Here is a 72,089-nt window from a genome sequence, read left to right as displayed (position 1 = left end):
TAAGCGGCGGGCTGGTCTCATCACTGGCATCAAATATGAAGATGGAGTCAAAAACATCAACCATTCCCAATTTGTTGATGACACCCTGTTAATAGGAGGATCATTTGCAATTATAGCTCGAAGATTCAAAGCTATTTTGGACAAGAACATGAGATATTCTGGAGGCATGATAAATCATCTCAAAAGTTGCATATATGGCTGGCATGCCTCAGCACAAACACTTCAAAACATAGCCAACATCTTTGGGGTGCCTTGCAAATTAAATTGGGATCATTTCACCTATTTGGGAATGCTAGTGAGTATAGGATCCACAAAAGCTGAAGTCTGGAATATAACTCTTGATAAATTAAAAAGAAAAGTTTAGCAATGGGGATCCACTTGACTTAGTCCGGCAGGCCGATTGGTTCTCCTCAAATCTGGTCTCTCTTCACTCCCTCTTTATCAGTTCACCCTTATTCAGGCCCCTACCACTTTTCACCACAAAATGGAAAGTATCCTCAGGCATTTCCTCTAGCAGGGAGGGAAAAATGATAAGAAAAAATTTAACTTGGTAAGCTGGAAGCAAGTTATTCAATGCCAGGAAAGAGGAGGACTTGGAATCACATCTCCTGAGCTTACAAATTTAGCCTTTGGAGGCAAGATAGTTTGGAGATTAATTGATGAACAACAAGCTTGGTGGAAGAGAGTTCTTGAAGCCAAATACCTCAGCAGCCCAAGGTTAAATGCCCACCAAAAGCAGCACAAGAGTTTGGAAACTTTGCAAAAAAGTTATCCCCTTCATGGCACAAAATATCTCCAAGGTTCCCATAGGTGGCAGCAAAATCAATATTGGAGCAGACAAGATTATGGGGAACCAACCAATTAGTAGCCAGCCAGGTGTAGATCAAATTCTCCTCTTTCTTCACAATAAAGGAATATATTATTTGGACCAAATTTTGCAATGGGACATAAATACTCAGGCATGGAAGGGATGGAGCTTCCCTCCCATCCCTAGAAACCTCAAAGAGAGCATTGACAGTCTTCAGGTTCATCTTCACAACATTGCTCCAATCATTAAAAATGGCTTTGATGGCTTTCGATGGGACCCCTTAGGATCTAGTTACTCAATTCAAGCTGGCCATCATTATTTGTGTAGTAGGGACCATCCTGCCCCTCCCTGGATGCATTGGAAAACCGTTTGGAAGTCTGAGGCCATCCCCAAAGTAAAATTTTTCATATGGACCCTCCTAAAAGGGAAAATCCTTACCTCAAACAATTTCAAAAGAGGGGTATTGTGGGGCCCTCCTGATGCCAAAATTTCCATGGGGCAGAAGAAACTATCTAGCACCTATTCATTACATGCCCCTTTGCAACCTCTTGTTCGAAAGGTATCTCCCCTATTGGCCCGCTCACCTGGATCTCTCAGCTCTCTATTGGGGAGATCTTAAACAAATGGAAGAAGAGCTACCCCTGGCAGCACAAGAAAAACAACATTGATAAGAGGGTGTGGGATGCTCTCCCTTATACCCTTCTTTGGAAAAGCTGGCTCGCTAGGAATCGCAAGATTTTTACAGATCAGGAGACCTTTACCAGGAAATTATGCAGCAAAGCTAAAAGTCTAGCGATTGAAACCATCACTACTAAGAACACAAAGAAAATTGACACTGCCAACCTTTGTGTAGAAGAAAGAGACTTCATCAGCAGCTTGATAGACAACAGCAGGGGCCTTCCAACAACAAACATATACAACAATCATTCTAACATTCCTAGTCACAGTTGGAAAATCAGAGTTAAACATGATGAATTTACAGAATGGCTTCGGAACAACAACTCTCACTCCCTCTTCTTTGATGGAGCCTCCAAATCAAATCCGGGAGCGGCAGGGGCAGGGGGAGTAATTTATAACCCCAATGGAGATCCAATTGTATCCTTTGAGTGGGGATTGGGAAATCTATCCAATAACAGAGCTGAAGCGTTGGCACTCTATCAAGGCCTTATCCAGCTCCAAAAACTTGGTCTCAGGAATGTGATGGTTTTTGGAGACTCTGCTGTCATTATCAGCCTTATGAACAGCAAGCGTAAAGCCTCCAATATTTTCATTCAACAAACTATAAGCAGATGTCAATCCTTAATCCGCCAAAATTGGGACCTTCGCTTCTTCCATATTCTTCGTGCCATCAACAAAGAAGCAGATAAATTGGCCAGCCAAGCATGCAGAAAATCTAAAGGGAATGTCCTTTGCAACAATGTGGATCATTATCAATACCTCCCCTGATTTTCTCATGATTTGTGGAAATCCTCCCATATTTGACCCCTGTCGTAACTTCAAGGAATTCCCTGACAATTAGATTCAATACAATCTCGATGCTGTCACTTCACTGCCATCGAATTTCTTGCCTCTTAATCTCGCAGCCTTATCTACTCTCTTGATATTTGGTCACCCTCACGATCTCCGTGATCCCTCCCCCCTTCTCCACATGATCTTGTCCTTCCCCTCTTGTGGCTAGCTCCCCTTAAATCCCCTTCGCCCTCTGCATATCAGTATGCTTAGACCTCGTGTCCCTATCTTCTTGTTTATCAGAGTGCTATCTATTACCTCTGCGAACTCCCTCTTTCATAGCAATCCCTCAGCTCTTTGCCCTTGGGTCTCTTGCATCACTCATCCCCCTCATTTTCATTCTTCACCTCTGAATATCCATCTCTGCCTCCCTGTCTTTCTGATCGCTGTTTGTATCGATGTTCTTATCATAGATATTATGCATTCAGACTGTCGTTGGTCTCTACTTACTGCTCTGCAAATCATCAACTTGTCCTTTATATCATCGTTCCCCCACTTGCATCACAGAAGTCAGCAGTTGAGGACCGAAACTCATATGTTTTAGTTTCATTTTTTGTCCATCAGTAAGCTTTCTGTTGCCTCTGCTATCTCCCTCCTTTCCAGCAGCTCATCTGCTCCCTCTATTTGTGCCCTCTATTCTGGAAGTCTTCTTTTCTCTCCTCTCTTTCCTCAAAAATCTTATATCTCCCCCTCCCCTGTTTTGATTAACATTAGTTCCAGCTCCACTTCTGTTTTAATAGTTGAAGCAGTTCATTGTCGTAGTAGGCCCCTACCTCCCACGCAGTAACAAAACAGTGCTAAGGATTCAAAGATGGCTCAGAGTGAAGACTGTTTACATTGTGCAGACCTCCAGGCAGAGCTGGAGCAGATCAGAGCACACCAAAGAGTTCTGGATGCGAAAATTGAATCAAACACTCGGATGACCAACGCAAAATACGAAGCTGATCTCAATCTTTTTCTCCATAGGGTCTCCTTCCTACAGGAGCAGTTCAACAATATTTCCAATCAGTGTGCCCACACTCAAGAATCAATTAAAATTCTCAAATACATGATGGAGAAATGCAATGCTCCTAACACTAGCTCTTCCAGCTACAAGAATCCAAAGTGGACAGTAAACCAGAGGATTCAACGGCTCGCCAGATCAGCCACATTAGTATAGACTAGGATGCATTGTAAATTTTGTCTCCTTTTATTCTAGTTTGTCAAAATCTACAAATGTATTTGCTTCCTCCAAGTCAGAAATGACAATAGATTAGGTGAATTTTGTAACTCATTCTAACTCCAAGCTCAGTCTATGAGCTTCGATTTTGTAACTCAGGAGCTTAGTCTCCCAAATATTTTTGGAATATAATCTGCAACCGGCTATGTTAAAAAAAAATGGATTATTTATCAATTATTTATTGATTAAATTGTAAATGTATTAATTAATTATTAATGTGAGAATAAAATCATAAGTCAATAAAATTATTCATTCAATCTCACAAAGAGTCATTTTTTGTTTTGAGAATTTTAAATGAGCAATGAAATCTAGGCACACACCTTATTCAAGTTTAGGCAATATGATCATAGTTTCTTAGTTGTTGATGCTTGCTCTTCATTGTCATTAGAAAATGTAGTCAACCTGACAACCACTTCTTGATCTCTTCTTCTAGAAAATCAGTAAATTTGTCGAAAATCTCTAGCCCATTATGCTTTGATAATATTCAACTCTTCTTGCAACATGTCTTTTGGAATTAACATTGAATCCCTAATCATTCTGGGTCCTTGCAACTCATCGACAAATTTTATAACCTTGAAGAAATTATTGCTCCTATATTCATTAATACTAACATTCAAAAGTAACATCTTCTAACATTTTAATCCTTGCATGCCATCCTACCTTAATTTTCTTGATTCTCTTCCCTGGAGGAAAACATTTTTAGCTATTTTGTATATCACTAAGAGTATTAATTTTACTAATGAAAGTCATCAGAGCACTTTCAACAAATTGTTGATCATGCTTTATTTAAATATTTAGTAAATGAATAAATTATTTAAGATAAATTTCTCTAATACAAAGAAATATTGTTTATTTATGTTCATTACAACATAGGATTTGATAATACTTAAAAACTGTACTATTTTTTTAATCTTTTGGGGTTTTCTGGGTGTGATTATTTTGTAGCTTCATGTGCTTAAATATCTATAGGGATCATGAATAGAGGCATAGGACTAATAACTTCTTCTAAGTCATTTATCTTTCTTTTCAGCCTCTATTTTCTACCTCTTGCTTGGTGACAAAATGGGGAAGGGAATCCCTTATAGTCATGCATAATTTTAGGAGTCATGTATGTCCTTCTCCTAAAACATCAACTTAAAACTCCCATTTATTAGTGTTTTTCTTATTTTTCATACAAATTTTCTCAAACTACAACTTCTTACCAACCTTATCATAGTTGGAGTTCAACATGGCCAAATATTATTCTTCAAAAATCGTTGCTCTTTAACAACTAGCTCTTCAACTCAAATCTTTGACTCTTGGCCATACATAATGCTAGCCAATCAAGAACAATAGCACAATCTACCTCCATATACATGGGTCATTTTGCTTGTTTCAACCCTTTCTTGCTATAACTCTTGTTTTTAGATCAAGTGAAAATGTGAGACCTTTCCACATTACTCTCTTGTCATACTGTAATGTGGTCATGTCTTCTTAAACCATGGAGGAACACCAACGATCTTGTGGCACTGAAAATGGTTGAGAATTAGAGGGTTTTCCTTCTTTGTTTGATCCATTCTTAAGATTTGGTACTTACTTTCATTACTATATCATACAATAATATTGTTGTATCCTTCTCCTTTAATATGTCATCTTGAGTTTCTCCAATTTCTTATGAAATCCCTATGAATGAATTTCCATACTTCATAGATGCCAAATGCTTTGAGAAATATCTTTAGGATCAAATCCTTTTACGAATTCAACTTCAACCAAATTGAAATATTTCATTAATTCATAAATTTCTACAAGATGTGCAGAATTCCTTATTGTGAGATCTCCCATAGTAATTGGTAGTGAGATAAACTGCTTTTTATTTTTCTTGTAAAAAAAATTAACCAAGAATGATATTGTCTGCAATTTTTTTCAACAAAGTAATTATCTGAAACAAACATAGGTAGAAACAATGGTTTATATTCATAACTATGTAGTCTGATATATGCATAGAGACTTTTGATTTTTTGAAGATATTCTTTGGGGCTTGTGGCCTATTAGCATATGCAAGATTTTTTTAACAAATTAATCTTTGATTAAGGAAAAAATGGAATGGAGCCTTGTGTCTCCATAGAAAAGGGTATCATAACTATATTGGTTCTATCTTAGTATTCATATTACTTTTGTGGGATAAGCCATGGAACAAATTGTAGGAAACAATAGCCATCACAAAGTATATTATCATAAGAACTATTTGGCTCTTGTGAAAATTAACCAAGTATAGTATATACATAATCAACCTAAGTATATTAGCAGTAAATTAATGCCCCAAAATGCAAAATAATAACTAGGAGAAATATTTATAGGGATTCTCCAATAAAGTGATATCAATGTAAGAGAGTTTGGATGGGACTTTTAGAGAATGCAACATGTAACCCTGAATGATATTCATCCTGCTACCTTGAGAATCAAGAAAGGAATTGGCCTCAAACAATTTAACATGCTTTTTTGGTTCTAGAAACATAAAAATATTTTTGAAAACCTTTAGGGTTAATAGAATTGAGTTACTATTTAGACCAAGCTTGATATTCTTAGTCTTTGGCTCAAAACGACTGGCACACCAAAAAATGATTTCTTTGAATTCAAATACCTCTTGAACATATGCAACATTTGTTGAGAAATCTATAGGGAAATATTTAGGATGATTTCTCTTATACTTCATAACTGCTTATGATGTCTTTTTACTTTTTTTTTTTCATAATTATTAGATTCTTATTGTATTATTATGTTATTCTTATCATCAAACAACTATCAAAACAAGAAGATCAACAATACACAAGAACACAGGATATAGGCTGCAAGCCAGGGCCAAAACCTCTCCACTTGAGAGGAAAATGCACAAATCTCTTATCTTCTTATAAATTCTTCAATTGAAGAATTCTAAGACCTCTAGACCAATATCAATACCCTTCCAGGACCAAGTCTGACCTTATTAACAATATGCTTCATTTGTATAATTCAAACCTAGTTAAATATCTTATGGCAGCACAACTTCTAAGCCTAGCTATAGAATTTCAGCCTCTACTATAGGTCTGAAATTTTCGGCCCTTCCAACAACTACTACCTTCAGACACTTTCAAGGCTTCTTAAGACCTTCGATTGGGTTTCTACTTCTTCTAGGGCTTGAGGATGAACTAATGAGCCTTCCTTTGACCTTATTTCTACACTTTCTCCAAGTTCAATCATGCAACAGAAAAATCCTAACCCAACAATAGAAACCCTAATCTCCTTCCTCCGCACATGTGAAGGGAGAGAGAGAAATAACCCAATAACTTGATCTTCGTCCTTTCTCCTTCTCCACTAGCTTCCTTCTTCTCCTTCACTTGCTTGATGATATAATGCATTGTGTACATAGGAGGTCAAGTTCCCTCCTATATATATGCTTCCAAGGTGGATGAAGTGCCCCAATTTAAATCGACTTCTTAGCTGGAAGGTCAACTGGTCTTGGAGGGTATTTTAAAACTGCTAAATAAAAAAATAATTATTTTTACAAGTTACAATGTGCCTGATGGGGTCTTCATCATACGGAAATGACTCTTTTGACTTCTTGACCTAGGACAAACCCTAGAAGCACTCAATGGGTACTTGACCTCTAAAATTAAAATACCTTGAGCATGAAACCCATGCTTCATAAAATAGCAATAATAATTTTTCTTTTATTTTACAATATACAAGACTCAAAAGTACCTTTCATATTTATGAAGGTTGAACCTAGTTACACATTTTTTAACACTCCCTCTTAACTAGGGAGGTATTCATAGATGATACATTGACATTCTCAATTTGAAGAGATCTCAGAAGAAGAGTTAGATTGGTAAGCCATCTATTTAACATCATACTAACTAGCATTGTCACATATCAAGGCCTTGACTAACAAATTTATCTCTCCACAAGATCAGAGCAGAATAGTGGCATGACTAATGATTGATAGAAACCATCATCATTGTCTATCAAGGAAAATACCCCACCCGGGTGTTCACGGGGTATGTCCATCTAGGACTATTCTTATCTTGGATTCTCAATCCTCAAAGAATATCGGTCCTCTATGACTACTCTTACCTTGGATTCCCTACCTTATCGTCAAAGAGTAGCAGATTCCATATTCTTACCCATTCCTCCATTATTTCTTCATGAATTGAAGACAAGAATGATTTTTCTATCTCTTCCTCTCAACTAGGGAGGATATATCAACCATTCCAAGCTTGTCTGTAAAATACACAAGCTTCTTGTTAGGAAGAGATTTTTTCAAGATGTCAACTACCTGTTCATCAGTGGAGATATATTATAGCTGTAACACTTTATTCTACACCGGATTTTGAATGTAGTGATACTTGTTATTTATGTGCTTTCTCTTTCCATGAAACATTGGGTCTTCAAACAATATTATACGACTGGTGTTGTCAAAATATATTAGCTTAGCATCCTTTGGTTCTTCAAACAAGTCAGATAGGAGCTTCCTCAACTAGAAAACTTCTTTTCTTATTTCACAGGCTGCAATATATTCAGCCTCAGCACTACTCAAAGCAAATGATTATTTCTTTCTTCTCATCCAAGAGACCATGGAGGATCCCAAATTAAAACATCCTCTCGTAGTGCTTCTTCCATCCTGCTTACTTCCTCCCCAATTGGAATCTATATATCTAATAAAGTGGAAATCATTCCTCTTATCATACTTCAGGGAGTAGTGGATTGTTCCTTGTAGATATCTCAGTATATTCTTGGCTGCTATCAAATGATCATGCTTGGTCTCTACCTACAATTCACTGAGAACATTCACTGCAAAATAAATATCTGTTCTATACCTTGTTAAATCCACCGAGCTTTATTTAGAACTTCTTAGCCTTTTCAAGTTTGTGATCATAGGTGTTGTCATAGATTTTCAATCCATGATGTCAACCCTGTTTAGCATCTTGATCACATACTTTCCTTGACCTAGATAAATATCACCAGGTCCTTTCCAAACTTCCAACCCTAAATAATATTGCATCATACCTTGATCCTTCATATCGAATTATGCTGCTAGTTGCTTCTTTTATTCTTGAATATGACCTTCTACACTTGTCATGAGATGAGCATCTACATATAGAAGAATTCTTACAGGCTCATCCTTCATAACCTTGATATATAGATTCATATCAGTAGAACTCTTCGAGAAGCCCAATCTTTGTAGGTATGCATCCATCCTTGCATACCATGCCCTTGGTGCTTTCTTAAGGCCATACAATGCATTCGTTAACCTGTAGACATATGTCTCTCTATATTTGAATTCAAATCCCAAGGGTTACTCTATATAGAATTATTCATCAATAATGCCATTCAAGAATGCAATCTTGACATCCATTTGATTCATGTTTCATCCCATCGATGTTTCTAAAGAGATTAGTGAATGTATAGTTGTATACCTTATTGTAGGTGCAAATGTCTCTTCATAATTGATGCCTTCCTATTGAGAGAATCCGTTATCCACAAATCTTGCCTTATATTTATCAATGCTTCCATATACTACATGTTTAATCTTATAGATCCACTCGGAAGTTACTACAGATTTGTCTTCAGGCCTAGGAATGATCTCCCAAACTCCATTCTTCATTATCGACTGATACTCTTCATTCATGGCATATTTTCATTCTTGATGTTTGACAACCTCTTCAAAGGTGGATGGTTATGATTTTATTAACATTGTCATATCTTGAATGTTAATTTGGTTTCTCTATGTCCTTCTTCATATAGAAGGGTAGACTTCAACCAATTTGGTCTCTTTATGCTTTTAGGAATGATTACTAATTGCACAGGTTCACCGGGACCTTCATCTTCATGATTTAAGTTTTCTTCCTCCCTTGAGAATTCTTCCTCAAATATGGGAAGTTCTTCATCATCAGAGTCCATCGGGAGGTCCTTTGATTTCTCGAATGAAATACTTTCATCAAAGATTACATCCTAGATTACTTCTATTTGGTGTCCTTCCTTTATGTAGATCCTATATGCCTTTGAAGTATTACTGTAGCCAACAAATATTCCCTTCATGCTTGTAAGATCCATCTTCTTTCTCTTATACTTCAAAATGTGAATATAGACAGGACAAATAAATATTCAGAGATGGTCCACACTTGGTTTCTTCCTAGTGAATGCTTCTTCGGAAGTCATGTTTTCTAATGATCTGTGAGGACTTCCGTTTTGAATGCATAAAACAATCTTTGTAGCTTCACCCCACAATTTTTTTGAAAATATTGATCACGTAACATGGATCTTACACTTTATCCAATATATCAATTCTTTCATTCAAAAACTCCATTTTGTTTGGGATTGTACAAGGCTATCTACTCCCTCTTAATCATAGCCTCCTTACAGAAAGCTATGAGCTCCTTTGAATTCTAGAAATTTGTTGAATGCTTCATCCTTGGTCTTTAGCAGATAGACCCAAGTTTTCCTTGAGTGGGCACTAATGAATGTTACATAATATATATGACCTCCAAGAGACTTTGTAGACATAGGACCACAAACATCAGAGTGAATGAGATCCAAGATTTCTTTTGACCTTGAAGCACTTCTTCCAAATAGTCTCTTGATATTTTTACCTAATGCACATCCCTTGCATACTCCTTCATGATCCTCCTTGAGTTCAGGCATGTCATTCACCATAGAATTTAGAGTTGGTAATATTTTTGTAGTGAAGGTTACCAAACCTTCTATGCCAAATTTCACATGGACGTACTAGAATGTGAACCAAAGCTTGAGAGAGAGGAGTCAAAAATATGTAGGGTCTTCCTTCATGAATCCCAATCATCTTTGCATTTTTGATGCTAAATTTTTTATCCCATACAACAACCTTTCCATCTATAAAAGCAACATTATCTCCCTTATATTCTAGACATGAAATAGAAAGTAGATTCTTTTGCAAACCTGGAAAAATAGAATGTTGTTGAGAAGAATAATTCCTCCATTCTCTAGCTCTAGCGAGGTTGATCCAATGCCTCTTACAACATATCTCTTCATGTCACCAGGCTCAACAGAGTAAGATGATTTTCCTCTTGATAAGGTATTTATTTTCTTTTTTTCACCTGTCATATTTATTGATGCTCCACTGTCGATTACCCAAATATTCTCATCTTCAAATGTCTCAGTAAGTGTTGAGAATAAACCTTCATCCTTTATAGAAGTCTTGATCATATTATTCTTGATGGATAATGAGAGATTTCACAATGCCTTGATACTGTTATTGAGATGAATTTATACCATAGAGAAATTCTTGAAAGACTTATTTAAGGATGTAGGGATCTTCATCATTCCCTTAGACAACCTTAGCTCTGATACCATGTTGCAAAATCTACAAGGAAATAGTTAGGATGATTTCTCTTATACTTGATAACTGCTTGTGATGTATTTTTACTTTTTCTTACTTATTATCTTATTCTTGTATTATTATGTTATTCTTATCATCAAACGAATATCAAAATAGGAATATCAATAGCACACAAGAACACAGGATATAGGATGCAAGCCAGGTCCAACACCTCTCCACTTGAGAGGAAAACCCACAAATCTCTTCTCTTCTTATAGATTCTTCAATTGAAAAATTCCAAGACATATAGACCAATACCAATATCCTTCCAGTACCATGTCTGATCTTCTTGATAATATGCTTCCTTTTTCCAAGTCAAACCCAGTCAAATCTCTTCCAACTACACAACTTTGAACCCCAGCTACATAATTTCGGCCTCTATTGTAGGTTTGAAATTTTTGACCCTTCTAGCAACTATTGCCTTCACACTGGTGAACAAACTTAGCAATTTCAAGGCTTCTTATGAAATTCACTTGAGTTTCTCCTTCTTCTAGGGCTTTAGGATGACCTAATGAGCCTTCCTTCGACCTTCTTTTTGCACTTTGTCCAAGTTCAATCCTGCAACATCAAAACCCTAGCCCAACATTAGAAACCCTAGTCTCCTTCCTTCGCATGTGTGAAGAGAGAGAGAGAGAGAGAGAGAGAGAGAGAGAGAGAAATAACCCTGTTATCACTCTAGGAAACTCTCCTAGGTTGCAGCTCAGAGATGCCTGGTAATCTTCAATATTGTTCTCATAACTATTGGAATGGATGATGGTTTGGATCAAGTCAGATAACCATTTCACCTCTATTCTCACTCAAGACATGCATGAACACTCTCACCAATACAAGGCTTTAGACCACTAATGCTCAATAATTTGTAGATTCTATGAACGGATGGATAATACTAACCATACCAGCAAATGCATACATAAACATAAATGAATGGCTAGCTACAGGCAGTAAAGAAGCTTGCAAATCTAATTTATCAATGCAGAGATAAGATGACAGTTATCTGGCATTAAACACAACAGAAAACCTGAATAACCTATTCAAGTGAAAGCATAGAATAACAAAGAGAGTGGACATTGAACATATAATAGAAAAAGAAGCTTGTATTTCTAGAATGAAGATGAGCAGCTTGAAGGTACAGAGGAGGAACAATCTCCAGAAGTTGAACCTCTATTACATCTTACTTTCAGCTATTTATAGCATGTTTACAATGCTCCTGAGCTCTCAAAGGCTCGAAGAGTCTTAATCTGTCATATCTGTCTTGTTAACTGATTGATTCCCTCGATAGGAAAACATGGCTTGGAGGTTTTCTCCTTTTGACAGAGGAATAACCACCTACAGATATTTTGGGTAGTTTGTTGCGCTATTTGGGAGCTCTCTCGTGATAGAGATTCTCCATGATCACTTGTTGGTTTTGGATAATTTGTGCTATTGATGCCTCATGATAGATTCTGTTTCGGGTTGTGCTGTGCTGAAGATGCCCATGATATTTCTGTTTCGGGCTGGCTGTGTTGGGCATGTTGTGTTGCGTTGTGCCCTTTCAAATGTTAGAAATGCATGCTTTCTGTAAATATAGAGCAATGCTAGCATACTGTTTCTATTTTAAACATAAAACACAAGAATATTGAGAAATCCCGCCCCTAAGGTTTCAATGATAACAAATCAATGCCTTCCTGTAAAACAAAAATCAAATCTTCCTTCTAGTCTTCCATTGGGCATGGAGTCTTTTTTGTAATAAAATAAAAACTGGAAAAACATATTTACAATGATGAGGCTTTAAAGCCTTAAACGAAATAAAGTTTCAAGAACCGCCCATTTACTGGGCTACCAAAAGTATCTCCTCCTTCCAAAGTGTGCAGAATGAATGTATTGTTCTGTTGAATTTGAGTGATGACAAACAGACCTATCCATAACGAGTCAAAATTGCCATGATTACCTTTCTTTTCCTTAAATGCATCCCATTTAAGTACCCAATCACCAACTTGGAAATTTTCCACTTTTGCCTTCCTGTCAAAGGTTTCCTTGATTTTCTTCTAATGAGCCTTTGAATTCTCAACCAGCTACTCTCTGATTTGTTGTAGTTCAACCAGGTTATTCATTCTTCTTACCATGTCATTCTCTTCATTTTTTTCTTCTTGCAAGAATTTAGCCACAGGGAGAATCAACTGGATAGTGAAAATAGCATCAACACCATAAACCAATTTAAATGGAGAATTCCCTATGGACTTTTTGATGGTAACTCTGTCAGCCCATAGTGCAAACTTCAACTTGGAATGACAACACTTTTTGTTGTCCTCTAACAATTTTTTGATTACCCATACAAGAATCTTGTTAGATGATTCTTCCAGGCCATTGCCTTGAGGATAATATGAGGTAGAATGCACCACTTGAATGCCCATGGATTCAATCATGTCCGCCAATTCTTTTGCCTTGAAAGCTGCTGCATTATCAGTGGCTAGTATGGTTGGGCAACCAAACCTAGTGAAAATATTCTCATTCAAGAACTTTATGACAACTTGATGATTGGCATTCTTAGTGGGTATAACCTCAATCCACTTGGTGGAAATAATCAGTGGCTGCTAAGATCCATTTGTTTTGGCCACTGGAATGTGGGTTAATCTCACCTATAAAGTCCAAGCCCCACTGTTGGAAGGGACCATTGACATGTACTGGCTTCAAGGGTAGAGATTTTACCTGTTGTCTTCCTAAAAACCTGTGACACTTGTCACAAGCTTTCACAAAAGAAAACACATTAGAGAAAAGAGTAGGCCAATAATACCCAGCCCTCAGGATTTTGTGGGCTGTGGTTTTCCAATAATGATGCCCTCAACAGATGCTAGAATGGAACTGGTGTATGACTTCCACATCTTGTTCTTTATCTAGACATCTTAAGAGGATTCCCGATGGCTCTTTCCAATAAAGCAGATTTTTATTTATGCAAAATTTGGCTGATCTGAGTTTAATGGCCCCGACTTGACTTGAGCTAAGCTCTGGAGGGACTTCTAGCTTTTGTAGAAATTGAACTATGCTGGAATGCCATTCACAGGTGGCTAGATTTTCAGCTAGAGACTGATTCTGTGTTTGTTCTTCTGCTGCTCCCTCTGTCTGCTCATCATCTGAATTTAGACCTATGGAATTTATGTCTAACAAGCTGCAATTTTGTTTAGCCATGAGTTTAGCCAAGCCCTGGCCCTTGACAAGCTTTTTGGGCTTCACCTCTATGTTAAACTCTATGAATTTTGCAATCCATTTAGCTCTGTTTCCATCAATATCTGGCTGAGCTAAGACATCCTTTACTGATGTTGGAGGTACATATGCAAATACTTTGGAATGCAGAATATAAATTTTGAATGCCTTTAAAGATTTTTTGAGAGCATAAGCTTATTTTTCAATGAGGTCATAACTTAGTTCAACATCCCTTAAAGTTTTGCTGAAAAAGGCCACAGGTTGCTCTATGCCTTCATCATTTTTCTGCAACAAAACTGTTGCAAGTGTATTGTAAGAGGCAAAAGAGAAGATACAAAACTCCTTAGTGTAATCTGGGCTGATTAGAGTGGGAGCTTCCATGATATACTGCTTGATGGCTTCAAAAGAGCTTTTTGAAGTATCTGTCCATTTTATTTCTGATCCTTTCTTCAGCATGGAAGTGATGTGCTTTACTAACTCTGCAAAGTTTGGAATGAACCTCCTTACAAAGTTAATATTACCCAGGAAGGATTGAATGTCCCTTTTTGACCTTGGGATGGACAATGTCTGAATGGCTTGAACCCTGGCTGGATCAATCTTCACACCTTCAGCAGAAACAATATGTCCTAGAAGTTTACTTTCTTCTAGAGCAAACTGTGACTTCTTTGGGTTCACTGAAATTCCAAATTGTCTGCACTTTAGGAAAACCTTATTCAAATGCCATAAATGGTCTTTATGGCTGCTGGAGAGTATTGTTATGTCATCAAGATAAATAAGGACAAACTTGTCTTTCTCTCCCACAAAAGCTATGTCCATGGCCCTCTGAAAAGCAGCCCCAGCATTCATCAGTCCGAAAGGCATCTTGGAGTACATGAAAGTGCCCCAGGGAGTAGTGAAGGTAGTATTTTCCTGATCTTTAGGATGTAAAACAATCTGATTGTAACCTAAAAGTCCATCTAAGAAGGACATGACTCTAGCCCCTGAAACTCTTTGCAGCAAGTGTTCCATTTTAGGCGGGGGATAGTTATCTTTTTTAGAGCACTTGTTCAGATTTCTGAAGTCAACCCAAAGCCTGATTTATCCATTTTTCTTTCTTAGTACCACAAGGTTAGCTATCCACTTTGATTGCCTTAGGGGAACTATGGTTTTGGCATCCAACAGCTTCCTAATTTCTTTCTCAATCAAAGGCAATAAGAGAGGGTTGATAGGTCTTAATTTCTGCTTAAAAGGGGTAGTGTTCCTTTTCAGTGGAATCTTGTGCTGAATGATGTTTGTATCATAAGTTTTAAGATCACTGTATTCTCAGGCAAAAATATCAGCGAATTGCTTCATGAGGGTGCAATACTAGGAATTCTGGGTAGAAGACAAATGAGTGGACAGATTGATGTATTTCGGATGGGCTGGGCTCCCTATATTATGTTTACAAACAACAGACTCATTTTCTGTTTTGGCAGGCTTATAAGGCACATCGTTATGGTCGAAAAATTTCTCTAGAGGCACCAATCCTTTTCGTATATGATTACTAGGCAACTAGATGATGCTTCCTCATCCGACCTCATTTTTTAGCTTGGAATGGTCTCATTCTTCCATGGTTTCATTTTCTTGGTCAATGTGTGTTTCAGCAAATTCCTCGATGACTTGTAAAAACCTGTTAATTTCCTCATTATCTTCAAAAACTCTCCAATATTTGACATTGTTAGGCAGAGACGGTCTATATTTTACCTGAACTTCGTATGTCAATTTAGGAGGCAAATGAGGAATAAACGTGCTAGAAGACACAACAAAAGAGTTGGCAAGTTGGTTTTTCATTCTTGGAATATAAGAAATGCTAAAATTATTAAAAGAATCCTTGAGCCTCCATACCTCATCTCTATATGCTTCCAACTTTGGATGCTTTGCTTGGAGCGTTTTATTGACCTGTTGAATAATGAGGTCTACATCTCCAAACACTTTTAGGCCTTTGATACCCATTTCTTTAGCAACGCTTAAGCCCAAAATCAAAGCTTCGTATTCTGCAATGTTATTTGTGACCTGAAAGGTTAATTTGAAAGATAAATGAATGTATTCCTGTGTGGGGGACACAAGGACTACACCTACCCTAGCAGCTTCCTTAGAGCAAGCTCCATCAAAGAACATGTCCCAAATCTGTGGGCCTTCTTCCTCAGCGATTTGGCAAACTGGTTTTTTAAGCTGTGTGGAGGCCAACTGGGATTCTTCAATATGAAGAATACATGCTCCAAAATCAGTGTCAACAGCATATATGGGATGATTAGTAGGGTTCTTCTCATCACTGATGATATAAGCCAACTGCGCCTCTCTGTAAAATATCTTGCTCTCACCTCTGAAAACTGGGACAATAGCATAAGATCGATCATTTTGTAATGATCCACCTAATCTCTTGATCCAACCTCTAGAAAGTAACATGCCAAACTTGTGGGGTACATCTGCTACCACAATATCCATCATCATGCTCTTCATAGGTAGCTGAGACAAAGTGATGGCTAGGTCATTGATTAACCCCAGGCATTTCACTTTTCTAGAGTCAAAATAAAATAGGTCATCATAAGGTTTGGTGATGTCCAGACCCAACTTATCCATGACAACTTTGGTCATTAGATAATAGCTGGCTCCAGTGTCCAAAAGGTAGTTGTGAAGTATTTTTTCATGAATAGTCAGAGAGACATAGAATGATGGGGAGTTGTCTTCATAATTTTCAATCATTGGGCTGAGAATAATAGCTGGCTTGTCATCTTGCAGATCTACATAGTCAGCGGAGGCTTGGATGGCTTTAGGCTCAAGGGCCTTGAGGATGGATCTTTTGAAGGACTCATTCTTCACTAGTTCAATCAGATGCATAGGTATTCTTAGCTTCTGAATTTTTGATTGAAAAATGAAAGGAGAAGGAGACTTGTCAAGGTCTCTTACCTCATGAGATGGAGCTTTGAGGATGATGGGATCAGCTACCGGTTGCTTTTTCTTATTATCTTGTTGTACTGTAGGGACAAAAACTCCTTGAATAGGAGTTTCCTTGGCATTATTCATCTTTGACCTCAGATTATATCTGTGCTGATCTTCAGTTCGCAGAATAGCTTCCCCATCCCATTCTTGGCTGACCTGGTCATTGAATAATGACTTTCCATAGGTAGCTAAGGTAAAAAAGGAAGCATTACCTTTGTCTTCCAGATAATGGATCTCATCATATTCTTCAAACTGCTCTTCTTCCATGACTGCATTTTGAAAAGGAGCCTTCACCCTTTGGTCTTCATTGGAATCTTTGTTTCTTTTCAAAATATGCAACTACTCATTAGTTCTTCTATATGGATTTGGATTTGGATTTCTAGGAGTAAAGGTATTAGGAAATGTTCCTTTCCCTGAGTGCTTCTCAACCTTTAATTTGGAGATATCAGAGGCTAATGACTCTATCATTTTGGACATTTTATATATCTTCGGATTAGAGGATGATGAAGACTCGCCCCTCTATCTTCTTCTATCAACATTTCCCTTGAGCTTCTCTACAACCATGATGTTTGATTCCACTTCCAAGGCTACATCTTGCATGTTAGCCAAAGTTTCACATCGCCTCTCCCTCAATAGTAGGTAGAAGTTAGAATCAAAAGCACTGGCATAAGTGATTTTAGCAGAGGTAGTAGTGGGTTTTACTTTAGCTGGTATCTGTTGTACATACAATTAAACCTCTTATTAAAATCAGACAGCAACCCACCATTTTCTTTCTTTAAGTTCCCAAACTCGGTGTGGTAGTAGAGGAGATCCTTCTTATCCCCCCAATGCTTTAAGAATGCATCATCTAAAGCTTCAATATCTGCTATAGATCTTGGGGTTAGTTCTCTGAACCATTTTCTAGCCTCTCCATCTAGGCTATGGACAAAGACTCTCATCCACACATCATCTTCACTAATGTCCAAATTATCAGCATAGCTATAGAATGACTCAAGATGTTCTTCAGTAGTCACACCTTCAATCCCAGTGAACTTAGGCCTATATTTCTGATATTCTCCAGTAGGCATGGCATTCAAAGGAGTAGGCAGTATTAGAGGTCCATACCTAGCAGCTATGATTCTTTCCATTTTGGTAGGTGTTTGTGGACTTGCCATAGCTGTGGTGGCTAAAAGAGTACTGGCAGTCTGAATGATAGACGGATGAGGAGTGATTGATAAGACTAAAGGAGTATGATGGATAGGAGGTGAGGTTTCCTTTGGGCTTAAAGCAAAAGGAGAACCTAAAGAATAAGGAGCTTTATGAATCTCTGAGAGTTTTTCTTCACTACTAGTATTAGATGCTATACTCTCAACATGTATTTGTTCTATTATAGGCCATTCTTGAAGAGATATAGGAGATTGTTTAGGTTTACCTGAACCTAATGCTCCTTTCTGCAATACCTTTCTCTCTTTGATGATTTTTTTAGGGTCAAGTACTGGGTCAGCTTGTAGCTTCTAAGTATTTCTCCAAGTATGCCTCACAAACTGAGCCATAACTATGAAGTGGAGTCACTAAGAGGTTTGGCCTCCAGTAGAGTCACCAGATAGATGATTACAACCAAAAAGGTGCCCAGACTTTGTCTATCATCAAAGCTGGATCTATATCGTTTCCCAGGGAAGTTGAGCTTTAGTTTCCTCTCCCCGACAACGATGCCAATTATGTTATCACTCCAGGAAACTCTCCTAGGTTGCAGCTCAGAGATGCCTAGTAACATATAATCTTCAATATTGTTATCAGAACTATTGCAATGGATGATGGTTTGGATCAAGTCAGATAACCATTTTAGCTCTATTCTCACTCAAGACATGCATGAACATTCTCACCAATACAAGGCTTTAGACCACTAATGCTCAATAATTTGTAGATTCTATGAATGGATGGAGAATACTGACCATACCGTAAGATGCATACATAAACATAAATGAATGGCTAGCTATAGGCAGCAAAAGAGAATACTGACTATCCCAGCAGATGCATATACCACCGCATATGAATGGCTAGCTACAGGTAGTAAAGAAGCTTGCAAATCTAATTTGTCAATGCAGAGATAAGATGACAGTTATCTGGCATTAGACACAGTAGAAAACCTAAATAACCTATTCAAGTGAAAGCATAAAATAGCAAAGACAATGGACATTGAACATATAATAGCAAAAGAAGCTTGTATTTCTAGAATGAAGATGAGAAGCTTGAAGGAATAGAGGAGTAAAAATCTCCAGAAGTTGAACCTCTATTACATCTTACTTTCAGCTATTTATAACCTATTTACAATGATCCTAAGCTCTCAAAGGCTTGGAGTCTTAATCTATCTAATCTGTCTTGTTAACTGATTGATTTCCTCAATAGGCAAACATGGCTTGGAGGTTTTCTCCTTCTGACAGAGGAATAACCACGTTTAGATATTTTGGGTAGTTTGTTGTGTTGTCTGGGAGCTCTCTCATGCTAGAGATGCTCCATGATCGCTTGTTGGTTTTGGATAAGCTACGTTGTTGATGCCTCATGACAGATGTTGTTTCGGGCTGGTTGTGTTGGGCGTGCTTTGTTGTGTTGTGCCCTTTCAAATGTTAGAAATGCTTGCTTTTTGTAAATACAGAACAATGCTGCCATATTGTTTCTGTTTTAAATAGAAAACACAAGAATATTGAGAAATACTGCCCCTCTGTGTCCTTTTCGGACTTCAAAGTCCTCAAAAATGGTTTATTCATCCATCGGGTCTGCCCTTGTCACCATCGCAAGTCGCAAAAGGCCTGTTCTTGTGTTTTTCCTTGTATTTCTGAAATACGTGAAAAATGCCGAAAAAAAATTTAAAATGGGTTTCTTCGGATTTGAAAATATATACAATTTCATTCCAAAACCCATCGGGTCCGCCTTGTTGCCATCACAAATCGCATTTGGCTCGTTCCCTGCTTCCCTTTGTATTTCGTTAAAACAACGAAAATAAGCGAAATACATTAAAAATGGGCTTTTGCGGACTTCAAATTATATATATTTTTATTTTGAAACCCTTTTGGGTTCGGGTTTTATCGCATCGACGCTGTCCCTTGTTCCTTTTGTATTTCGTTAAAATAACGAAAATCTGTGGAAAACATTGAAAAATGGCTTTCTTCGGACCTGAAAATCTATGCAATATGGTGTATATAACTATCGAGTTCAGTTATCGCATCTCCCTTATACTTGTGCATAGGCCTTGCCCCTTGGTTAGCACTGATAGCGATATAGCGATGCGACTTGTCGCAATCATTTATCGCTCATGCCTAGGGCCTTTGCTTTAATCGTCGATACCCCGCCAATGCGATCTGCCGATCCGATCATTGAAGATTGCTAATCGGCGGTGTCTTGCGCCCGTCCTTAAGTCATCCTCTCTGTAGCACCGATTGCGATTAGCCGCTTAGATCTGGGCCATTGATCGGCCAGATCTAACTGTTGTTGTTCTTTTGGACTGTTAACCCTGTGGTTTATGGTTTTCATGGTTTTTTTTGGTTTTTTACCTCTCGATAGTGTATTTCCGCCCTTCCAAGGGCTTTGCTCTTGTGTTTTTTTTTACCTTTGGATGATTTTGGGCAAATGCTGAAGATTTCAAGAGCTTTCTTCGATCCCTTGGGATGATTTTAAGCAAATTTGGAAACTTCAAGAGCATAAATGGATCCAATTTTGGGCCTTTTGTCAGTGAGGCTAACAAACCCAATCACTTGATCTTTATCCTTTCTCCTTCTTCACTAGTTTTCTTCTTCTCCTTCACTTGTTTGATGAGAGAATGAATTATGTCCATAAGAGCTCAAGTTCCCTCCTATATATAGGCTTCCAAGGTGGACGAAGTGCCCCAATTTAGGTCAAATTCTTATCTGGAAAGACAGCTTGGTATTGGTGGGTATTTTTATACTCTTAAATACAAAATAAATCTTTTTACAAGTTACAATGTGCTCGATGGGGTCTTCATCATATGAAAATGACTCTTTTGACTTCTTGACCTAGGAAAAACCTGAGAAGCACTCATTGGGTGCTTTCCCTCTAAAATAAAATACCTTGAGCATGAAACCCATGCTTCATAAAATAGCAATAATAATTTTTCTTTTATTTTACAATTTACAAGACTCAAAAGTACGTTTCATATTTATGAAGACCGAAGCTAGTTACACATTTTTCAACATTATTAACCATGTACTCCAAAACTTATTGCCTTGTTTCTCTTATGGAACCAAATTCAAGTACCACTAATACACAGTTGATCAATGGAAGTTTTTATCTTGATGTTCTAGTGAGTTAGTTGTATACCCAAAAATAGGCTTCTTCTTCCTTTTAGTTCCCATATTGCTTATTTTTTCAATGTGCATGGATATACATGACAAATCAATGAGGCCTCAATGAAGCTCTTGACTATTAAAACCTTTAATTATGATAACATTTAATAATATACCAGTTCATCATGTACCATATTCATTGGGCCATGTGAGAGAAATAATGAGAAGTTAATAACCCATGGTATGTTTCTTAAGTGGTGTGTTGGTGGATACTTCAAGTAGTACAATATCAACACCTTTTCACCTTGGAGATTGGACTTTATTAAATGAGTTTTCAATTATCCATCAAAGGATCTAATGAGTAGTTTTCATTACATATTGAGTATAAGTGGAGAAGTCACTTTGATAGAGTTTATGTAATCTTATGTGCATAAACTTTACTTGTGTGGAAAGTTAAATGTGTGGAATAATGAATGTGCAGGGATATGTGGATGTGTTGGAGTATGGTTGTGTGAAAGGATGAGTGTGAAAAAGGATGGGCATGCATAAGTATGGGTATGCGAGCTTTCCACACACATAGAAAAATGACTATGGAATATTGGGGGGTTGTAATGTGTGAAGAGGGAAAATGTGTAGAGTGCAGAGATGTATGGAGTCTGGAGACATGAAATATTTCCATGTTGATTTTTGGGTATATACATGAGGTATTCCCTAGATACACAAGTCAACTAAGAAAGGAAATTTAATTTAATTTTAAGGTGCTCAAGTCAGCTCCAATTGGTCAGGTCGACCCCACCATGTAAATGGGGTGTGACCCTTGGTTAAACCTGCCTCTTTTGACCACTATAAATACCAATTTGACCTCCTCACTTGTACACTCATGTCATCACTCACACATTTCTTTCTCACATGTGGGAAGCAATCTAAGGAAGAGGCTAAAGATCTAAAGAACATAATTTCTGAAGTTTGGCCAACATTTGACCAATGTTAATCAAGATTTTTCTGAGATCTGTTTGACTAGCTTTGTCAGAGTGTTTCTAGGAACTTTAACTATAGTTTACCATAGGTTCGAGCTTACTTCATGCCAAGTTTTGGCCCCTTTAACCTATATTGACTTCTCTTCTTTGATCAGATTTTGACAGAGCATTTTAAGGCAGTTTGGCTGAGTTGATTTATTGCTATAGAATGTCGAATTTCATTATTTTTTACCAGGTTTGAACTATGTTGTGATTTTGGTTTGGGTTGAGCAAGTTTGACTTGAAAATATCAGATTTTACTTTTGTTGAATTGAACAATTTCTCCTAAAAACTTTTTTGTGTCTAATGTGCATGGATTTTCTATTGTGATATTTACTACTTCTATTACATTTACAGTTGAATTTTCCGGGTTTATTTGCTTAATTATATTTCAAAATGTGATAATGTAATATCATATATCATTGGAAGTAATTATCAGTTGTAGAAAATTGTGCTTGTCTAATTAACACTAGAAAATCAACATGATATTAGAGGATTGGTGAAGAAAGGCCATTGAGATCACCCCTTGAAGACACGTATTATTCAATTTGATATTTGACCAAATCCTTGACCAAGATGGCTCCCTCTATGAAGCCTGAAGATAGGCTAGAAGGTGCAACAAATTTTAATGTTTGCAGGACTAGGATGGAACTCATTCTTGAAGAGAATGATGGCATGGAATATGTGGAAGGCAAGATTACTAAAAATTAGGATGATGAAGGAAAGGCCAAGAACAAGAATATGGAAACTAAGGCCATGAGGATTCTCGTTGAATCCATCAAAGACACTTCAAAGAAAATATATGATGTCTAGTATGGTTGTATGCAGTCAACGACATTGGAAAGAAGATGACCTTAAGGAATCAAATTTGTGATATTCAAATGACTAGATATATATTTTGGCTTGCTACTTCTTGAGGATCTCACAGTTGAGAGATTACCTCAATACCATTGGAGAAAATATTGATGAATCATAACTTGTGACTGTGACCCTTAATGGGTTTTTGGATTCATGGGATTCATTTGTATCAAGAATTTGTGGCAGATGAAAAATTCCAAAGTTTGATCAGTTATGGGATTCCTATACCCATGAGGAGTATAGGCTAGTATCAAAGGGTAAAATTAAGAACTTAAGATGGTGAGTCCCAATAATTCTCAGCTCATACGAAGAATGGTAAAGGAAGTTTTTTTTTGGAAATTTTCATAAAAGGAATGCAGGTAGAAGACCTTCTCCCATTCAGGATAAGAAGAAGAAGGATATGTGAAATATTCAGTTTTTCAGTTGTCACAAGTTTGGTCACTATAAAATAAAGTGTCCTGAAGCGAAGAAATATAGGAAGAGGAAGGGTAAACAACATGCTTCAACAAAATACAATAATGATTATGAGCATACACACCAGAATAAATCTAGGAAGGGAAACACAAATGTTACATATTATTTCTTCTTTTCTACTCTTACATGCATTGTTGCAAATCACAGTGACATTTGGTTAGTGGATAGTGGTGCCTCTAAACATAAGAAATATGATTATCATAGTCTCACAGAATTGGTAGAGAGGAAGTCAACACAGAAATTGGAACTTGGTGACAATACCAAGTATGCAATTAAAGGTGTTGGATCAATATCTTTCCAGTTGGAGTCAGGAGAAAATATTCATAAAAATGATGTGTTATATGTACTAGGTTTAAGAAAAAACATAATATCTACTTCATCCTTGAAAGAAAAATGGTAGAGAGTAGCATTTGTTGATGGAAAAGTCCTTGTATGGAATAAGGTCTCAAGCATAGCTTATTCAAAGGTGATTTGTGTTCTAGAGGGAGGCTTATACATACTCCTGGGATGATCAACTCAAGCATTGGTACATCATAACACCAATATATGTGAGTTATGGCATCAAAGATTTTATCACATATAACACAAGGCTTTACCATCATTGAGAAAGATGGTTACATGTCCGCTAGAACTCAAGGTAGAGAATGAAGGAGTTTGCAAGGGTTGTGCACTTGGAAATAATGTCAAGGATCTTTTCCAAGAAGTGACAATAGGTCAAAGTAATCTTGGATCTAATACATTCAGATGTATTTGGACCAATTACATTATCATATTTGGGTGGTTTCTTATACTATGTGACATTCATTGATGATTTATCCCATAAAACATGGATTTTCTTCATGAAGACCAAGGATGAGGTCTTTAGCAGGTTCTAAGAGTTCAAGGCTTGGGTAGAGAACTTGATAGGGAAGAAGATCAAGGTTTTGAGGTCAGATAATGGAAGAAAGTATACTTCAAAGGACCTCATTGCGTTCTTCAAGGAAGCATGGATTAAGAGGGAGTTGATAGTTCCTTACAATCCTCAAAAAAATTGGGTTGCTGAAATAAAGGATAGGCCCATTGAGGGTGATATTAAGGTAATGATTCTTGATTAGGATTTACCCATGTTATATGGGGAGAGGCATCTAAAATCACAATTTATGTTTATAACATAATTCCCCACTAGATCTTGGGGAATAAGACTCCTAAAGAGGCTTTCATAGTAGAGAAACTAGGGGTCAGACATTTGAGGATATTTGGTTGTCCAGTGTACATTCATGTACCCAACGAGAGGAGGACAAAGATAGAGCCTTCTTGGAAGGAGGGAACATTTGTTGGATATAGAGAGACATAAAAGGCTTACAATATTTATGTTCTAGTACAATGATAGGCTAAAATCAATCGAGATGTTACCTTTGATGAGGTTGCAACTTACTGGATATCCAAAGGATGTCACCTGGATATTGATGTTGAGGAGAAGGAGGATCCCAAGGATGTGGGTTCAAGTCCTTCTAAACCTTTGGATATCCTTTAGATCATCAAGAATATCCATAAGGGCCCATCGAGCTAGTGCACCCACCTAGGGACGTTGCTCTGAAATCCTAGAAGAGGTCGACATGGATCCAAAGTACATTGAAGGATGCAAAAGGGAATGCAACTCCCACTAAAATTTTTAGGGAAAGTAAAAATCATAAGAATTAATTAGAATATGTAGCACTAAAGAGTCATATCATTGATTCTAAGCCAACCAACTATAAGGAGGCAATAGGCTAGCAAGTGTGGAAGGAAGCCATGGTGGAGGAATATTAGTCCATCACAAAGAATGATGTGTGGGAAATTATGTTGAGACCTAAGTGGAAGTTAGTGTTGACTTCCAACTGGGTCTAAAATATTAAGCATGTGGTAGATGGTAGCATAGAGAAGTACAAAGTGATATTTTTGGAAAGATGGTTCTCCTAGAAAGAGGGAGAGGAATATGAAGAGACAATTTTCCCCAGTTGTCAGCTACACTTCTATTAGAACTATTATTTTTGTTGCTTCTTTTATGGGTTGGAAATTGCATCAAATGGATGTGAAAATCAGTTTTGTCAACGGAGTGATTGGGGAAGAAGTGTATATAGAACAACCTTAGGGATTTGAGGCACATCAAAGGGAATCTCATGTTTGTAGATAGAAGAAGGAATTGTACAAACTCAAGTAGATACCTTGAGCTTGGTATTCTCAGATTGATGGATTGTTGATGAATCTTGGTTTCACCAAGAGTGATGTTGATCCCAATATTTACTACAATGTCATTAAAGGTGAGTCTCTGATCTTTCTTTCATATGTTGAAGACTTATTTTTGACATGAGTATAAAGTATCATTGATCAGTGAAAGAGGGAGTTTACCTATGAGTTCGAGCTGAAGGATCTAGGCTTGATGCATTACTACTTAGGATTATAAGTGTTGTAGAAGAGGAATGAGATCTTCCTTGGTCAGGGGAAGTATATTTTTATGATAATTCAAAATTTTCAGATAATGGAATGCAAGTCCATAGCCACTCCCATGGTGACCAATCTAAAGAAGTTGAGAGAATTTGACTCATATTTAGTGGATCCCTCTCTATATCGAAGATTGATCAAATCCTTGATGTATATGGTTAGTACCAAACTTAATATTTTATTTGAAGTGAACAATTTAAACCAACTCATGGTGGAATCAAAGCATGCACATTGGACTATAGCAAAGAATGTGTGTGAGATATCTTCATGGTACAGTAAGTTATGGACTAAGATATGTCTCAAATGGTGAAGTACAGTTGGAAGGGTACATAGATTCTGATTGGGTAGGAAGTGTCAAAGATAGGGAGAGCACATTAGGATGTTGCTTCAGTTTAGGTTCTGTTATGATATCCTGGATGAGAAAGAAGCATAAATATGTCACACTCATCACTGCAAAGGTTGAGTATATTGCAGCTAGTCTGGCAAGTTGTGAAGCAGTGTGGCTTGAAAAGCTACTCCTAGGATTGGTTGATTAGGTGTTGGAGACAACCGCGATACATTGTGACAATAAAATTAATGTGAAGCTTTCATAAAATCCAATTTTTCATGACAAGTCGAAGCACATTGAGATCAAGTACCACTACATCTGAGACATAGTGCATAAGTGAGTAGTGAGGCTCCAATATATTTCTATAGATGAGCAAGTTGCTAACAGTCTCACAAAGATTCTATCTCAAATGAAGTTTGTATACTTCAAGGAAAATGTTGACACCTAATCCGAAACGGATGAGGTGAAGCTAGACAGTCATCTAGAAGATGAACTGATCCGTTGTGTATATGTATAAATAAATAAGTGTCTAATGAATAAATCATCCAGTTGTTTCTTGCGCTCATTAATTTCTGAGCTAACCTGGCCTGACATGGTATCAGAGCACAGGTCCCAGAAATAGCTCCTGCCTCTGCCAGGTTTCTACTGCCTCATGAAACCTACCTCTGTCCTGAGACTGCGTGCTTCTGGCGGTGATCTGAGCGCCCCTGGACTGACATGACTGTCCAGCTCTATGCGTTGATGAGTGGAATGCGCTGTTGAATACTGCGTTTTTTAATGGTAACTGCAATGGTGACTGTGGTATCACTCAGTTTTTTTACCTCAGTATTTATTCGCTCAGTCTTTTATTCGCTGCGTTTTTTACTGCAACAACTCTTCTTCCTTCCATCGTATTTTCGCTGGAAACCCTGCGTTGTTTGTATTGAGGCCTGCGTTTATGTAATAGTGGCTTGAGTTGGTATTGAGGCCTGCGTTTATGTAATAGTGGCTTGAGTTTGTATTGAGGCCTGCATTTATGTAATAGTGGCTTGAGTTGGAGTATATGACATGGAGGTTCCACCGAGAAGCTGCATTGAAGCTGCGTTGAAGCTGCATTGAAGCCTGCGTTATATTGTTTTTGTATTGAAGAATGGCTGACATTTTTGTATGCTACTTAATACTGTAAATGCTGTATCGATTTCCCAAGACGCAGCCCGTATTTCCAAGGGACTGTCAGTGCTGTACCCCTTTTCGAAAAACTTGAAGAATTGTTTTGAAAAAGAGTGTTAGTTTTTATGGAGGTATCAGAATGACTGCGTTGTATTGATGACATGAAGACTGCGTATTGATGGTGACTGCGTTTTTATTAAAGACTGAAAAGATGACTGTGTTTTTTTAAAAACTTGAAATGGTTAACTGCATTTTTATTTGAAGACTGAATGTTGTGGGTATATGCGCATTTTAAATGCTGTGGACTGCGTTTTTTTTAAGACAGACATCTCATGGTATTCGATACCTTTGTGGCTTCTGCACATCTGGAAAGCAAACGAAGTCGAGGCTGTGGTGTGGTGCCTGACGGTGTTTTGAGGGTTGTTTCTTTGAATAACCCGTTTGTAATGTGCTAGCAGCGGAGTTTATAGTATACTTGGAGCAGAGTTTTAATCTTGTTAAACAAATACAAATGCCTGGACCATCTCAGAGTTTTATTACGCTGTCCTCTTGAACAGTTTTTGCATTAATATATATATTGAAATGATATATGAGATCCCTTGAGCGCCTTCCTTTTTTCAAAACATAATATTGTGGCGGTGATATAAGAAATGATGTATGTTTGAAGAAAATAAGGCTATGGCATAAGGATTTTTTTGGCAGAGATATATATATATTTTTTTACAGAATGCATAAGGCTATGACATAAGATTTTTTTTCCAGCAGAAGTGTTGTTGTGGCATAAGATTTTTTTTCAGCAGAAGTCTTTTATCAACAGAAGTTTTTTTTTAGCAGAGATATTTTTACAGAATGCATTCAATCATTTCTATGGTCGGAATAGTTCTCACTGGCAAGGAGAACTATTCTGAATGGTCTCGGATGGTGAAACACACCCTCATCTACAATGATCTGTGGAAAGGAGTGTGTGTCGGAGAAGAAGACAAAGACCCTGTGCAGCCCACATCAGACAAAGAACTCGCCATTTGGGAAAACAAGAACAGCAAAGCCTATGCATTGATCGCAGCATCTGTAAATGAGGAAGTAAGTCGTCATATTTCATCCTATTCCATTGCCTTTGAAGCTTTACAAAAGCTGAAAGAACTCTATGATACACATTCTGCACTTGAAGTTGTTCAACTAATGATTAAACTCTTCACTCTTGAACTGAAAAATAATGATCCTCTTGCTCTTGCATCTGAAATAAAGTCTATAATGCATGATATTAAATCCACTAAAATTGAGCTGGATATCTCTCTTATTACCTTTCTCAAAGCACTCTATCCTACCTACTCCAATTATCTTGAGTCTTTACAAGCAAATGGAAACCTTAAAGATATAACCTTTGACTCTCTTGTGAAAAAGTTTGTTGAAAGAGAGAAAGCCTTTCGAAAGAAAACAGTCCCTGAATCTTCTGAAGAGACTGTTTGCCTTGCTCACAAAGAAAAGCATCCTGCTCAAGATTCTGCAAGAGGAAGAGGTGGACGAAGAGGAAGAGGAAGATACTTCAGAGGCAGGGGGGGCAGACATTCCCAAGCAGAAAAGGTAGATCTGCATTGCATTCGCTGCAAACGAAATGGATCACATGATGCTTCTACATGCAAGCTACCATGGGACAAGGTTGAGCAGAGAAGAAACCAGCAGAAAGGTAAAACTGATGACACAGACAAAGGTAAAGCACCTGAATCCGCTCACTATATTGAGGCACAATGTAACATTGGAGTAAATGAAGATTTGTTTAATGCTTCACTTGCTTCTTCGAAAAATGACTGGTTGCTTGATTCAGGAGCAACCTGTCATATGACTTATAGGAGAGATTTCTTTGAAGATTTCACTGACAATGTTGATGGAGCAGTATACTTTGCAGGTCAGTCAAAAATCAAGCCATCAGGGCTTGGCACAATCAGGCTTAAACTGCCTGGTCTTCCAGACTTTCTTCTGGATCATGTTCTATATCTCCCACAGCTGAAGAGAAACTTGTTGTCCCTGGTCCACATCCGCCAGCAAGGTCACTCCATTCACATGTTTGATGGCAAGCTTGAGGTAAGAAAGGCATCTGACCACTCACTTGTCATGAGGGGTATAGAAGAAGAAAGACTCCTTAAACTGCAAGGAACCTCTGCTCATGCACAGCATTTCTCATATATTTCTCATCATGAAGAAGGTGCACTTCCATCAAGTTTATTATGGCATGCTAGATTTGGACATTTAAACTATGATAGTCTCCGCTTGTTGAAGAAAAATGGTGTTGCTGGTTTGCCTACAATTCCTAGAAAACATAAACAATGTGATGCTTGCATTCTAGGAAAGCATAGCAAACAGTCTTTTCATGATTCACATTCAAGAGCACATAGGAAGCTTGAACTTATTCATTCAGATTTATGTGGTCCAATGCCTGTTCCTTCTGCAAATGGAAATAAATATATCATGACATTTATTGATGATTACACCAGAATGTGTTGGGTTTATTTTTTGAATAACAAATCTGATGCTTTTCAAACATTCAAGAATTTTCATAAATGGATTGAAAATGATGCACAATTTCATATTGGGTCTATTCGCACTGATAATGGAAAAGAATATACATCAAATGAATTTGAACACTATCTTCGCCAACATGGGATTAAACATCAAACAACTGTGCCTTATAATCCGCAACAGAATGGTGTAGCTGAAAGAATGAACAGAACAATTTTGAATATGGTACGATCCATGCTTTTCTTCAAAAATGTAAAGACAATGTTTTGGGCTGATGCTGTTCTATGTGCTGCATATATAAAGAATAGATGTCCATCTAGTGCTATAAGAAACAAGACTCCTTATGAATTGTGGTATGGACATGTTCCTTCGGTAAAACATCTCAGGATTTTTGGTTCCACCTGTTATGCTTTAATACCAAAGGTACATAGAAACAAACTTGGTGCTAGAAGTCGTAAGTGTATCTTCCTGGGGTATTCAAACACATCTAAAGCATACCGCCTTTATGATGAAGTAAATATAAAGTTTGTTTTATCTAGAGATGTCATTTTTCTTGAATCATCCAAATCAAACAGTGTTGTTGAGCGGCAACTTGATCGCTTGGATAGATTCACAAAACCGAAATCATTCCAAGAGTTTGATAATCAGATTCCACATTTTGAAGGGGGGATTCCTATACTAGATCAACATGTGGAATCTTCTTCTGAAGAACAATCTCCCCTGCATGACACTTCAACAACGGATGATGCTTTAAGTGATGTAATTGATAGAATTGGGAGACTCAATCTTGATTCAGACCCAACTCAATCAACAGAACAGCCTGGACCATCTCAGAAAGGTCCCCCAAAGTGGCTGACAAAGACACTTGAAAGTGTTCATCCTGATGAAATTGGAAAAACAGGAACCAGAAATACAAACCGACAAGATGGAGGTGATGTAGATAACTCTAATTCACCTGTTGATATGGATATTACTTATGATTGTGAATTGAACTTGTCTACAGATTTTGAACCAACTTCCTTCAAAGAAGCTGCTTCTCATGATGAATGGAAAGAAGCGATGCAGAAGGAATATGATGCCCTCATAAAGAATGGCACTTGGAAGCTGGTTGATCCTCCATTTGGAACCAAACCAATTGGCTGCAAGTGGGTCTACAAGAACAAGTACAAAGCTGATGGCTCACTTGACAAGCACAAAGCTAGGCTTGTGGCAAAAGGTTTTGCACAGAAGGAAGGGGTCGATTATGAGGAAACTTTTGCTCCCACAGCAAAATGGGCCACTGTTGTGGGGAAAAGTATCCGATGCGGATGACACTAACCCTTTCTAAAGGTGACAGACTTTAGCAACAACTGAATGACAAAGTTTTCATGTTCATCTTTATAAAAGCACAGAGAGAATAGAAAGAGGATCAACCAACCTGGTGTCTTGCGCTTAGTCGATCCTTGTCCTTCTCGCTTTGTATCCCGTTCCCAGCTCTTTACTCTCCAAGCCGATCCAGCTACACACAGAATCTGCACAACAAAAGGGAGCAAACTACGAGATACAAGCAATCATAATTGAAGCATGGATTAGGTTGCATCAAATATACATGTAAACACAAAAGCATCTATGTAAAACAAGTATATAGAAGAACATGCAAACTTTATTGATAGAAAGTAACAGGGTTCCAGAGGAAGTTACAACCAATGATGTTGGCCCCAATCCAGCAGCACCTCCTCGGCAGCAAGAACTCTCTTCTTCACCTCTAGTAAAACAATCACCCAATAATCCTGGCAGTATACCAACAACACCTCCTTGCTTATACAAAATTCCAGCCTCCTTAGACCTCATAGAAGAGTTCTATATATAGGAGAGAAGAGGAAAGGATGAGTCAGCTTGAGACTGACATGAAGCTGCCTTGTGTCCTCTCCATCTTCAGTTAATCTTCAGTTCCTGTGTCCACTTGGAGATCCTTGCTTACACATGGTGATCAAGTACCTCTTACTCATCACAGGGCGAATCTCATGACCCAAGTGTCAGTTTGGAAGCTTCCTGGGCAATTGACACCTTGCAGGATGACTGTGCCACTTGGCCAATCTCGCCCAGCGCAGGTAGCCTTCATTGTTTTTGACTCCTAGCGCAGGTACAGAGTGGGACAGTTGCAATACAGCGCAGAAGCTCAGTTAAGTAGCTGACATGATCCAAAATAAGCCTGTTCTGAAGTGTTTTCAGGTGGAGAACTGATTGAAAGTGCTGTTGATTGATGACCTTGCTCTTATAGGGGTAAGAACAACATGTTTAGGGACTGAGGATCCCTGTAATTATCGACATTTCCTGCTCCTTGACGCGAGGCACAAAAATGACTATAACAGTTGCCCCCTAAAGTATGAGGCCGTTAATCGGGTGAAATGCTTTAGCTAGAGGGTCCGAAGTTCGTTCCAGTGCTGAGGAGAGTGCCCTGTAATACAATACAATACAATACATTATCTTTCATTCATCATTATTCTCATGATCTAGCTGAGGCGGGTATTCCCATGGTCAGCTTTCTATAAATACATTTTGGTACATATGACAGACGATCGTCTGAAGACAGACTGATAATCTTCCGCTAAAATTATCATCCTTTGAGGAGGATGATCATCTGTTGCAATGATGTACATGGCAAATGCTTTTATATTTCCTGAATATATATCGCAGCCCGGATGGATGAAACTAGATCCGGGGTCTTCAAACTCGTTCGATCTTCACTCTAAGTACAAGTCGATCCATGTGAGAATTACGCTGAAGTCGAACATGGAAAGACATCGCTTGATTACCGGTCAATAATGAAAACCGTTAACAAGCGCGAGAGGAATCACCAATAATGACGATGACCCTCAAGGTACGGCAGTACAATTCACGTGGCGTGAATAAAGGACTTGGCGTCGAACGCCACGCAAAATCTTCTGGTCGAAGGTCATTGATGTATACCTGTCGCCGGAAGTGAGAAACTTGCCATTGAGGCATGCAAGCTTCAAAGTACTGATGGGGGTGTTCCTAGATCGACTTCTTGGATAATGAGCTGAAGTCGACAAGAAGTGATCTGTCAAAGGAGGGCCTTGATGAATCCCACATCAATGACACGGAACGGAGCTAATGATTTAGTGGAGGTGAAACAAACTGTGACATATGATTCAGGATGGCGATCATGAAATGGATGAAGGAAAATGTATGGTAGTGGATGGGACACGGTTGACACTTTCTGAATGACCCCTCTTGAACATATAACGACACTGATGTGATGGATCGGTAGCATTACCCCGAATGGATGGTGTGGCGAGGACCATGGTGATGAAACCGGTGAATGAGACAACCCAACCCGATGTGATACAGAAGAAAAGTGTCATGTTCAAGAGTGACTTGCTACCTCTAAACTTTGATGTTCTCCCAATTTTTCCCCAGTCATTTCTGACCAGTACCTCTTTATTTTTGTCAAGCTTGAGGAGGATAACATATGCTTGTTCTATAACCTGCCCTTCGGGCAAGCCCATCGCTAAGATTTAACGAGCCTAGCGATAGGGAAACTCGTTCTCGTCTAAAGACAAGTTTGTCGCTATTTAATCATTTTAACGAGTCTAACGACAAGGAAAACTCGGTCCTTTTCATTTTTAGAGAGTCTAAAAAGGTACAGAAAGTCAACTCCATAATTCCTTTTTCGTCAGCTAATCCCTTAAGTCCGAAAAAGTATAAAACAATACAGAAGGGATGGCTGTTCGGTATTTTAACGAGCTGAACCAGGCAAGCGCTCGATCCTTTTGTGCAATAATCCCTCAAGTCCAAAAAGATTAAAATTTAGAGGAGGGATAGCGTTCTGGTCATTTTAACGAGCTGGAAGGCCAAAACTCGGCAAACTTTTCATATTTTACGAGTCAGTGAAAAGAGCTGAAAGAAGACTCGTCTTTTGAGGAACGAGTGATAAACAGGGATAGCTACAGATTCCAGGTACAGGTTGGAAATTCCAATCACGGCAGTGTCACAAGGATGGCTAGATGAAATCACTCTTCGCAGCTGTTTCTCAAAAGAGGTAAACACACCAATGGAAGTGAATGATCGGCCAAATGAACGGTGGAGGTGGTGGATGAAAACACGATCAAGGTTCTTATGGCTAATGAATTTACGATCTCAAAAGGTTATTTACCGGTTCATTTTTTCCATGAGCTTGAACTCTGGGGGAAACATTTTCTCACACTTTTCTATTTTTTAACGAGCATAAATTCAGGCCTAAAACTACTCGAATTTTGCGTTTATTTTTTAACGAGCATGAACTATATGCTAAAACTGCTCGATATACCAGTCATAAGAATGCCTCCTATAAGGACCAATTTTTATAGAGCTTATGCCTTACTACAGCTATGCTCTTATTTTGGCAAATTTTACTTCTGCCCCACAGGCTTTCTTTCATGCAAGTTTGGAAACGGCTAATCTTAAAACCAGATAAATAACCGCCCCTAGCTTGCACTCCAGAAAGTTTGCATGCCCCCAGGTATAGGATAGAATTTCGAGGTTGCCCCTCCTCTCTTCTACTTCTGCTTTTCTTTGGGTGTTCACAGTTATTTGTCATCTTGCTAATCTAATGCTAACGATACTTGTCTTCTCGTTATTTTAAGGGGTCTTACGCAGTACTCAGACTTCCTGTCGGCCCACTTTTAACAAACAGCTATTGTGACAATAGAAGAACACTACTCAAAGATAAAACATTGGTATTATCGAGGGAGGCTTGCCTCTTTCTTATTATCCGAAGAGTGGTTCTATTCACTGCCGCAAATCAATCTCTTTCTTCGGCGGTGTCTATCATTGGGTTGTCCAAAGATGGTTACCCTCTGTCACAACAATACGGTCTCCTTCTTAGTTTACTGCCCCTGCTTATCCTTCAAAACATATGTTTCGATGGGCGAGGCTTGAATTTAAAGATGGTGACTACTTGTTATAATAAGGGAATTCCTACTTGGGCATTGCCCACTTTTTTAGACAAAGGTGAATGATTCCCAAACACATAACTTTAACAAAAGATCATTATTCCAGAACAACCCCACTTCCTTCGGACGGGGTACGGACTAGTCATGTTCTCCTGCGGAAATTCTTCCTTATACCCGGAGTTTTTTCTGCCCGAAGCAGACCAGGGTGCATGCCCCCTGGGTCCTAGTCTTTCTTTCCGAATTACTCGCGCTCATCGGGAAGGAGGACTGGGGGCGGAGGCGAATCTTGAGTGAACAGACCATTTAGGATTGGTATTTGACTATTTGCGATGCGAGATCCCGAAAATGAAAGCTGGTCTACGAGCTTGACCACCCTTCCTTCGTGTGGAAAACACATTACTCTAAAGAGTGAGGAGACTATCGCTCCCATGCAATAAATATAGTCGCGTCCAAGGAGCAGGTTATAATCCAAGGGTCCTTGAACTACCAACACGTTCATCCTGACGGTCTTCCCCTTCAATGTAACAGGTACATCGGGGAGGATTCCTAATGGTCGACTGGTTCCTTTATCAAAACCTGAGAGATTTCTCAACTCAGGTAAAAGCGCTGGGGAACCCAGTGCTTTCCAAGCAATAGAGGAAAGGATACTCACAGATGCCCCTTCATCAATGATAGTACCAGCCATAACCATTCTATAGATCTGGACAATGATTCTAAATGGTGTACTGGCTGGTAACCGGGGTCTGCCTAGTTGATTCCAATCAAAGGATACAACCAGGTTGCTTGGTGGTGGGACCGAATATACGGCCGGATACGACTCAGATGATGTTCCTTCCTGCGATAAAGGAATGGGCGCATTGCCCGGATGCTCGTCGGAGTCGGTGCTGATAAAGAGAACTTGGATGGTGTCATCCTTGTTCTCATCAGCGAGGGTGTCACATGAAGACGACACTTCGGTGACGGTGTCATTTGAAGACGGGTCTTCAATGACGGAGTCATTGGACGATAGAACCTTTGAAGGAAGAACCGGGTCAACTGCCGTTTCGACCTTTAGACTTTCGTCTGGTCTAGATTCGGTAGGTTCACTCTCAATGACTGACACATCAGCTGACCACTTGAGTGGTTCAACTGGATTTTCAACTATCGAGGGATTAGGCGCGAGTTTTCGGTATCCAGGCGGAAGTTGCACCGGTGACACCGGGCGATCTTCCAAAACTCTCTTTGCCTCATCTAAGAATGGACATTTGTGGATGGCATGGTGACCTTCACACAATAGACAGGGTGATCTTGGTCCCCTTCTTCGTCCTTCACTCTCGCTAGTTGAGGGAAAGCAATCAACTTGACAACCAGAGGTTGATGCTACCGGATTGTGCAACCTCGGGGACCAGTCCCTTAGTATCCGGGGAATACAAGGACAATCACGATGGAAATGGATCCCTTTGCAAATGACACATGGCGATTTAGGCCCGGTCGGTGCAGTGTGTGGGTTTTTGTCAGTTTTCTTCTGCTTGCCCCCAGTCGCCTTCGCCAGAGGCTCCTTCTGCTTCTTCCCTTTCTTCTTCTTTTCCTTCTTCTCCTTGGGAGGCTGACTTTTTCCGGCTCTACCCTACGAAGATGAAGGATCAGAGGAAGTATCACAAGAGGTAGAAGGCTGGTGGGTAGTTCTAGATTGTTCTGACAGTTGATTCGACTGCTCAGGATTAGTGGCGATTTGGACAACATTAGTTGAAAAGAGCCAAACAGGAAGGCCGATTGTCAATCCTGGAAGTGACGATGTAGCCATATGAGGCGCACCGACATCTCCCCAAGAGGAGAAGGGATTTGGACTTCCACCAAGGTTACTTCCTTGGTTGGTGGGCTCCATACTTTTCAACTGAAAGATCAACGTGGGAATAACAGGTGATTATGTTCCGCTTTAAAATAAGTTTTATTTACGACGCTTTTAGACACAAACTTGCTTTTTCATGTTTTAAGAGTCGAGAAAAAGCTAAAGATGACTCTAGTCGCCTTCGATGTATTAACGAGCCCGAAGTGACAAATGCTCGGTTGGACCTTTTCAGTTATAGAGTTTGAAAAGGGCCAAAAGAAACTGCTCTGGAGATCTAGGCAGAGGGTGTGCCAAACCTTTCGCGAAACCACAGAATACGTTTTACGGTATGGGTGGTCGATCTTCGTGAATGCTGTGTTCACTGCATCGCGATCAGTAGGGCGGCCGACACGGTTTCCTAAGGATAAAGGATAAAAGCCTACAGGGGTCTCCCAATATACGCGACGGTACGCGGGAGCTCAAATCCGTGTTAGTGCCACCGACTCTCAGGAGGAATCACCCACCTTCGTAGAGATCGACAGTCACTATGTTTAACGACGCCGGAACACGTCTCTACCTAGACCTCTAGATGTTTGCGTTAAATTCCAAAGCGTTGTTATGTAAATTGAGTTTATTTTAATGTTGATCTTCCTTAACAGTTTGCCTTTCAGGTTCGCCACGAGATGTATATATACAACTTCCTATATGCAATCTAAGAATGAGAAGCAAAATCTTTTCAATCTTCCAACTTTGAAAAAACCTTAATCTACTTGAGGAAAGAGCAAGACACAACTTTTTCCAAAGATCAAAGAACACACACTAAAATGCACATTTTCCTAAATCGTCAAGCATACAGTCAAATGCAAAATGCACAATGCATGTATTTCTTTTCGTTATCCTTAATGTTGATGCTTAACAAAAGGAAACTGTTGCATGATTTTTGAATCAACTTTCAAGTAAAAATAAACAAGCTTGTCCACAATCAAAAGAACACCTTATGAAAGACTTGTTTTAAATACAGGAAAGTATAGATTCAAACCATAAAGTGAGAAGCAAACCAATCCAAAACAGCTATGAACAGCAATAACACTAACTCATAAGATCGCAATCTAAGAGGCCACAGCTACTAGGTTCGCTTTTCACAATGGGAAATTGTAACTGAAACAAGAAATACTGAAAGAACGTTTACAATTTCATCACACAACTGAGGCGGAATAATGTCAAGGAGATAAGGTCTACAGCAAATACAATAACCAGCAAGCAATCAGCCAAAAAACAAGTGCAAACAGGGCCAAGACACAAAGGAAGAGCTGAGCTAGACTAAGGCCAACTGGACCAGCGCAGGCACTGGTCTGCCAATCTCACTCTCAGCGCAGTTCCCGAAGGGAGCACCTGCGCTGTAATGCAGACTGCCTGTGGACAGCCTGCACTGACTTGCGAGAGTTACGTCTGCTAAGAATTCCGGGTCATAAAAAGCTCAAAAATGTACTGTTTTGACTGAAATAAAATGCTATGGGTTAAGTACAGGCTAAGGGATGATCAAGAGGATAAAGATCTATCACAAAGAGTAAGAATTCGCCTGTAGATTAGCTCTTTAAATCTTGAATTTGCTCAGCAAAGGAGCAAGACTAGCAAAAACCCTCTACTTCGCTTTTGATAGAGTCAAAAGCTTTTCGATTCGGTACTCCTTTCTTCAAGAAATGAATAGCAAAATACTACAACAACAAGATACTAGGACCTCCCCAGCGGAGTCGCCAGTTTGTTGTGGGGAAAAGTATCCGATGCGGATGACACTAACCCTTTCTAAAGGTGACAGACTTTAGCAACAACTGAATGACAAAGTTTTCATGTTCATCTTTATAAAAGCACAGAGAGAATAGAAAGAGGATCAACCAACCTGGTGTCTTGCGCTTAGTCGATCCTTGTCCTTCTCGCTTTGTATCCCGTTCCCAGCTCTTTACTCTCCAAGCCGATCCAGCTACACACAGAATCTGCACAACAAAAGGGAGCAAACTACGAGATACAAGCAATCATAATTGAAGCATGGATTAGGTTGCATCAAATATACATGTAAACACAAAAGCATCTATGTAAAACAAGTATATAGAAGAACATGCAAACTTTATTGATAGAAAGTAACAGGGTTCCAGAGGAAGTTACAACCAATGATGTTGGCCCCAATCCAGCAGCACCTCCTCGGCAGCAAGAACTCTTTTCTTCACCTCTAGTAAAACAATCACCCAATAATCCTGGCAGTATACCAACAGCACCTCCTTGCTTATACAAAATTCCAGCCTCCTTAGACCTCATAGAAGAGTTCTATATATAGGAGAGAAGAGGAAAGGATGAGTCAGCTTGAGACTGACATGAAGCTGCCTTGTGTCCTCTCCATCTTCAGTTAATCTTCAGTTCCTGTGTCCACTTGGAGATCCTTGCTTACACATGGTGATCAAGTACCTCTTACTCATCACAGGGCGAATCTCATGACCCAAGTGTCAGTTTGGAAGCTTCCTGGGCAATTGACACCTTGCAGGATGACTGTGCCACTTGGCCAATCTCGCCCAGCGCAGGTAGCCTTCATTGTTTTTGACTCCCAGCGCAGGTACAGAGTGGGACAGTTGCAATACAGCGCAGAAGCTCAGTTAAGCAGCTGACATGATCCAAAATAAGCCTGTTCTGAAGTGTTTTCAGGTGGAGAACTGATTGGAAGTGCTGTTGATTGATGACCTTGCTCTTATAGGGGTAAGAACAACATGTTTAGGGACTGAGGATCCCTGTAATTGTCGACATTTCCTGCTCCTTGACGCGAGGCACAAAAATGACTATAACAGCCACCATCCGGACACTCTTTGCACTAGCTGCTCAGAACGGTTGGAAAGTCCATCAAATGGATGTAAAAACTGCATTCTTGAATGGAGATCTAAAAGAGAATGTTTTTATGTCCCAGCCTGAAGGATTTGCTATGAAAGGACATGAACACAAAGTATGCAAACTTGTGAAGTCCTTGTATGGCCTCAAACAAGCACCACGAGCCTGGTATGAAAAACTAACTGAGCATCTTCTGAAACTCAACTTCAAACATTTTGATCTTGATTATGCAACTTTATTTGTCAAGAAAGTTGGCAAAACAGTTGTATATCTTGTGGTATATGTAGATGATCTTTTAATGACAGGGAACAATGAAAGCTATATTGCATCCATAAAGAAAGAATTAGGAAAAAATTTTGAAATGACTGATTTGGGCTATGTTCATTACTATCTTGGCATTGAAGTAACCCAACATCCAAAGTCCATATTTCTTTCTCAAAAGAAATACATTGGAGATTTGTTAAACAGATTTGGCATGACAGAGTGCAATCCCCTTTCTACTCCAATGGAACAAAACTTGAAGCTCACATCTATTGAAGGAAAGGAATTTGAGGATGCAACAAAGTATAGACAGCTTGTAGGAAGTCTCATCTACCTCACTACTACCAGACCAGACATTTCATTTGCTATTGGAATCCTCTCCAGGTTTATGCAAAAGCCTTGTGAGGGACATTGGTCTGCTGCAAAAAGAGTTCTAAGGTACTTGAAGGGAACTCAAGACCTTGGAATCAAGTATACACAGGTGGACGACTTCAACTTGATTGGATACTCTAATTCAGACTTCGATGGAGACAAAGAAACTGGGGTATCTACTTCAGGATATGCTATGAGTCTTGGATCGAGAGCTGTCTCCTGGAGATCACGCAAACAATCAGTACCAGCAGATTCCACAACAGAAGCAGAATACGTGGCAGCAGCTGAAGCAACGAAAGAAATTGTGTGGCTCAGGAAAATTCTTGAAGATTTGCAAGTAAAACAAATACAATCTACTCCACTCATGATTGATAACACCTCTGCAATAAAGTTGGCCAAGAACCCAAAGTTCCATGATCGTACTAAGCACATCAATACTAAATATCATCTGATCCGACATCATGTTGAGGCCAAAACAATCCATCTCCGTCATTGTTCCACAAACGAGCAAATTGCAGACATCTTCACCAAAGCGCTTGGAAGAGAAAAGCTTGAAAGATTCAGAATGATGCTTGGACTCACCAACATCCCTTCAGATTAAGGGGGGGAATGTTGACACCTAATCCGAAACGGATTAGGTGAAGCTGGACAGTCATCTAGAAGATGAACTGATCCGTTGTGTATATGTATAAATAAATAAGTGTCTAATGAATAAATCATCCAGTTGTTTCTTGCGCTCATTAATTTCTGAGCTAACCTGGCCTGACAGAAAAGATTGGAGCGATTGATATGTAAACTGCCATGGATATTCCATTGGACAACTCGTCACAACAAATATGATAATATTATATTTAAAATCTAAGATTGTACACTATTACAATTTTATTTAATTTTTAGATCTGTAAATTTAACTATAATTAGTGCATGCATGTAAAAGTAAATCAAGCAGAAAAGAAGAGAATGAAAAAATAAGCTTACACACTCATAATACACAAGATATACTCTCTGGGAAACCCTTTCAGGAGAAATCCCAACTGGAAGGTGAGGACACTTCACTCTCTTTCTCTGTCTAGAAATATGGCTGCAGATACAAAGAAGTAATGCCTGTGGTCCATGGGCTGCTACAATGCACAAATCCACTCTATGTTCTCTACTTCCTATTTATCCTAGATATATTTTCTCAAGTATGGAACAAAATGCACTCGAAAGAATGGAATTCCTCTTCCCCCTAGTGTCCCAATTATAACACAACCCGATAGCCTACTAGTGGTTAATTTTGACTACATCAACTCTTAACTAGAGTTACAAAATAGACTCTTCTAGATTATTTTACATCAAAAACACGTGGCTAGATCTTTTTCAATTAATAATGGTGGCTGACGCCGCATCCTCCCAAACTATAGGTGTGAAAATAGCAAGGTCAACTTTATAGTGGCATAACTTTTGCATACCGACTCTGATTGACGTGATTCATGCACCGTTGGAAATCTCTTTGTGTGTAGAATAACATGAAAATGTATTGCAGCAAAGCAACAAAGTTTTACCCCAAAAAAATGTCATTTGATGCCTCAAAACACTCTCGGTGATCCAAAATGGATTTTAGATAGACTCCTAAGTCTAATTGTTCCTCAATGAGGAAAATGAAAGTCCAAGGAAGTTCTTGGAACTAGCCCCATTGCAGAGATCGTCTCATTCTGAATTTGCTGCAACTTGAATGGGCAAAAACTGACTTAGGATGCAGAAGTTATCATAAAATGAAACTGCCTCTATCCTTTGAAAGAAGGAGCAAAATCCCCTAAAAAGGGATCCTAAAAACCCTCTAAATCCTCAAATCTTCTAAAAATCCAAAAACCATTGCAAAAGGAGAAGTTTTGGAAAAGGTGGATAACACTATTGGGCCTTAAGAACATGAGAAAACAACAAAAAATCGAGCCTATCGGAGGTCAAAAGGGACAGTGAACAGTAGTCGTTGGATCTGGCCAATCAACGGTTTAGATCTAATCGACAATCGCAATCAGCGGTGGCTATCGGAGGATATCGGAGCATAATACATGGAAATTGTGATCGCGAAATCGCAATCGACAATCACAATGGAGTGCACATTAAACGGCCTGAGGGTATGTGCGATTTGCAATTGCGACAAGTCGCATCGTAATATTGCATCGAAGTTATTCAAAGGAGCAGGGCCGATACCATATGCAATGCGATATAGCCGCACCCGATGGGGTTCACTAATGGAAACACATATGTTTTGAGTTTTGGGAAATAGAGTTTTTATGTGTATTTCGTGTTTTCGCTAAATAAATCAAACACAAGGGAAATGCGACTGATGCAATATGCCCGAAATCGAAAGGGTTTATGAGTGTGAATACATAGTATTTCAAATCCGATAAAGCCTTTTTTTTTGGATTTTTCCATGTTATACAAAATTTTTAAAATATGAAGGGAAACCTTGGAACAGGGCCGAAGCAACTTTCGATAGCGATTTTAGGTGGACTCAATAGGGATATAGTGTGCATTTATGAAGATTTGAAGTCCGGTGAACAGTGTTCTCTACGGATTTTTCCCATGTTTAATGTATTTTCCTATGTAAGCCAAGAATGTCTATATTTGGGGATTTCAAGCACTGATGCACTCTCCCGTTACAGAATAGGTGGCATCCATCCCTGAGGGTGTTTAACAATGATTTCTAACGCTCAGATAGGGGATTTGAGTGGACCAAAATAGGAAGACAGAGAGCCCAAGAGGGAAAATGAATCAACAGCACCAATTTTGTTTAAAAGCCATAGAATGACAGAGACAGGGATTATTTTTGGTTGTTGGTTGCTGTTGTTGATTATTGAGGGTTTGTTGCTGAAGGTAAAGCTAGAGCAGGAAGCTAAGGCAAAAGAGGTAGCGCAGAAGCAAAAGAGCAGCCAAGGGAGTCACCTGGAAGCCAAGTGAAAAGCCAAGAGGGTTGTAACTTGATAGGGGGCAGAAAGAAGCCAAAGCTGAAGAGCTAGAGAGCTAGAGCCAGAGCCAAAGAGCCAGAGTTAGAGCCAAGAGCCAGGAACAAGAGCCAAGAGCCAGAGCTTCAAGAGCTAGGGGATAACATGGTGTCTGAACCCACTGTTTTTGTGTAAAACAACAGGAGTTGAGCCAAGAGCTTTTAAAAAGGACCTATACCATAATCCCAGAGAGCCTAGTTGAATTAACTAGAACTCACGGAGATGTAGCCCAAAATTTGTGGGTGAACTTCTAATTAAATTGTTGTCTCTGTGTGATTGTTTACTGCTGAATTGTTTACTGTTCTATGCATTTATATATCAATTTAAGCACATCAACTTATAGTACTGACAGTAGATTTTAAAGCAAATAATAAGTTGAAAACAAATACAAGCATACACCCATATTTTCAAGCACATAGTTAATTCCGTACTAGTTAATCATTAGGACTTGGGAAAAATTTTAAAGCTTTGGAAGTGGGAGAGGTTCTTGTAAGTTAACCAAGAAGCCTAAGTGCCCCATTTTCAAATCAGGTGGTATCAGAGCTTAAGATTGATTAACAAAATCTTTAAGAAGGTTATATCAAAATGCTTGATTGACAAAGCAAAGATTAATTGTCTAAAAGGTGTTTGGGCAGTCAAGGATTGATTGTTTGATTGATGTAGCTTGTTGACAAATTGACTATTTTCTGAGTTTGCAGAGGTGAAGGGAAATCTATTGATAGCTTAGTCTAGGGAGGATAAGAAGGAGAAGGGCTGAAGGCATTCTTCTATCTAAAAGGACCCCAAAGCAATCCTTGAAGCACAAGAGGTTTGTTGCAAAAGGTTGCTTGAATAAAGCTCTTTGTTATTCTTGTTTGAAGTTCTTTTGTTCATTTTCATAATGACAACCTCTTCAAGTGAGTCCTCAAATTCTCCTTTCTTCACAAAAGTCTTTGATGAAGACATGAAGCAAGACTTCTTCATCATGATGGATATGGTGAGAGAAATGTATGAGGATGGAAGGAAGAGCAGCATGCTTAGAGAGCAGTTGAATTCCGTGGAGGAAGAGAAGCAGTTACTTTCTGACAAATTGCAAAAAATGGAGAGGCAACTTCATATTGAAAATATGACCCTGAAGAGGATGCATGAGTTGGAGTCACAACTCTTTGTTGCCCAAGAAGCCTTAGTCAATTATCAGCTTGAAGAAGAGGTAAGCCATTCCAGTTTGTCTTCAAATTCTTCTGAGAATGCTCATATTGGTTCCTTTGAAAAAATAATAGAGGCATAGGTTCCAAGCTAATGTCCAAGATGGGCTATGAAGGAAAGGGCTTAGGAAAGAATGCACAAGGTATTGTTGAACCAATAATGGTTGAGGAAAGGCCTAAGTATTTTGTTCTAGGCTATGGACAGTCTTATGGAGGGAGTTCCACAGCTGCCATGAAGGCCATTGAAACAGTCCCAAGGAGTTTCATTACATGTCCTCTACCTTAGAAGTGTGAAGGTTGTATTCAAGAGGAATGCAATAGCTTGAAACATCATTTGCAGGGTGCAGGTGTTCAGAAGCACAAACTTGAACAAGAGAGTTGTGGAAACTCTAACAGCCTTGAAGAGATTGATGGTGTTCCAAAGGGAGCCACTTCTTCATTTGCTTCACCTCCTCATGAAGGCAATAAAGGTGAAAGAGGTAGGTATAAATCTAGTCCTAACCATATTCCTTTTGATTTTGCAAAGCATGGTAAATTTCCACATCAGCATGGGGAAAGAGTTGCATGTTCCTTTTTTGGTTTGGATAACCATCATGCTTCTAGATGTTGGAAGAGAATGGCCACATACAAGAAAATTTTGAAGGAAAGAAAGCAAGCAACCAAAGGTCCATTGGACAAGGTAAATCATGTTGTCAAGAGGATGCACATGCAGTACACTTACTGCCATAAGCAAGGACATCTTGCTACAAAATTTTGGACACTGAATCCAACAATGCTTCCACCAAAGTTGAAGAAAGTGGAAAGAGAAGATGGCAGAAATGGAAAGGAAGATTCCATGAGTGATGTGTCTCAGAATGATTCACACGTTGATGCTGATGTGCAAACAAAGGTAGTACCTTTGAAAGGGATTGGTAAGAAATGGTTAGAATTCTTATCCGATTAATATTGCATGTCTATTGATGCATCTATTTGCATTTCTTTGTTAACGGAATGCAAGTTGCAGGATGTTACCAAGTAGGTGAATGCAGAAGCTGAGCACGAGACTCACTTTGTTGCTGCAACATTATATTTCATTTCAGCTTCGAAAGTACAGTGTGCTTAAGCGAAAGTTGAAAGATGAAATGCATGCATGAGCTTGATGTGCATGAACACAGGGATGTTGATGTTTCCTTATATTTGAACATGTATGTGTAAATAACTTGCAGTGTTGATTGCTTTGACAAGCATGTGATGTAATGTTGACTTGGGAGAAGTTAATGTAATGTTGACTTGGGAGAAGTTAACTTGGTCTCCTAGATGGGGATAATAATGAAATGTTTCATCTTTTGAAAAAGAGTCCAAATGGTCTTTTTCTATATGCTTGACTTAAGGGTCATTTGTTCGAAAGGCATGTTTTGTGGGCTTGTTGTATAGTCCATCATTTGTATGCAGATGTAAGACATGAAGGTGTTCACAAGATGTGAAATCTGTTTCTTTTGTTGAAGCAGGAGTTTAGGCCATCCAGTTGTTGTTTGTATTCCTGTTATTGTTAACAGTTGTTGTTGGCAACTTCTCAAACATGTACAAATGAAAGTTTCGTGGAGTACATTTACTTCACATTTGTTTGAGCCACCTTGGATAAATGATCAAGGTATAGAAGCTCAAAACTACCTTCTATAACCATTGTAGTAGGAGTTCTGCAGAAGGGCAAGGAGGAAGACAATTCTTCCGAAGAAAACCAGCCCATCCAGAAGGGAAGTGTTCAGAAACTTTGGTTCAGAGGCACTATGCAAAGGTAAGTGTAGGGAGGCTGAAAGAAGAGGGTGAGTCACTCTCCTTTACTGTTCAGATCAGTATATCATTCTTTTGGAGACCAAAAGTTCTTTTAGTGCGAAGGAGTGATCCAAAATGGATTTTGGATAGACTCCTAAGTCTAAGTGTTCCTCACTGAGGAAAATGAAAGTCCAAGGAAAGTCCTGGAACTAGCCCCATTGCAGAGATTGTCTCATTCTGAATCTACTGCAACTTGAATGGGCAAAACCTGACTTAGGATGCAGAAGTTATCATAAAATGAAACTGCCTCTATCCTTTGAAAAAGGAGAAATATCCCCTAAAAAGGGATCCTAAAAGCCCTCTAAATCCTCAAATCTTCTAAAAATCCAAAAACCATCGCAAGAGGAGAAGTTTTGGAAAAGGCAGATAACACTATCGGGCCTTAAGAACATGAGAAAAAAACAAAAAATCGAGCCTATCGAAGGTCAAAAGGCACAGCGAACAGGAGCTGTCAGATCAGGCCAATCAATGTCCAGATCCAATCGGCAATCACAATCGGCGGTGGTTATCGGAGCATAATACATGATAATTGCAATCACAAAATCGCAATCGACAATCACAGTGGAGCACACATTAAATGGCCCGGGGTATGTGCGATTTGCGATTGCGACAAGTCACATCGTAATATCGCATCGGAGTTATTCAAAGGAGCAGGGCCGATACCATATGCGATGCGATATATCCGGACCCGATGGGGTTCATTAATGGAAACACATATGTTTTGAGTTCCGAGAAACGGAGTTTTTATGTATTTCATGTTTTTGCTAAATAAACCAAACATAAGGGAAATGCACCTGATTCGATATGGTCGGACCCGAAAGGGTTTATGAGTGCGAATACATAGTATTTCAAATCCGATAAAGCCATTTTTCAGGATTTTTCCATGTTATAACATATTTTTAAAATACAAAGGGAAACCTTGGAACAGGGTCGAAGCAACTTGCGATAGTGATTTCAGGCAGACCCGATAGGGATATAATGCACATTTATGAAGATTTGAAGTCCGGTGAACAGTTTTATCCGCAGATTTTTCCCGTGTTTAATGTATTTTCCTGTGTAAGCCGAGAATGGCTATATTGGGGGATTTCAAGCGCCGATGCACTCTCCCGTTACGAAATAGGTGGCATCCATCCCTGAGGGTGTTTAGCAATGATTTCTAACACGCAGATAGGGGATTTGAGTAGACCAAAACAGGAAGACAGAGAGCCCGAGAGGGAAAATGAACCAACATCGTTGATTTGGCTTAAAAGCAATAGAATGATAGAGACAGGGATTACTGTTGGTTTTTGGTTGCTGTTTTTGATTATTGAGGGTTTGTTGCTGAAGGTAAATCCAAAGCAGGAAGCTAAGGCAAAAGAGGCAGCACAGAAGCAAAAGAGCAGCCAAAGGAGTCACTTGGAAGCCAGGTGAAAAGCCAAGAGGACTGTAACTTGATAGGGGGCAGAAAGAAGCCAGAGCCGAAGAGCCAGAGATCAAGAACCAGAGCGAAAGAGCCAGAGTTAGAGCCAAGAGCCTGAACCAAGAGCCAAGAGCCAGGGGATACCATGGTGTCTAAACCCACTATTTCTATGTAAAATAGTAGGAGTTGAGCCAAGAGCTTGTAAAAAGGACCTATACCATAATCCGAGAGAGCCAAGTTGAATTAACTAGAGCTCACAGAGATGTAGCCCAAAAGCTGTGGGTGAACTCCTAATTAAATTGTTGTCTCTCTGTGATTGTTTACTACTGCATTGTTTACTATTCTATGCATTTATATATTAGTTTAAGCACATCAACTTACAACACAGACAATAGATTTTAAAGAAAATAATCAGTTGAAAACAAATACAAGCATACACCCATATTTTCAAGCACATAGTTAATTCCGCACTGGTTAATCATTAAGACTTGGGAAAAATTTTAAAGCTTTGGAAGTGGGAGAGGTCTTGTAAGTTAACCAAGAAGCCTAAGTGCCCCATTTTCAAATCACCCGGAAGGTTTTAGACCCCGTTTCGCCAAACTGGGTTCCGCTGGTAAAAACAATCCGTTGAGATCATTCCTCCACGTTTTCCACTCCAAATGCATCAATATGGATGACAAAAAATATAATGATCCAATTTGGATCAATCCTCCCCATTTTGGGAGGATTTTGGTCACCAAAGATTTTACTGAATGAGATGAAAAAAATTTTCATCCACCTTCTCTCTAGTGTACCATTTAGCTTTGCCCGGAAGTTGTCCTTTCAACCCAATCTGCCAAAGGTCTTGTTGCCCTTCTCTAGTAGTTCTGGACCTCTTTTGAAAAATTGTATCTTATGTCAACTCTGCTTAAGCATCTGGTGCCAAATCCTCCACAGAAATTAGGACATATTCCTTTTCCTGATCTAGCATGGAAGGCCCATAGAGTTTCAAATTATCTACATTTACAACTAAGTAAATGTGCATATATGGTGGTAAAATGAGTCGATCGGCATTATCACCCACCTTTTCTAGTATCTCAAAGGGACCATACCTTAGAGCCTTTTATTTTCTGACGAGGCCCCTGCAACCTCTACTTGTTCAAGTGTAGCCATACTATGTTTCCCACCTTGAATGATTTCTCTATTCTATGTTGATCATGCTTGGCCTTATACTTCACCTGCAACTTCTATAGTGCTTCCAGTACCTATAGAAGGATATACTTGATCTTCTCTATAAAAATTTTAGCCCTCAAAGCATCTCCTATAAGGTCTTCCTTCACTCCTCCTTGTTACCCATATGAAATATCCAAAGGTGAATGTGGCAAATATTGAAAACAAGTTTCAAATGGGGACTTTGCTATAGAAGAGTGGGCTACTCTATTATAAGAATGTTGTATATATAATAGATTTTAATCCTAGGTGTTTTGATGCTTCTAGTTGTAACTGGTCAGAAGCTGGACCAAAGTCCTATTGACTACTTATGTCTGCCCATATGTCTGTGGATGGAATGTTGTAGACCTCTTAAACTTCGTGTCCATCTTCTCCCACAATGTAGTCTAAAATGCACTAACAAATCTTGTATCCTTGTCTGAAATGATGCTCCTTGGTATCCCAAAGTGTACCCAAACCTGTCCAAAGAACAAGTTTACAACTTCTTTTCCGTTGATGGTATTTTTATAGGGCATCATAATACACATCTTGTGGAATCTATAAACTACCATGAACAAGTAGTCATGTCCCTTCCTGGTTGTTGGTAAACCTCCCAAAAAGTCCATGGAAATGCTTTCGCAAGGACGAGTAGGTACAGGCAAGGGATGATATAGACCCTATTTCCTGTTGCTAGGATTCCTGGTACAACAAAACATGCATCCCCTTATGAACCTAGCTACCTTTTCTTGCATATTGGGCCAATACACATACCTCTACAACTTAGCCATAATCTTCCCTACACCAAAGTGCCCTGCAACCTTGGAGGTGTGAGCCTCTCTAATCAACTACAAATGCTCACCTTTAGGAACACATAACTTATCCAGCATGTAGAGTAACCCATCCTGGAGATGGTAGTAAACGGTGTTGTCGCCATAGTGCACATGACTCTAACTCTAAGCCTATTGATACACCTCCTTGAAGTCCTCATCTTTTGAATATGCCTCTCTCTATGCATCATGGGTGAATGGATCCATGTGCATAAGAGTCTCCAAAGTTGTAATATTTGATGTGGGTGGAATTGAAAGCATATCAACCAACTTGTTTGTGCTTCCCTTCTTATACTTGATCACCAAATGAAACTGCAGTAAAAACCATATCCACTTGTAATTCCTGGTTTGTTGTAGCTTGTTCTGGGCCTGCAGGTACTATAACGACTGGTGATCCATGTGGATTATTATCTCCTTTCACATCAGATAGTGCTTCCACTTCTTCACATCTTGCACCATGGCATAGAGATCCTTATCGTAGGTAGGGTAGTTAAGAACTACCCCATGAAATACTTTAGAATGGTAGCAAATGGGCCTTCCTCCTTGCATCAAGACAACTTCTATAGCATACCCACTTGCACCTGTCTCCACTTCAAAGGCTTGTTGCAAGTTTGGTAATGCCAGAACTGGTGCTTCACTGATATTCTTCTTTAACTCATCGAAAGCCTTCTGCTACTCTTTTCCCCACTTGAAACTCTTGCAACTTGTTGTTATGGAATGGAGCAGTGTTGCTACCGTTGAAAACGAGGCTATGAATTTCATTAGGTACCATGCTACTCCAATGAAACTCCTAACCTCAGTAACATTAGTTGGCACTGACCATTTCATGATGACATCCATCTTGGAAGGATCTATTTTTAATTCTCCTCCACCAATCATAAATGTAGTTGGCGCATTACATAGGCCAAATGGCATAACTAACCACGCATACAAACCTTGTCTGGTTTTGAAGGCAGTCTTGCATGTATCTTCATCTTTGAATCGAACCTGGTGATGTCCAAAATTCAAGTCTAGCTTGGTGAAATACTTTGCTTGTTGCAACTGATCTAGCAGATATTCTATCATGGGCAGGGGGTATCTGTTCTTGAGCATGATTTTATTCAATTCCCTGTAATATATACACATCCACCAAGTCCCATTGTTCTTTGGCATAATGATGATGGGTGAACCACATGGTGATGTACTCGGTCGAATGAGACTCTATTCTAGCAGCTGCTGCAACTATTTCTTCACCTCACTTGCTTCTATAACAGACTACCTGTACTATTGGGTCAAGAAAAAGGTATGTTTTCTCCTTGGTAATAGCTTTATTTAGCACTCATCCTCCCATGATTATCTATGTTTATGAATAAAAGTAGAGGAAATAATAGCTAGAGTCGAGTAAAAGTAATCAGTAGTAAATTAGATCAATCTAATCAGGAAAAACTGATTTTTACTATCTTTATGTGCAAAAGTCACGAATTGAGTGATAACTGTCCAATCGACAGAACATAAACATCTCATAAGGGAAAGCGACATCGTCAGAGGCAAGGCGTGACATTGAAAGATCGGGCAAACCAATGACTATTTTATGATAGAATCAGATAAAGTATAGTGAAATCCTCAGGAGCCCCTAATCGTGAGGATTCAATTTTATCTATTTACTTTCTAAATGTAATATATAAGGCCAAAAGGAAAAATTGCACGAAGTTCAGAATTTCACAGTTTGTAATTATTCTTTTTGACATATAATATTGTTATTTTGGATGTTGTAACTTGGTTATTTATATTAATGAAGAAAGTCTGCGTTTAACTCATACTTATATTCTGAGTATCTCTTAGCGGAGACTTCTAGCAACTTTGGGCCCAGTTAAGAGAAGATCTACTGCTTCACCAGTGTCATAATCTTTTCTATTTCATTCTTGATTTCTTGTTAATGTTAAGTTAATATTACTTTTGATTATTGTAAGGATTGTTGATTCAATTTTCTTTTGTTGTTCATTCGAGATTTAGATTGACCCGTGTGTTATATGCGAGTAATATTTTTAATTGAATTGGTTATGCTAGTTCCATCTTAGATCGTCGTTCCTTACAAGTAATGTTATCATAGATTTCAAAGATAGAATTAATCGCTTTATTCTTCGACAGTCATTTGATATTCAAACAACGTTTGTTATTCCTATATCGTTTGTTGTTCAATTCGGAATTGTTGTTCAATTCAGAATTGTTGTTCAATTCAGATTTGTTGTTCAATTTGGAATTGTTGTTCAATTCAGATCTGCTGTTCAATTTAGAATTGCTGCTTAATTAGGATTTGTTGTTTAATTAGGATTTGTTGTTTAATCACCACTGTTGTTAATTATTACAATTCTCTTGTTTAATTACCATTGATGTTAATTATTACAATTCTCTTTCATGAGTGAGCAAGTAAGCTTCAATTCTAGTTAAGACTGCTAAGTGTGATTCTTTGCAAGTTTTATTCAAATCCATTTGCTTTGATGATAGCTTAAGTAAAATCGCGGAGTTTGTTATGAATTTATTTTAGAATTTTTTGGATTGAGTTTGAGGAAGATAGTCATTAACAATTGCAATGATTTGTTATTAGTTAACCTCTGAATTCACTGCATATATAGTGCTAACACTCTTGAAATAAAAAGACTTACCTCAGGTTGACAATTAATGTAGGAATTAAGATTTCCTAAAAAAAGACATCTTAGTGGACCGACATTTTGGTGTTGTTGGCAAGGGAGTGTTCCAAAGTGATTTCCTTTTTATCTTGCTGCAAAAGAATTGGGTTTTAAAAATGGGAAGTAAGAACCTGCGTACCTAGAAACTAAAGCGCTTGCTTACCAGCCCTCTTTTTAGCAAAATCTTAGAGGTTAAATAGGAATTAGTTTTTATGAATGATTAGGAATAGAAATATAGAAAAAGAATAGAACCCCCCTCCAAAATCCACAAAACCCAAGGGATCGGTGAACCTTGGGAGAACGACCTTTATAGATGAAATTGTGAGAAAAGTAGAATCTCAAGCATCAGTAGGATTTCGAGCTATATCTGGAAAAAGTCCTACTGTAATCCCTCAAGCAGCAGGCTCACCATCTGCAGCTCACGCTAAGATTCAAAGCCAAATTGGAGGATCTGAACAGAGTCTTCAAGCTACAGTAAGCTTACATTCTGATCCTCTACAAGAGGGAAAATCGTGTAACTTAAGAGAAGGAGAAGGAGAAACCAGTGGAACTACTAAGGTAAGACCTCAGCTGTCTGAACAAGGGTCTCTTGTGATCCCAGGCAGGGAAAATTTTAAGAGCCCCCCCTAAATTTATAAATATAATAAATGGGCGAATCTCCATGGTATATAGGAAAAATGGAAGGCGATTTTTTCAATAATATAATATGTATATATAATTTTTTGGCGAATCTCTCACCAGGCATGGCGAATATTTTACTCAATTATAAAATCTGGTAAGATCTTGGCGAGTCTTTCACTAAATAATAAAACTTTGTAAAGTCCTAGTGAATCTTAGCATAGGCTACATGCTGGTTTAATTCCCCCATTTAAATAGGCTACATTCCAGGTGAATACCATGGGTCAATACCATGTGCCATTTTTATTTTTATTAGAATATTTTACTCAATTATAAAATTTTGTAAGATCTTGGCGAGTCTTTCACTAAATAATAAAACTTTGTAAAGTCCTAGTGAATCTTAGCATAGGCTACATGCTGGTTTAATTCCCCCATTTAAATAGGTTACATTCCAGGTGAATACCATGGGTCAATACCATGTGCCATTTTGGTGAATACCATGGGTCAATACCATGTGCCATTTTTATTTTTATTAATTCTAATATTAGGGTTAATAATGGTTTTTTGCATGGTATTAATAACAATCTAGTCCATGGTATTTGTCCCATAGTATTTTGGCCATAGGTTTCACCTAAATATAACCCATTTTTTGAGTGTTCGTAAATATAAGGTGACTTATGTAGTAAATATAAAAAAATGTTTTATTTGTTTACCATACCTCTCGTTTATTTATATTTTTATTAATTTACCATACCTCTTTTACAAATATGTTATTTGGCCCATAGGATTCACTTAAATAAAACCTCTTTCTTGAGCCTTCATAAATAGAACGAGGGTTATGGACTAAATATAAAAAGAGGTTTTATTTATTTACGATACGTCTAGTTTATTTATATTTTTATTTATTTACAATACGTTTTGAGTAAGTATAAAAAGACATTTTATTTATTTACCATACCTCCACTTTACTTATATTTTAATTTGTTTACACCCTTACATATATATAAGGTGACTTATGGAGTAAATATAAAAAATGTTTTATTTATTTACCATACCTCTCATTTATTTATATTTTTATTAATTTACCATACCTCTTTTATAAATATGGTATTTGGCCCATAGGATTCACTTAAATAAAACCTATTCTTGAAAATGGGCGAATAGATTCACTTAAATAAAACCTATTCTTGAAAATGGGTGAATGGAAGGTTGTAAGTCCTAATTTCAAGGGCTAAATTTACCTTTTTTACCCTCACCCTTGAAATAAGGTGGGCTATTTGAGGTGATCTGTAAAAATGTAATATGATACAAAATATTCGCCCACTAAAAATTTAAAACCCCTTAATTTCGCCAAAGGGCGAACATTCGCCCCTAAAATTATCCTTGATCCCAGATCTAGGCAGTGTTGCAAATCCATCTCGGGTTTTTAATCCTTTTCTTACTCGAGAAACACCCCCTGGAATCCCTGAAGAGTATTGGCACATCTTTGACCAAATGGAAAATCAACCACATCAAGGTCAAACCTCGACATTGGAATACCCCATAGTCGACCAAGTGGCCAATGCCCCCATGAAGGCTATTCCTCTGCAGAGCATCCCAAATTTTCATGGGATGATCACAGAGGATCCCGATGCCTTCCTGTTCAAATTTGATGTCCTTTGCAGAGGGTATGACTACACCGCTTAGCCCCAAAAGCTAAAACTATTCCCTTCTACTTTGAAAGGAGAAGCTTTAAGATGGTTCATGGGTCTGGGTGGATGTACTATTAATTCTTGGGACGATATGAAAACCTCCTTCCTCACAAGATACTAGGACTTTTGCAAGACTAGGGAGCTAAAGGATGAAATATTTAAGATGGTTGCAAAGGATAATGAAACTATAGAAGAATACGTCGAACAGTTTCATTATAACTTGCAGAGATCTCCACACACCACCCTACCAAAAGAAGTCCTAAGAGCCATCCTAATTAAAGGAATGAAAGAGGAGTGGTTAGAAAATCTAAATTTAATGGGGAAAGGAGATATTTCTCTAGAAGATTATGATGAAATCATTCGCTTATGTAATAGAGTTCAAGATTCTGTGATCCATATCAAGTTAAGAAAGATTCTTCGGCGAAAATCACATGGAATATCATTTGTCGACGCGTTTCGAACCAACCAGTGTGGTTCATTCGCTTATGTGTCTGGTGTTTGTGAGGAAGCTCACACACAGGAGCAGCAAGCCGAGATCCCATGAGTAGGGGAAGCAAGCCACAAAGTGGAGGCGTAACATGAATGGAAATCGACAACCTCTTGGAAGATTTCAACACAGAAATCCTAGGCATCCTCACAATGCAGTTGGATATCCTACAGGCTAAACAAAAACAAGATTTAGCAGAAAAAACTTGGTTCTTTTCTGTCCATGCTGTCGGAAGAAGCATAGCCAATGGGAGTGACCATTAGACATGGTTCAGACATGCGCTATCTGTACTAAGGATCACACCACTGAACAATGCCCATCACTCCCGAGGTTGAAAGCAGTGTTCAAATAAGTAGAAGAAGAGGCAGAGACAATATATCTAATGAACCAACATAGATAGTGGCAGGCAAAACCTCCAGGAATGTCACAAGATGCATCCCAATTCTTTCCTTCATAGTTTAACCAACAATAGAACCTCGGGGTAGCATGGCAAGGCCAATCACACTACTCAAATTGGAAACATCAGCCATTCCCTATGACACCATGGTCAACTCAATCCTTTCTGGGTAATGGCTGGCCAAATTCTCCTTTTACTCTTGTTTGGCAAGGCAATCCCTATCAATCCCAGTGGCCTGCCTCCACTTCTCAAAACCCGAATTGGTTTACAAATTGGCAGCGACCTTTGGGAATATCCAACACTCCTATGGGGACAGTTCCTCAACCTCAACCCATATTGTCAGCTCATTCTCCATTACAACAAAATCCTCAACCTCTTCTGTGCCCTCAACTGCCAGCCCAACTGAATCCAAATCCGAATAACAGACCGGTCTAGCTAGTGCAAATTGTAGAAAGGTCAGACTATGAGATTGAGAAAAAATAATGTAATGAACTTAGATTGAGGTCAGGACATATCATCATCCCTGAGGAAAATAGGGATCAACCATAAATTGAGATCGAATCACCATCTGTACATATACCACCACCTCTAATTGATACTAAAATGAAACGAGGAGAAGCGACAGATCAACAGAAAGATCCAGAGGAACTCATAGTCACTTATCCCCCATTCCCTAAAAGGTTAACGATACTTAAGCCGATTTTTTACCTAGATTTTTATCTTGGAGGGGAACTAAAAAATATTTGTATAAAAATTCTGCTCCTCCAGGCCATTCAGAACATTCCCATCTATGCTAAAACAATTAAAGAGTTATGTGTAAAGAAACCTATGAGGAAAGCAAAAACTTCACCCACCATTCATGTTGTAGGAACCTTATCTGATTTACTCTTGGGAGGGGAAACTCCGGTAAAGTATGAAGATCCTAGAACCCCATAGTGACAGTTTAGTTATATGGCCGCTAGTTGATCTAGGTGCAACCATTAATATTTGAACAATGGAAACCTGTCAAGCACTTGGTATTACAACCTTGGAACCGACCACCACCCTACTAAAACTTGTTCATCATTTGGTGGTAAGGCGAGAAGGAACTCTATAATATATCACGGCCTCTATTGAATCATGGGAATATCCAGTAGATTTTCTTGTTATAAACCCAAAGAGTCGATTGGATGGGCACCCTCTGATACTAGGCCAACCTTGGTTGGCAATAACTGATGCATATATAGAATGCCAGGAGGGCAACATGACTATTGCAAAGGGGGATGCTGTAAAAAATCTTGTTTTATATCCCCCTACCAAACCAAGTCTGCCCATTGTAAAAATATGTAAACAACCACCAGCATACCTGGAAGAAAGCATCCGTTCACCACTCATAGTAGCAGAGGCACTAGAATTCAAAGATCAGACTGAAGATGACGTTATCAACAATTTCATCAATCAACCAGCTAATGTGAGCAATGTAAAGTGTCAAATGCTAAAAGAAATCCTTGATAATGAAGCATTGGAAGATCCCTTGAAGGATATTGATGATCAACACATCCAAACGACTGTTGTTCATAACAGCAAGCTAGTGGAAATTGAACCAGGCAAAGTTTTAAACATTAATGATAGCTTGGATAGTGATCAACAGCAAAATCTCATTCAGATCTTGCAAAAATATAAAGGGGATTTTGCCTGGGATTATCCTGATATGAAGGGTATAGACCCACAGCTGTGCACTCATCACATCTATACCGAGAAGGATGCTCGACCTATTCGGCAGCCCCAGTAGAGATTGAATCCGCACCTTAAGGATATTTTTAAAGAAGAATTATAGAAGCTACTGGACGTGAATTTCATTTATCTTATTTCGGATAGCAAATGGGTTTCTCCATTGGTGTTCATCCCCAAGAAAAATGGGAAATGGTGTATCCGTGTAGATTACCAGGAAATGAACAAGGAAACACATAAATATCATTTCCCTCTCCCATTTATTGATCAAGTCCTTGATACCTTAGCAAGGAAGAAATTCTTTTCTGTCCTAGACGGCTTCAATGGCTAAAATCAGATTCAAATCGCCCCTGAAGACCAAGACAAAACAACCTTCATCTGTCCCTAGGGTACGTTCACTTACAGAGAATTACCATTCAGCTTATGCAATGCCCCAACCATGTTTCAAAGAGCTATACTTAGCATTTGTCTGACCTGATAAACAAAGGACTTGAGGTATATATAGATGAATTTACTCCATATGGGGATTGTTAGTGTCGGTATCTTCATCCCTCCATCAGTGATCAAAATACTCTTGTTGCATTGCATGTTAGATGTCTCATTTGATCATCTGCATTCCATTAGGATCATGGATCATCTGATGGTAGTGGCATATTATAAATTTTCCCTCATGATCTTTACCTGCTGGCCCATTTTCATGCATTCAGGTCATTTACAGTCACTTTTTGTCTTTACATCTGCAAAAGTCATTTTTAGGGTTTTAGGTCTCATTAGGTCTAGGGTTTTGTCAATAAAGTCTTCTAAAAGCTCAATAATGGTCAGCAGGCACATGAGGAGGTCAAATAAAGTCTCAGTAACAAAAATTTCAATAATCACATGCCCAGTCATTGATTTTTCCTCAAAACCCTGTTTTGAAAAAAACAGAGTTTTTTTATGTTTTATGTACAAGATTTCATGTAATTTCATTTTTCCTATATGTAATAATTCTGAGATGCAGCCCTCGTCACCTTGCCAAGCTCCTGCACTCCAATTCCTACAAAAGAGTCAAAAATTCAAAGTATTTAGTCCAACAAACGCAAAAAGCAAGTCAAACCGCCAAAACAGAGTTTTAAAAAGCAAGTGAAACACAAACATTACAAAGTGGGTTTTTTATAAGTGAAAAATTAAATTAGTGGGCATATAAAGTCTTTTTCATATTGAAGAAGTTCATTTGTGTCCAAAGAGTGAATGAGAACAAGAGCCAAGTCGTTTCGAGCCTAAGGAGTGAATTTGCAACCAAACTGTGAAAATTTTGAGGCGCGGCGCACCTGGCTAGTGCGGCACACACAACGCAGGATTTACATTGCAATTCTAACTGGCGCGGCACACCAGAGAGGTGTGGTGCACCAGTCTTCTGAGCTCAAAATTCATTCAAATCACCTCATCTGCCTTCAAAACTTGCAAATTCCTCTTTCCAAGTAAGTCAAATATCCCAAGTGCCATTGCAAGAGGTTTTCGTCAGTTTTTATGGTGTTTCAATAGGTAAAAAACAAAACCCTAGTTCCTTGCACAGTTAATTGTAAAATCTGCCTAGGGTTTGCAAAATTGCAGTTTTTGTTGTTTTATCCCCATATTCATTTTTCTCTCACTACACTTCACTCGTATCACTTTCCCTCTCCTCTTTCATTCACACTCACCTATCCCTTATCCCTAAAATTAAAAATCCTAATCCCTAATGTCATGCGGAAAGAGTCAATTTTTCGGACAAAACCGACCTCCCTAGAAGCTAAGGCTTTCTAGTGACAAACAAGACAATTAAGCATTATCTTTCCCTAAATATGCATTTAGAATACAAGCAATCAAGTGTTTAAAACATACCTTTAATCCAACGCTGTTTGTAGCAGTCCAGCCTCTCCGATCCAGATGAGCTCCTCCTTCTCTTCGAAACCTGCATTCACTAACAAGAAAATGATTACATAGCACCTGAATAACTCATAAAATAAAACATATTCATCATAAAGACCAAGGAGTATATGAAACAAATTATACATAACAACTTGTTGAGAAAAATGAACTTAATTGTATTAAGTGGAAACAAAAGAAACCATTACAACCAGTGCCTTGGTGTTGTGCAGGTCCCTCCCAGGGTCCAACAAGAGTTCTCCTTTACTTTGATCAGCTCACCCACTTCCAAATGAAGCTAAGAAAGGATGGGAATCTCTCCTCTCAAGCTCTATAAGGGAGTCCTAATTTCAGCAGCATCTACCCTTAGGAATGTTCAACTTTCAACCTCCCCTCCCTCTGGCCCAATGCCTGTATTTATAATGCTTTGGAGGAAGTTAATCAGGTCCACCATTAATGGGATAAGCCCCTCTTTGAATGGGATAGCTCCCCTCTTGATGGGATAAGTTCCTATTTCATAGGGATACATGAACCATCTGGAGGCGCTCAATACACGTCAAACCATCTTCTAGAATGCTCTAGATTCGACCACAAGTAACTTTTTTGAAGTAAAACTCGCGCCTTTTGACCTTTACAGGAGTACGCACCCACCCCTTTACAGACAGAGCGTAAAAGTACGCAGGTATTGTGAACTTGGGGTGCGTACACGCAGGTAAGGTTAAGAGAAACTGCGTAACCAGAGTTATTTGACTTTTTAAGGACTTTCTCTCTTTCTTGGAGTTTGACATGAGGAGCAGAGGTATAAGACTTGCCCAGGAGGATAGTATGACAGTTGATGGAGCCATACTAACTGCAGATAGTCATGGTGACAAATTTTAGTGTAACAGATTGCCCCCTAAAGTGCGAAGCCTGTAGTAGATTAGGGTTTCATATCATCTAGGAAGGGTGAAGTACTTTATCATTTCAAGGATTATCTTGTGGAGAGCCCAGTCGGAACCTACAAATATTCAACACAAAAAACATATATAAGATCATATCATCGCTGAGGTAGGCATTCCCATACTCAGATTGAAAACTTTAACTAACAAACTAACTACTACTATGATATAGGAATGATTTCGCAGTACATCATAATCATAGACTCATGTAGACACAGTATGGACGCAGCCATCTGTTTATGATTATTCTACTGTATAATGAATACAAAACTCCTCGCAGCCTGGATGGTGGAAACTAGATCTACGGTCTTCATTTCTACTTCCTGAAATGGTACGATTCTATCCATGCGAATAAATGAGTTGATGTCGAACATGGTAGAAACCACTTGATTACCAGTCGATGATGTAAACTGTTAACAAGTGTGAGAGAGACCACCAGTGATGTCAATGGTTCTCAAAGTACCCAGTACAATCCATGAGATGTGAATGAATGTGTTGATGTCGAACATATCACGGAATCCTTCGATCGAAAGTCAATGATGTAAACCGTCGTCAAAGGCGAGAAACCTGCCATTGATGCATGCAGATTTCAAGGTACTGACGATCTCTAGGTCATCTTTCTAGATAATGTGCTGATGTCGATAGAAAGCGACCCGTTGCAGGCAAGCCCACAACACGAAATCATAGATCAAGTTGAAGAAACGTAGCTGTAAGGACTGACTTAGGGATGGTTGAGATGGATGACAAGTATTTTGCAGATGAATGGTTTATTTGCAGTGACCTCTTGAACACATAACGACACGACAGATGGCTTGGTGACAACTGACCCAAAGTTAATACCTGGAACCGGTTGAAGATTTTCAATGTGGTTTGATCAACTGTTAGGCAAAGGATTTTCCAACCCAGGTGAATGAAAAAGTGTCGTGTTCAAGAGTGGTGATAAGGTTTCTTCTGAGACAAAGGATAACAAATAGGCTCATTTTTCTCTCTTTCCCCCACCATTTCTGGAAAGTACCTCTTTATTTTTTACAAGCTTGAGGAGGATAACATATGCTTGATTATAAGCTCATCCTTCGGATGAGTCCAACTTAGTTTAGATTCGGACACTAAGAAGGAGTGGTCCGTTCCTGTTTGTAATCGAACAGGTCCTTTACTGTGAAATTTTAACGAGTCCAGTATAGGAGAAACTCGGCGTTTTTCAATTTTAGAGAGTCTGAAAAACTTAAGAAGACTCCAGGGTTGAACTTTTTCGTAAATTTGTGTCTCCCAAGCTCGAAAAAGTATAAAATAATACCTGAGAGAACCGCTTGATCTTTACGACCAAGGAGTACTTTCATGATTAGTGTCTTTGACCCGAAAATTAAAAAGCGATCAAGGACACGTCGTTTTATTTCCAGTATCGAATTTGAAACGACAAAAATCCGGCAATCTTTTCCTGTTTTTACTGTCAGAAAAGGGCTATAAGGGGACCATCTTTTAATTCCGTTTTAACAAGTGTAAAAGAAACGCTCGACAACCTTTTCATGTTTTAGGAGTCAGAAAAGGGCTTAAAGATGACTCTGATGTTTTTGTTTGTGAAAAACGACAATTTTCCCTGAAAATCCTTTTATCCTGCACAAAAACCAACACATTACTCATACCTGTTTAAGATAGATAAAAAATACTTTGAAAAATATCTTTTCATGGTGAAAAATAAACAAATTTACCATTTATTTACCCAAAAAACCTATAAAAAGGGCTTTTACCAATTCATTTTTACCATTTTACTGTTGAGGAGAGAAAAAGGGCTTTTGGCAAGAAACTTCCCGTGGACATTGCGGAGAATCCGACCGTCGAAATCGAACGCCGTCTCATCAGGTATTCTACAACATCCTCCTCTTCATTTTCATCCGTTTAGAATTTGTTTTTAGGCCCTAGTTTCATTTTTTGGAGGCTTTGGGGTTTCAAGGTCCGCCTTTCGGGGTACGCAGGTGCTCCACTGGTGACCCGCGTACCCCGACATTTTCTCAGTTGGGAAAATGCCGGGCGTATGCACCTTGCCTTAAGGGAACCCGCGTACCCACGCCCTGTTCCTAAAGGCGGGGTGCATACCCTGCAAAACGAGTTTTAAAACCCCAATTTCTTCAAAATGGACCAAATTTTTTTGATTTCTTTGATTCTAACAGATGTTTTTTGGTGTGTAGATTTCCCACCATGCTTGATTAGCACGAGAGAGAGCACGAAGATGTTGATTTGGCCGTCATTAATCATCAACCATCCATTGATGCTTTGAAGGCATGCGACCTTTACAAATACTGGGCCATACCTGGCGTGAGGGCCCAGGTGCGCTTTCTAGAGTGGCTGGTAGAGAGATGGAACGTCCAGGATCTGTGCTTTTACATTGGAGGGAACCAGCTCGAGATAGAGCCCTCAGATATTTACTTTCTCACTGGTTTGCCCAAGAGAGGCGAACACTTGACTCTGTTCGGGACTAGGTCGGGTGGCCAGTCCATCGCTAGTCTCCGACAAGAGTGGTGTAACACTCAGTCTCAGGAGAAGGGAATAGAGATCAAAACTATATCCCGACCTGAACTTATGGTGATTGCTTTCACATTTACCAGACTTTGCGGGGCTGCCGCTTTACACATTTCCACTGGATCCCAGATGCAGATGGCGATTGATTGCTATCGGGGCACCATTTTCAACTGGTGCGATGCTGTGTTGGCCAATTTAAAGGGCCAACTGACTAGGACTAAAAACGGACAGTTAAAGACTTTTGGTTATGGGCCTTTAGTTGTGAGTTTTGCCCTAGAGAGGGTTCCGATGCTGATCCCACAGCAGCTCACTGTTGAGGTTGGGCCTCCCTGAGAACCTAAATTGATGCGATGGGTTGCGGTTATGGCCTGTCATCCTGACGAGGGCACGGAGGTTGTCCGATTTACTCCGGAGTATTTTCACTGGTTGGAGGACCAGATCTTTTCTATACAGGATTTTCCTTATGCCGGAGTTGATTTTCGTGGAGATCCGGACATGGTTCTTCCACCAGGAGAACAATGGGATGACACAGGTAATTCATTTTCACAAGTTTTTAAATTATCTATTTTTTTTTTGTTTTTTATATCGTCTCAAAACTGACAGTAACAAATTTTCAAAATGCAGATGTAGGCCCACGTCGTCCAGCCAATCTCCGGCCTTTCGAGAGGAGACTACCAGTTGCAGCGGCACCGGCCCCACGGGACGAGGCCACAGAGACCCTAGCTGAGTTGGAACAAGACCTAGAGCGTTTTACGACAGACATACCAGAGACTACTATAGATGATATTCCTATCAGGCTTCAGCGCTATGTAGTCGCAGTCCCGGGACCTTTTAGGAGATTCTTGTGTAGGGTGGCTCGTGCAGTGGTGTCGTATAGAGAGCATCACCAGTGATTGGATGGTCGTTTTTGTAGACACATGTGACATTTTGGTTTTTTGTACTTATCATTTTTGCCGATCATAAGGTGTTTTTCAACCTATGATCGAAGACGATGTATTTTTTGACACACTCCTATCTATATATATCATTATTACCGGCTTATCTTGTTAAACATGTGTGATGAAATGTTTTTAAATTTACATGTATGATTATTGCAAATGTCTGTCTAACATTCAAGAAGCAATTGCATCTGCTAATGTATTTAAAGACCTTGGAATATGCTGATATTCAATGTAATCAAATTCACGTTCCAAGAGACGCACTCTCAAAAATAATCTTAATAACGCTGGATTTCTAATGGCATACACTCTATTAAGCTGTAATACAACGAGTTCAGAATCTAACCTCACTATCAAACTCCGAATCCCAAATGAGATAGATTCAGACAATAACTCAATCACTGCACTGTATTCTGCAATGTTGTTTGTTGTTTGACCGAGGCTTACCCCATGCATAGAAACTAACTCGTCAGAGGGCGAATAGATAACCCAAGCTGCGGAAGAGATATTCCGTGTACTACGACAAGCACCATCAGAAAATCCAATGTATGTTTGGAGAGGCATCGACATCTGCAAACATCAAGCATAAAACCAAGATAAGCAGAATAACGACGAAAAACACACTTTCTAAGCTAAGCACACTGTCTAAACTAACAAACACACCAGCTAGAAAGAAAAAACCTAACCTAACTAAAATCTCCATACCCATCATTTAACCATAATACCTCTTTAGGTAAAGTCCATTTCTGGGTTTACCCAAAGAGTCCCCGTCAAAATCTACCAGCTCATAGGCCCCTTTTGCTAGCTTTCGCTTGACAATATAGGGCCCATGCCACATAGGAACGAATTTTCCAGCACCTAATTTATCGTTAGCTTGATCATATAATAGCACTAGGTCTCCTTCCGAAAAATTTCGAGGGGTCACATTTCGATCATACTGAGCTTTCATACGTTTTGCATGAGTCTCGATCGCCAATGCAACATCACGTCGAGTCTCATCTAATTGAGCTAAGTATAATAAATGCTTCTCCTCTTCGGAAGTCGCTGGAAGTAATTCAACAGCCATTTGAAGTGACGGGATTTCGCATTCAATGGGCAGCACAGCTTCCAAACCATAAACTAGTTGGAAAGGAGTGAACCCTGTTGATGTTTTCACTGAGGTTCGGTACGCCCAAAGCGCGGAAAATAACATGTTGTGCCAATTCGACCGATGAATACCAATGATTCGTCGGATCATGATAACTAAAACTTTGTTGATGGACTCAACCAGACCATTTGCTTGTGGATAATAAGGAGTTGAGCTATCGTGACGCAAACCAAGCTGGCTTGTAAGTTCTGTCATCATAACGTTTCGAAAATGGCGCCCATGGTCAGTGATTATCGCTTGTGGGACACCAAACCTAGCAATAATGTGATTGAATACGAAAATTACAGCTGTCTTGCCGTCTGCCTCGAATGTAGGCATCGCCTCGGCCCACTTAGTAAAATAATCTACCGCAAGGATGATATACGCATGCCCCCCGGCCGAGTGAGGGTTACATGTAATAAAATCGATACCCCATTTGGCAAAAGGACCAACGGAAATTATAGGGTGGAGAGGAGTAGGTGGAGCGCGCATCTTGCGATCAAACACTTGACAGTTGTGGCATTTCCAGACCGCAGTAATATAGTCTTTAAACAAGGACGGCCAGAAGTAGCCAGCGCGCAATATCTTTTGGGCTGTGGCGTACCCAGACATATGACCGCCACATGCTCCAGAGTGACAGTCATTCAGAACCCTTTCAGCTTCTTCGTGAGTTAAACAACGTCGAAAAACCAAGTCCGCCCCACGGCGATAAAGAGTATCTCCAATAATTTTGTACTGTTGGGACTAGAATCGAATTTTCCGACGTTCCGACTTTGAAACTTCGGGCCGAAAGGATTGGGTCTAGAGATAGATGATGATATCCCCATACCATGGATCTAAAGTGCTGATGAGAAACAAAGATTCGTCCGCAATGGGTTCCTCTGCCACAGTTTCTGTGTCAGCACGCGGGAAGTCACACATTAACTCGGCAAAAACTAAAGATTTCTTAGACTTATATTTTTCAAATTCCAAGTCGAACTCCTACAGGATAACAATCCATTTGGAGTACTTGCCCCCTAGCAATTGTTTAGTCAAAATGTAGATCATAGGGTTGCAATCCGAAATGACTGTAGTTTTACGGAGTAGAATGTAGTGATGAAAATGTTGGACAGCTTGAACGGTTTCCAATGCCAATTTCTCCACATGTGAATATTTGAGCTCAGTTGGGTTTAAAGTCCGACTAAGGTAATATATCACATGTTCCGTTCCGAATTCGTCTTCCTGAACTAAGACCATTCCAATGGTGGAATGGGCGGTGGCGAGGTACAAAATGTAATCCTGATTGTAGTTGGGAGGATGCAGCAATGGTGCATGGGCAACACGTGCTTGAGTGCATCAAAAGATTTCTGAGCTATCTCATCCCAAGAGAATTGAGCGTTCTGTTTCAACAACTGGGTAAAACCCATTGTAATCTCGGCGTAGTTAGGAATGAATCGTCATAAAAAGTTTGCTTTCCCCTGCAAACTTTGGAGTTGGCGAAGACTCGAAGGAGGAGGCAATTTGATGATAGCTTCTACCTTCGAGGGATCGACGCGAATGCCAGCTTTTGAAACTACAAATCCCAGCAATCGTCCCACTTCTATACAGAAGACACATTTGTGTGGGTTCAACCGAATACAATAATGCCTACACCTCATGAAGATAGCTCGTAAATGGACAAGGTGATCAGCTCGACGTAATGAATGAGCGGGCAAATCATCGAGATACGGTTGCACAATGTGTTTGATGTCATGAAACGCATAAGACATCGCCCTTTGAAAAGTAGCTCCGACATTCTTAAGCCCAAAAGGTAATTTGCAGTAAGAAAATGTCCCCCATGGACAAATGAAAGCCGTTTTTGGTTGATCGGCAGGTAGAATATTGATTTGATTGTAACTGGAAAAACCGTCCATAAAGGAAAATATTTCACTGCCGGCACAATTGTCAATTATTTGATCGATATAGGGTGTTGGGTAGCTGTCCTTGGGACAAGCTCGATTAATATCCCTATAGTCGATGCATATTCTTATTGTTCCCTATTTTTTGTTAACCGGAACAATATTCGATACCCAATCCGTTAACGGGATCGGATAAATGAACCCTGCTTTCAACAGCTTCTCAATTTCTGCTTTAATTGCAGCCTCTTTTCATGGGTGAATCTGACGCAAACATTGCCGGACGGGTTTAGCGTCCGGGTAAGTCTTGATCTCATGGACAACAATCGCGGGATCAATTCCTGGCATTTCCTCATAGGACCAGGAAAACACGTCGCAGAATTCTTGAAATAGGGCCTTGTATGTCTGAATTTCGTCATCTAAACACGAGGCACCTATATGAATGTGCTCAACAATTCCGGGCTTGACTGAAATGTCAATGGGAATAGTGCGAGAGATGTTTCCTAAATTCAGCTCTGAATCAGGATGTTTCATTGGATTCTGAGCTTCTTGGACATATTCAGCTGTAAAGATTGATGAGAAATCATTTTCAAAACGATCATCCTCAGGTAAAAACGAAGATCTGTGATGGAGATCTTCCCATGGTAAATCGTCTACACACAGGACTTCACAAAGTTGTTCGTCAGATGACACAACTTCGGGAAACGCTATTAACTCTGAGGTTGACGTGAAAAGTGAGTCCTCATGGACCACATTCATTTGGTCGATTTTGGTTGAACGCGGGTCGGTAAAAGACTGCACGGCTTCATAAGCAATTTCATATGGACTCAAAGGCATAGCATCACCAAATGAGTCTATCTCAGATTCAGAAGGAATGATCCAAGGATCATCATAAACAATGGTATCTGAAGTAATCATATGAATGGATGCAAACGAAGACGAGGCGTTGATTGGAGGAAAAGGAAAAGTTCCCAGTAAAACGACATCTTTAACTAATCCTACTCCAACATCCTTATAAGGGATAGTCGTTTTACCGACATGCTGGATACTCTCTGAAGAGGCTGGGTCGGATGAAAAATAAGCTAGCTGGTCTATGGTTACGATCTTGCCATTATGTGGAAACTTTATTACTCTGAAGACCGATGAAACGACCGTTGTCATAGCGTAAGACCAACTTCGACTGAAGAGAAGGTTGTAGTCTAGAGGGGCATCAACCACCTCCACATCCAGACTAACGGTTTTTCCTTCAACCCCTATAGGAAAATCCTGTAGAATGCCAAACAGATGAAACCCACGGCCATCAAAGGCATTAAGAATTGTCGGGGATTGATTTAGTGAAGGAGAACCAAGCGATCTCCAACACTGTATCGACATAATACACGTGGAAGCTCCCTCATCAATTACAGTCCGATGAATAGGCCTCTTTTGACTATCACTGGGATCTGGAAAGCCATCTGATGAGGTAAACGCGGTGTACTATTTTCTAGATCAAATATTATTAGGTTCGAGTCCTGAACATCAACAGCTCCTATAGGTGACAAAAGTAATTTACGTTGTGCTGGGCATGATTGCAGCACTTCCAAAGCCGACATTGCTGAGGGTGAAACAGCTAAATCCTCAACAATGTTGTAATTCTGGGCCGCTCTCGCATGTGGATTGAAAGCAGACCTTCGAAGTACACCCTTGGCGGGCGGTTTGATTACTAAGTCTGGGTTAGGTTTCTCGATCTGTAGTGGATCGGAACCGGGAGCTGAGGTTGATGGATTAGAATGAGAAGATTCTGCTTCTTTACCATCAACAGGACTCTTACTACCATAATCTTGCGATCGAGTCGCAATCCTTACATGAGACATCATCAATATGGGTTCTTCACTGGCACTCGAGGAAGAACCTATCATCTTACTCTCCTGCTTTGGAAATGGATCTTTCAAAACAGCAGGAGTTGGGGAACCCTTGACGATTTTCACAACCTCGGCCCGATGAGGGCAATCTATTGTAAAATGATCCTCTTCACAAATAAGACAAGGATATCGAGGTTTGCGCTTTTCGTCATTGGTTTTCGACTTTTCAGTTTTCTCCTTTGGAGTTTTGTCTGCTTTATTCTTCTTCTTACCTTTCTTCTTCCCACCGGATTTTGATTTAGCCGTAGATGACTCTACAACGTGAATATCAGCGGAAACTTCGGCAGAATATTCTCCTGTCGGGGAGTCTGGCAAGGTTATAATAGGCAAAGAATTCTTTGAGGATTTCTTCTTACTTTTAGTATTCACCGTACCAATCATGCCATCAGCGGCATGAGACCCCGAAGGAGCAGCAGCGATTTGATTTGACTTAGGAAGATCTGGGATCTTTTCGTGTAACGTACCTGACTGAGTGTAAACTAAGTCAAGGTACTGCGCTTGAGAAATCACTTGCTCCTCAGTAACTACTCCGGCCTTAGCTACGTCTTCAGTAATCTTCGGTAACAATGATTTAACAAACCATTCAACTAAGATTTGGTCCGGGATAAAAACTTTCACTAACCGCCTTCGACGTCTCCATTCATGAATATGATCAGAAATATAATTGGACGTCGATTGTTTTAATGAAGTTAGTAACTCCGTGCCATTATCATATCTGACCGGCAACTGAAAATGAGTTAAGAATGAGGTAGCTAACTGGCTAAAATTATAAAAAGAGGCCTGTGGTAACTCAATGTACCACTTGGCCGCGAGACCAACGAGAGTACGCTGGAAAAGACATAAGCGGATCGAATCATCCGAGATGGAATTAGAGGCACACCAGAGGTGGTAAGTCATCACATGATTCGACGGGTCCTCTCCAGACTTACCTTCGAACTTGGGTATGTCATTGGGCAACTTATTTGGCATTGGCGGCCAAAACGGAAGATAATTTATTGGATCGTTCGTTAGGCGCGACAAGTCTGGTAAATCCAAAGTTGCGATAAACGGTAATTGCCGATTAGGATCCCTAAAACTCTGGGTCTCGAGACCAGTCCCAGGAGGAGGATATCCAGGATAACTTGGAATAGGAATCGCGTTCGGGATATTGTATCCTCCCAGAAAACCAGGATTAACCGGACCGTACTGGGGTTTTTGTGGTTGTTGATAAGTGTACCCAGGATATGGTTGATAGTGGTAAACTGGCTGTTGGACAGCAGGCCCGTATTGGTACTGTCCCTGGTACGGTTGATAAGTGAATTGTGGTTGACTAGTGACAACCGCACTTAAACCAGGTTTTCCTATAGGCATCTGAACCGTAGTTTGAATCGTGGATCCAGACAATGGTAAAGATTTCTGAGGAGTAGTTATAGAGACAGTAGAAACCGGAGCCGTCGATACTCCAGAAGTAAGTGTGGTAGACTGAACAGATGTTGCGGTAGTTGCAGCATTCGTTTGAGATGGAGTACTAGGTGCAATAGGCCCAGACTGAGAAACTACCGAAGGTACAGAAATTTGAACATTAGACTGGACTGGTTGCTGGGGTGAACCAGAAACTAAGGGTTGTCCAGCTTGAGATGACAACTGTACACTTGGCTGCAAAACTTGTTGAACTTGTGATGGATCCCACACTATGTTCATTCCGGGGTATTGACCCATAACAGGTTGAGGATATTGAGATCCATAACCGGATTGAGGGTAGGATTGATAATTGAAAGGTACATTTCCCATACCTTGAACATAAGATTGACCTTGGGGTGGTTGATAACCTTGACTCGAGTACTGACCTTGGGGTAGATACCCTTGAGGTAAGTACTGATACTGGGGTTGACCTTGAGGTATAAATTGATACTGAGGTTGACCTTGGGGTACATATTGAGGCTGGGGTTGACCTTGAGGAATGTATTGCACCACGGGTACATACTGTCCTTGAGGTTGCCCCCCAGACGCAATTTGTGTACCTTGAGGTTGCCCCCCAGGCGGTAACTAGCCACCTTGAGGTTGAGAACTGGGAATTGAACCTGACATCATGTAAATGTCTCCTACGCCCAACGGTTTATTACCATTGTTTCCAGTTAATAACCCATGTTCAATGGGTTGAGGAGATGCTCCTGCAAAAGTACCAAAAAGTGACTGATACCCAGAGGGAACAGAAGGACCGCCGTACAAAAAAGATTCAGGAGATTGAGTAAACATGGACGACTGACCAGACATATTTACAGGAGTATAAATACCTCCAGGAGGATAAGGAGCACGAGGTGGAGAAAAACTTAACCCTGAGTTGTCCAAATAATTAGTTAACGAAAGATACCAAGTAGTACTTCTAGGTGGACTGTAAAAAATGGATTCACGCTCCCTTAGATCAATAGTAGGTTGATTTTCAGGGATAGGGACGCCTATTTCTTCTTCTAGAGCAAGTTCTTCAATAGCTATCAAACCAGAAGGAAGATTTTCGGTGATGACTCTTTCTACCCTAGGTGAATCAGGAGCACTAGAAGTTGGAGTAACAGGTTCAGATATCTCAGGTTCTTCGCCTATATCACTAGTAGATGAAAAACTACCAGCAAGCTCAGAAACTGCAATAGCTTCGGGATTATAACCTGTTTCTAGACTTTGGTAATCAGGATGAACTACCAACGAAGACTCTCCTTCTTCAGGTGAACCTACTTTACTGCCACTAGGAGTTACAAGGACTTTCAAACCTTCGTAATGACCTGGGACGTCTTCAGGAGGTTGGCCCCGAAGTCTACGGGACTTCCTCAACAAATCGGCCATGGTTACAATCTCAGGAGACTGGCCCCGAAGTCTACGGGACTGTCTCGGTAATTCAGCCACAGTTAAAAACTTTTAACTACTGCACACGCAAACCGCCTAAAGTCTCTAAAGAACCAAACAAATTCGAATCACACGCCTAAAGAATCTAGGGCGTCAAACCATACACAAACAGTAGCCTTCCGGACCGAAAACACTAGTTGGTGATGAAGCCCAACATCGCCGAATTCAGTACAGAAGTGGCGGGTGGAACAGTTACCCTGGCAACCTGCTTAATGAATAGACCGGCACAAGTTCCTCCACTTTAACCGTCTCGAGTGAAGTGAACCCCCCGGAAAATCCAAGTGAGTCTAGCCGACGTCTGCTTTAGGTACAGTGGGATCTTCCCTCCACCGTCACCTTGGGTAGAACCCTAAAGATAATGGTCACTAAGGTCACCAACAGCAACAAATATGCCTGGGGGAACAGTCTACGATCCGATAGCACGCAAGGGCAGAGTATCAAGCTCAATCCCCTTGCCAGCTCCTTGACAATAATCCAAGGTTTACCGACAAGTGACCCCAGGCTCCTCGACAATAATCCGAGGTTTACCGTTTGTAGTACGTGCGTATCTGGCGTCGTTCCCAATGAACGAGGATTAATCCCCTCACTGGTTCGGACACGATCTCGTGCTTCTCCTTTAAGAGGAGCTTTCCCAGAGCATAAATGTAACAGCTGGATTTATCCTACCACAAGATGAGCTACTTGTTTGGTTTTGTTGTCTTGGAGAGTTAATTACTCTC

This window comes from Pinus tabuliformis, chromosome 4_2, assembly GCF_031772625.1.
Source record: "Pinus tabuliformis cultivar Carrire ecotype Pingquan chromosome 4_2, CPIR1, whole genome shotgun sequence".
In the NCBI taxonomy this organism is placed as follows: Eukaryota; Viridiplantae; Streptophyta; class Pinopsida; order Pinales; family Pinaceae; genus Pinus; species Pinus tabuliformis.
This window is presented reverse-complemented; position numbering follows the sequence as displayed.